The sequence below is a fragment of the Numenius arquata genome, chromosome 2 (assembly GCF_964106895.1).
Source record: "Numenius arquata chromosome 2, bNumArq3.hap1.1, whole genome shotgun sequence".
NCBI lineage: Eukaryota > Metazoa > Chordata > Aves > Charadriiformes > Scolopacidae > Numenius > Numenius arquata.
The window spans coordinates 10,769,027-10,820,980 of NC_133577.1; the positions used below are offsets into that span (position 1 = coordinate 10,769,027).

General features: G+C 40.7%; 1 protein-coding gene across 1 annotated transcript; it reads left to right on the forward strand.

Annotated features, from left to right (window-relative positions):
* The first annotated feature begins 5,572 nt into the window (after positions 1-5,572).
* IPCEF1 (interaction protein for cytohesin exchange factors 1) lies at positions 5,573-47,367 on the forward strand. Its single transcript, XM_074144636.1, has 11 exons — positions 5,573-5,639; positions 9,876-10,076; positions 10,747-10,916; positions 19,634-19,707; positions 21,335-21,406; positions 24,974-25,035; positions 28,629-28,714; positions 30,468-30,516; positions 34,354-34,650; positions 43,465-43,655; positions 47,167-47,367. Exons 1-11 carry the CDS (start codon positions 5,573-5,575, stop codon positions 47,365-47,367), a joined length of 1,470 nt encoding a protein of 489 aa, XP_074000737.1.
* The last annotated feature ends 4,587 nt before the right edge of the window (positions 47,368-51,954 follow it).

The window sequence follows — 51,954 nt, forward strand, 5'->3', positions numbered from 1 at the left end:
ATCTCTAGGAACCCAAAGGACAATTATGAGCTCACAATCACTGTGATTATTTTTTCCCCTGCATTGTTGCAAGAACCCCAGTTAGAGGTAATGTGATAATTTAGGACTGTTATGTAAGGCTGTCTCCATGCCACGGGACAGTTGCCTCAAGCGCTGCTACAATTTGGGGCAATGCTATTCCTAATGCCGGGTAAGTGAGATATGTGATTAGAGTAATCATTGATTTTTTCTTTTTTTTTTTTTTCTAGGGAAATTTTTGTAGCGCTATCAGTAGTTTCGTATCGCCTATCAATTCATTGCTCATTGAAGTGCAGATTGTTGCAGGCAGACAAATAAACAGAAAGCAAGCAGAGAGGTTAAAGCTGGTGACCAGTGTTAGAAATGTAAATGGAAGGAAGGCAAAAAACTTATTTTCCAGGTTGTCTTACAGCCCTGACTTGGTGCTTGGGAAAGCAGAATTTTTGAGTAGTCTGTGTCAATGCCATCTGAACAGGAACTGAGCTACGCACATTTTGGGTGTTTCTGCAACACAAATAGTTTGAGTCATATTACATATCTCAAATATTTTGCTCAGAAGCAGAAAGGCATATGCCCACTCTGGATGTCATCTGAGGGATGCCTGGAAGGCATGTCTGGCAGGCTTATACCAATATCACTGCAGATCGACATACTCACTGTAGCTTGTAACTGGTAAGACACAGTGTCAGACTTTGTGGATTTTGACTTCCCCAAGAGGAATATTACTAATGAATTAAGATTGCTTTTTTTTTTTTATGCAGTTAGAATCATTGGAACCTCAGTGATTTTTTCACTTTTTTTCTGCCCTTAACATTGCCTTTGATCTTTAGCAGAGATATTTCTATTTATTTCAGAAGAGATGATGTAGTCAAATGGAAATGATTGCAAAATATTTCTGATAAGTCACTTGCTGTGTTTCCACATTTGTTGCATCAGCTATTACTCATGTACCTCTTTGTTTATTACTCTTCTTGAAAGAGCAGGAGTAGTGAAGTGGGACTAATAAAGCTATGCAAACTGATACTTATATTTCAGTTGTTGAATCAAAATAAAAAAAAAACCACTCAAAAACTTGAAATAGAAATCTTTTCGCTGAAAACACTTTGGACATATTATATTCAATTCAGACTGAAATTAAATGAGTTGTTTCAGGCACCTCTAAACAAAGCCAAAGAATTGTAGGTATGGTTTACAAACTGATAGTGTAAATCCACCCCCTTTGCTTTTATCCAGTAGATCCATTACATTTTCTTCTCCAGGAAGTGAGACATTCAGGTTTGTTTTCTCCTTTATAAAGCCACTTGAAGTGAGAGAGGTTTCACTGTGCCTTGTTTTATCTTCTCTCTTTGGTTTGTTCCACTTTACAATTTTAGTGAATTGAATACCCATCACAGCAGACTGCTATCCTGGTGCACCTTTTTCGTGTGGGTGCCTTAACCTGTAGGCTGGGGGGTTTCCCTCTCCTTATATTCCTAGATCTTATCTCCTTGCAAATGGAGAGGCTTATGAAGAGGGCTGGATGAATTCCACATCCTCACCTTGATGTTTAGGGTACACCTTTGGGGGTGAGACCCCACTTCAAATTCAATGTCCACTTAAGTCAGGACAAGGATACATGCCTGGGTGTCTCCAGCCTGTAATATAGCACCGGGAGTGCTATGAAATGGGGTGGTCTGAGCCAAGTCTTCTGTTGCAGCTGTTCCAGTTAGGAATTGGGACACCCTCCTGCTGGTATGAACCCGAGTGTTGCCTCCTACTAACCTCTTGCTGGCTCGCCAAACTCCTGAGCTCAGCTGTAGCTTTCCTGGGCTGGGAAGCTCTTCTGCCAGCAAAACCTCCAGCCCTGGGCATGCTCCTGGGCTGCCATGGTGTGACCACCTACCATTGCACAGAAGGCACGTGAGTGGCACAGCTCAGCCAGGGACGCCAACTGCAGTGGCTGGGATGGGAATACTGGGGAGTGGGGGGGCTATAGTTCCCAGAGACAGCCCCTGCAGATTCATGCTGAACCATCCAGTAAGGTGTGTATAGACCAGCTCTAGTTGAATGACCACATTTATCCAGCTCCTTTTCCTAATTCACCTGTCTGTTTAGAGAGGATAGATGATTTCCCCACAATGCACCTGCAGAAAATTGAAAAGAAACACTAATTTTACTGAAGTGCAGAGATAAACAGTTATGCCCTTCTGAAATGTTGGTTTTGCAACAGTTGAGTACACTTGAGCAGACATAATGCTATTTCACAGTGTAACTAAGTAACTAGTCTCACTCAGGTTTGGTTTACTTAAGAGAAATAAACTCAGGTTATGTGTGTGGGAGTTATTTCTGCAGTGATTTTTTTTTTTTTTATACCTTTCTTTGCATGGGGAATAATAAATTATACTCAACTAGAATGCGACAGAAGTCAGTCCCGCTTTTGAAAATTGGAAATTGGCTCAAAGATTGCTTATCCAGTGTCTGGAAACTAAACAAAAGTTTGAGTTCAAGTCACTGAGAAGGTTCTGCTGAAATCCAATTCAAGTCCTTTGGCACAAAGCATGCAGACGGAAGCGTTTCCTTGCCAGTTAACTAACGATTCTCCTCTTGCCCCTGGTACTGTGGCTGATTCAAATCTGTGCAGTTCCTATAATTACACTCCTCCCTCTCCAAACCCAAAGCACATACGAAATGAAGAAATGACAGGAAAAAGGCCACATGTCACAATAATTACTATAATTTGGTCTGTTATTCCCTTGTTTTCTGGCTCGGTATTCGAGGTTTGATGTTAATCTTCTTGTATAACTAAAGGTGTTTCCTCTGCTTGTTTATACCAGCTATGATTTCTAAACATCCTTGAAATTATTTGCCATAACATCTCTCCTCATCATGATATTACTTCAGTTTGAGCCACTTGTAGATAGTGCTTCTTTCTATTTTTGAACAGAAACAGTTGGGAGCCAGAAAAATATGTATTTGTTTGCCTTTCTATTTTTGGTTTGAAATTGCTGGAAGCCAGTAGGTGGGTTTTTATTTTCTGTTTTAAGATTTTATTTTCAAATTAAAACAAATGTTATATATGAGGATTGGCACATATCTTAAATTACTGGTTTTAGTAACAGGAAAAAGTTCTTGTCAGAAATTCTTCTGAAGTGTGGTTCTATTTCTGGAAATCCTTTCTTGCTCACTTCAACAGAGTCCTGTATCCTCTCCCATTTCACTGAATGATTCTTTCATACACAGAGGGGTGAGTTTTATAGAAACTGTGCTGGCAGTAAAAAGTTGGTATGTTTTCTTTCATCTTGTACGCTGCACTGATTCTTTCATCATCCAGCCAAAGGAAAATCATGTAAGGAGTTGACTATTTGTTGCGTATGCCAAATGAAGTCACCTGAACTCTCACCTAAATGGATAACTGCTAACTTTGTTTATCTTCGGAAAATAAACCCTGGCATCTGCTGTTGGGCCGCACGTATTTTGTTATCCGAAAGGAAAAACTGCAATTCATTATAGAATCTCCAGTATGAGATCCCAACCTGCTCAGGAGAGTAGGCATATTGGCTAATTAGAATTGTCAGAAAACATTGGGAATAGCTCAGACAAATTTTAATCAAAACCTTATAGCTTGCTTTCAAAGTAAAACCCAAAACAAACAAAAAGGCCCACCCCTAGTTTTACTTATTTATTCATTTCCTAACTCACATTCCCCACCCCCTGGCATCCCCCCACCCCCACCTCCCAAACTCCAAACCACATCCATGAGTTTTATTCTGTTTATTTCTTACAAAAGCTTGGATAACTTTGAATTAGTGTTCCTGGTTGACTTCTAAATCGGTAAAATCAGGTCACATAACATAGCATTATATCTATCTCTTTTGAGATATATATAAATATATATCTTTTGAGAGGGTGGGTAGAGTAGGAGGTGTAAAGCTGGGTCAAAAGGGTAAAGGTCAAAAGAATATTAACACATTTTTTTACTGTCAAGACTTACATTATATGAAAATACAATACAGAACTTAAGTAAACAAAACTTTCTCTTTTTACAGCTTTCCCACTAAACTTTGAAACCATTCATGGAAGCTGATGGCAACACTCTTGTAAGTATAATTGCAGTTATGCCAGAGTTATTGATCAGCTGAAGAGGTATGTTGAGGTTGTGTCCTTGTAATCATAGAAGACTCTGCACAACATCAATATCTAAACAAGATGTTGCCTATCGGCTTGGCCAAGGCTGCCCCAGTTCTGTTGTAAGGGTGAAATGAAATCTATTGTATGGTCTTGATGCCACTTCCAAGTTCTGCCCCTCAACAGATGAGAAAACAGTAATTTAGGACTCATGAGCTTAGCAAAGGCTTTTCCCAGCCACTCACCTGTCTAACCTTTGAGAAGTTTAAGGAAAATAAGTCTCTTTAGAGGATGAACTATTGATTGCAGGTGCCTTTGGTGCCTTCTTAGACTCATGCAATGTGACATGATACATGAAGTCTGGTCTTCAGTATTAGCCCAATGCCACTGGTTTTGCTTATAGAACAATTTTTTCTTTCCCCCTAACAGACTCATAACTCGTTTTGCCCCATTTTTTTCTCCTGGGGAGTCTGCAGGACTGAGTCTCTAGGCAGAAGTATCCCCTGGGGTGATCCTCAACTGCTCCTGGCATCCCCAAGGGGATGCTGCCCACCCTAGTTTTGTTCCCAGTGGTGATTGCTCAAGGCCACACATTTGGAAGAGAGGCTGGAAAGATGTAGCCACCGTGATATATATATTTGCAAATCCTTGCTGTCAGGCAAGGACAAGGTAAGGGGAGCCACAAGAGTGTGGGTGTGAGGAAACCCTAGCAGCTGCTAATGAGTGTGATTAGCTGCCCTTGACCCAGGGTGCCTGGAGCCTTTGACACAGCTCCCTCTGATTAAGGAGGGTCAAGCACCTTTTAACTGTAATCAGGAGGGACCTATCTAAGATCTACGCCCAGAGCGTGGACAGCAGACCCAGCAGTTTGTGCAGCAGAATGTGAAGGAGTGAAGTAAAGGGGTCTCGGCTGATATTGTGCTTCTGTCTTAGGTGTGGTGGAAACAGGGCAGTTTCCCCAACAGATGTGGGAGCAGCTGTCCCTGCTTGGGCAGAGGCTTCCACACAGACTGAGCTTCAGATGGCGGATGCAGCCCTCCAAGTCCTAGGCTGCAGGAAATGCCTGAGACTTCTCTTTGAGGCCAGGAGAGGTGGCCCTCTGCCCTGCAGGTGGTGTGCCATCTTGGAGGAGCTGTGCTGCCTAGTGGAGGAGATACAGGAGAAAGTGAGCAAGCTGTGTAGCATCATGAAAGGGGGATAAATAGGGTCTTCTCTGACCCTATCAGCTGACCCTATCTCTGACAACAGCTTGAAGAGCCTCAGTCCTCACCTGCAATGGAGAAGTAGGCTAGTGTGTGTGTCTAGCCCCGCTATCAAAGTAAGCTAAACCTCCGGAGAAGGGAAGGATGGAAGTTGATGAATCCTAGTACCAAGAGGAAGGCTCCTGCCCTAAGAACTTGCAGCGGCAAACTAGATTGACTGCCCTCAAAATTGCCACTAGAAGAGCCGGATGTGCCTACTAGCAAAGGACCTGGTTCACCTAACTGTAAACAATGTAAGGGTACCGGGAAGAAAAGGTGAGTCATCGCAGTGAGAAATTCCCTGCTGCTGGGGACAGAGGCACCCATCTGTAGGCCCTACCAACCATCTAGAGCAGTTTGCTGCTTGACAGGGGCTAGGATCCAGGATATTGTGGAGGCACTGCCAAAGCTTGTCCAACCCTCTGACTTCCAGCCCCTGCTGTTATTCCATGTGAGCACAAATGATACTGCTGAGGTCGCCCAGCTGGAAAGCGGCTTTGCAGAAAAGGACTTGGGAGTACTGGTGGACATCAAGTTGAACATGAGCCAGAAACGTGTCCTTGCTGCAAGGAAGGCAAATGGTATCCTTGGCTGCATTACACAAAATATTGCCAGCAGGTCAAGGGAGGTGATCTTTCCCCTTTATTCAGTGCTGGTGAGGCTACACCTGGACCACTGTGTCCAGTTCTGTGTTCCCCAGGGCAAGAGAGACATAGACATACTTGAGAGAGTCTAATGAAGAGCCACAAGGATGATTAAGGGACTGGAGCATCTGATATATGACAAAAGGCTGCATGAGCTGGGACTGTTTAGCTTGGAGAACAGGCTCAGGGGGATCTTATTAATGCATGTAAATACCTGAAGGGAGGGTGCAAAAAAGACAGAAAAGAAGGCTCTTATCAGCGGTGCCCAGTGACAGGACCAGAGGCAATGGGCACAAACTGAAACACAGGAGGTTCCCTTTGAACATGAGGAAACACTTCTTTATTGTGAGGGTGACCAAGCACTGGCACTGGCAGAGGCTGTGGAGTCTCCATCCTTGGAGATATTAAAAAGCTGTCTGGAAATTGTCCTGGACATCTGGCTGTAGGTGTCCTTGTTTGAGTGGGGAGGTTGGACTAGATGACCTCCAGAAGTCCCTTCTAAGCTCAACCATACTGTGATTCTGTGGAAAAATAGGATCTCTAAACTGAGAGAAGTCTCTCACTGAACTTCTCACTTCTCTCATATGTTTTTGCTCATCGATGGAGGCTGCCGGGCACAGGAGTGGCTGTGAACAACGCTGAGTTGTACAGCTCCCTTTGCAACTGGCTCATGGGTGTATTTGCCAAGTGGAGCAGTAATGGATAGCAAGCTTGAAGTCTGTGATGCCCCGCAGGATCACTATCCTGTGTTCAGCCCTCAGGTCTCAGTAAACTGATGAGCAAACCAAACCCTGCCAAAAAAGATTAAAATTTACCCTGTATTGTCAGCCTTGCACAAAAATGACGACCCTCCTAAAGTTGCAAGTAACTGTAACGTTTAGCATTTATTTCAGAGCTTTCTGAGGATTGTTGCTCGTGGATTTTCCCTGGTAACAACAAGAGCTAGAAATAGATGATTTTTTTTGGTTAGTTTTTCAGTTGAACCTGTGATAATGAAATAAATCATTTGTCATCGGGAAATCGAGCTTTGTAGAGAAACATCCACCATGTCAGCACAGTAAAGTCATGACATTTGGTTTAGTTTCAGACTGTTCCAGTGACTATGTGTGGTAGTTACAGTACATTCACGTCTGAAACTGCTGTTATGCCCCTGGTCAGTACCATTGGTTTTACTGGTAATAAGTCTCCTGTTCACAGTTTTCTCTTTGTTCTGCGCTGGTGTTAATGTGTCTTATTAGGAGTGAAACTTAAAAGCATCTTAATCCATGTTCACCCAGGGTCACTGAAATGAAAGATTGTTGACTCTCATAAGGTATTTTTCAGAGGAGGAAATTTTAATTTACTTCTTGAGGAAAGGTTTTCCACTGGAAACTTGCTAATGTGCTGTATTCTTGTGGAAAATTGAATCCAAATCCTGCTGGTGATGTATCTTATGAATTTTTAGATTCATTTAAATATATATTTTCTATTGGTTTAAGATGAAAAAAGTTTCCCTGAAAACTGTTTGTTTATTTCATAGAATATCTGACACCAAAAACTGGTGCTTTGGAGAAAGAGGTTGCTTTTGTTTATTTATTCATAAATCAACAAAATTTGGAAAGGCAATTTTGTGAATAACACCAGATTTCATTGCTGCAGCCTAGGATTAGAATTTTCTCTTGTGCAGAGCAAAATAGATATTTTTTTATAAGATTATACTGGGCTTCTGAACAGCATTAAAATCCTTCAAATTGCTGAATTCAAGATTTAGGATTAATTTGTTGAAAATTGACTTCAGCTTTCATATTGGGGAAAAAAAAAAACAGAAATGTATCTTATTTAATGAAATCTCACTCAGCAATGATTTTATTACAGATTTATCACTGATTTTATCCAGGCAAACTAAACACAGTGGTGGCTGGGGAAATGCCTTTCTTTCCCCCATTAATTTCACAACTCCTCCTACAAAATATGAAGAGATGGGGATTCATCACCCGCATCAACTTGCAGCAGGATACCGTCATGCTGCTGAATAATAATAAACGCACATTTGTAAATTCTTTTTGCTGCCCCAAGCTCTTACTAGGTTATCAGTTTTTTTTCTCAGTCTGTATATAAAGTGGGCCCTAACAGATGATTTACATAATATGGATATTAACCCTTTCTCAACAGATGAGCCATAGACCATGTTATTTTGTTTTAGATCATCAGTAAGGTTGGTGGAAAGATCTACTTCTTTCTCGGTTGTTTACAGAGGGCCACATCCTGTCTCAGCACTGCCATTCTTGTACAGCTTTGTTAGTTAAAGATGAAATGACCTCACTGTAGTGTCACGGCAAAGATGCGATGTTGCCCCACTACATAGTTTTTGAACAAGGAAAGCGGGTACATATTTGTTTTTCTTAATACCGCTTTGGGTGGCTCTGAAGGAAAGTAATTAGTGTGACTGTGTGACCCATTGATTCACTGGGGCTGTATGTTATTTCCATGTGTCCTAAATAGGGCATTACTTTCTTTGGAACGAAGACACGAAGGGCGGCCCATGTAGGATGGGGAAACTGCAGAGCCTCTGATAGAGCTGATGTGTTTTCTCATTGCTTTTCTTTGTCTGTTGTCATGGAGAATAGTCTGAGAGAGAGAGAGGCAGTGGTAGAATTAAAAAAAAAAAAAAAAAAAAAGGGGGAAAAGAAAAAGGAAAAAAGAATACATGATGATTAAGCAGGAGCCTGGGATTATTCATTCCTGGCAAAGCCTCCCACAAGTGTGTTGTTCAGGTCATCTCAAATAGGCATCAGATAAGCACACAACTGCGATACGCGGTTCTGCACTCTGATACATGCTGCAAAGATCACCGGTTAGGGAAAGTTCTAGCTCTTGTAAATACTGGTGGCAGTGGTCTCTTCTATTACTGTTTCCAGATGGTGTAGCTTTACTCGTCTTTAATTCACCCATGAGAAGAGCCATCAAATCCTTCAAGAATAATATGAAATGGGGTTTTGTTTTCCTGAAAAGCCGGCTGGCTAGGCAGAGGGGCTGCATTAGGGATGTTCATAGCGTAGCTCTGCAGCAGATCAGGTAGCTACTGGCTTTGCATAGCAACGTTATGGCCCAGCATATTAAATCATACATCACCTTACCCAGCATTTGTCATCCAGAGGCTTCAAAACCTTCCTAAAAATAGAGAAAGGTGAATGCTTTTGTTCCCATGCTAGAGATGGAAAGGTTGAGGCAAAGAGAAGTCAAGTGCTTTGTCCGCAATTGCACGACCAACCAGCTTGTCTGGAGAGAATTTACTCCAAAAGCCAGACCTTACATTTCTAGTGACCTCTTTTTTGTTTGTGGTCTTCTGTTTTAGTTTCATTTTCTATGCGTTTATGTAGGATGAAAGATATAGACTGCAAGTCATATATGGCATGGCAAACTTCTGGCATATTTATGTTTTACGGTTTGGATAATCTGTCAGGTTTGTGTGATTTCTTTTTTTTTCTTTTTTTTTTTTTTTAAGAACTATTGTGAAACACATCGGGGGAAATACATTCTCTGCACTAAGTAAAAAAAAGAGTAGGGGAAAATCCAATTTTTTTCTCTTTCAGGATTTCTTAGAATGAGCTAAATGACAACCAGGACTCTGGCATGTATTTTTAATCTTCCCATGTTTGCAAATCCCCCTCGTGGAGTGTAACGAAGCATTAAAATGTTGGAGTCCTAACTTCTATTTTTTAAGTTCTGAAACACAGAATACAATTCAGACAAACACGTAGCAAAGTAGAAGCTGCCTGTGGGTGTGAAACAGGAAGCACTAGTAGATAGACACATGTATAATAGAGTTACGTTTGCTCCTGCTTAACTAGATAGACATCAATTTTAATTAACGCGTTTTATGCTTCAGCTACTAACGTCCCTTCAGCAGTGAGTGGGTTATGCGTTTCCATCCTGCATATACCACCAGCATCACCACCACGTCCTTCTCTAGCTTCCCCCTCCCCTTTCTACACAAATGTTGCAACACAATCTGAAATTTCCTCTTTTCTTTCCTTCCTGCATTTCTTACAGGTTCCCTTGCGTCAGAAGACAAAAAAGAAAAGTCAAGGTAATGAGAGATTGTTTTTTCTTTTCTCTTCTGTGCTCCTCTCTTGTTATTTTCTTAGTATGTCTTATTCTTGGGAGGGTGAGGGTTTTGTACTGCTACTCAGCTGGTGGAAGGCTGCTTTTTAACTCCTCTGATTCTTGCACCGATTCTGAGAAAAAATGACAACGGGCTGTTCCTTTGGACTAAATCCTTGTGGTATGTTAATTGAATCAAAGCTGGAAATCAGTGAGGTAGAATCAGCTGCCTGCACATACACACAGACACTAGCGGTTTTCATGTACTTGGCATAATAGTTTTCTCTAGCTGACTTAAATAGATGTATTCTTTTCAGTGCAGCTGTGGGAAGGGAAATATATGCAGGCTTCTCTTAAAAGGATCAAAGGATATATTTTTAATTTACAAAAACTTGTATATGGTTACCTTAGCATTAATTAGTGTCTGCATTATCTATAGCTTACTATTTTGTTTCTGCACATCAGAATGCTTTTCAAATGAACCTGTGTTACTATCACAGCCATTATAAAACTGAATGACTTCTAAGTGTATTTTAAGATATGCTTGGATGATTTGCTGAGATTGCTAAGTAAGGTTGAAATATGTAATTGGCAGCAGCATCTTTCCTGCTAATGCACTTTTAAACAAGCAGAACACTGTATTTTTAATGGCACAGGGTTCTTTATAATGAGCCGACGGAGGATATCATGTAAAGAGCTGGGGCAAGCCGACTGCCAAGGATGGCTCTACAAAAAGAAAGAAAAAGGAGCTTTCATTGGCAACAAATGGAAAAAGTTCTGGTGTGTGCTGAAGGAGTCATCGCTGTATTGGTACAGCAGTCAGCTGGTGAGTACAGCGTCCATCTAGTTCTGGGTGCCGGACAAACAGCATCTGCTGGGACCGAGAGAAGGGGAGCTGGGGGTAACAATTTAGATGCCCCCTGGAGATATACAAATGACCGGGTTTGTTTCTCAGCCCTGACATTTCTTGTAATCTAGGAAGTGTCTATGTGAATGTGAAACATGCCGAAAACTATGTGTTTTCTAGTTCAGAAAGTACTTGTGAAATGTTAACTTGCTGTCTGTTCTGCCCTTTAAAGAGCTGCTCTTTGCAGGCGCTGGTGGCATTTGAGTTTCGGAAAGGTTTTCCAGGGTTGGGCAATTTGCAGACACTTAAGACTCAAAACAGGAACGCTTCTTCACTTCTAATTAGTTTAATTTTCAGAGGTCTCTCTCCTGCCCCTCTCTCCATCCCCTTTCACACCAAGATTAATCTGGTTATTTGTTGGCTTTTTTTTAAATTTATTCTCTTTTTTTCTTTATCTCCCTCCCCCCCTGCCCCCCCTTCAGTTTGCACTGGTAGTGTTGCAGATATGAACACTGTCAGTTGGTGATATTTTTCACTCCTGGTCTTGCTGATATCTCATCCAGAGCATTGTAGTTAAAGGTTCTCACATTCTGCTGATTTTTAAATTCCTGCTCTGATGAGTCGATCCTAAAAGTCAAATCTGCACGAGGACACAGTGTTTCAAATTCAAGGTCCAGAGTCAAGGTTCAGAGGACGAGCGTTCTTTAGGACAGCGGGTATAGATAGCACTTCTCTTCCGGCCGATCCAGCCCAAGTAGCCTACTACACTTACAGCGCAAGGGGGAAATAGTCTGAGACAAAGAACAGCAGGCCCTGAATTCCTGTGATCGATTGAAGAAACTAGGAATTAAAAGCTGAAAAAGGTAGGCTGGGGAAGATGTAATGAGAAATCCAGAGTAACCCTTTTAATGAAAGGTTATGGCTGAGTGCACAGAAGCAGTGAGTCTTAGGGAACAGCTGGTTTTATTCCTGGCTGTTTGTTACAGCCTGGCAGAGAGGGCATCTTGTCTGTCCTAGGAAGATTCAGACATAATTATTCTCTTCACTTTGTTCTCTTGCACTGTTACCTCTAAAAAAAACCTCAGATCGTCTTCAAATGATGGATTGACAGAGCCCAGAACTGGGATGTGCAGAGGATTAGGGGATGCAAGCAACGATATAGATCGAAAAATCAGATACTCCATGTGGAATTGTGGATGGGCATCAGGTTTCCTAAATGCATATGGGCTGCTCTGGAAATCAGCATGTCACGGGCCCAGCAAAGGATGAAAGATTACAGAAACCTTTAATAATTCTTAGGGCATTTTAAGGAATTTAGTGTAATCTGGATTGTTTCCACTTTTTTATTTCTATTGCAGTAATGCCCATTTAATATCTTGCAGACTGTTTCAGAGAACAAATGAAATAGTTTAAACCATTAAAAAAACCCCAAACCCTAAAAAACTTTACTTAATTAAAGAGTATTTCACATTCTCCCTTCAGTTGTGGGTACAGTGTTGGGTTTTTTTTTAACAGAGTAAAAACTTTGACTGACATTTAAAGGTGGTATTAGGTATTCTTTTTTTGGGGAAAAGTGAAAACAACTCTGCTGATCTTGGTCTTCTGTTTTTTGTGGTGTTGTGGTAGTCTGACTTGGCTTCTTTTCAAGACCAAGTCAAATACCTGCGTGAGAGAAAGAGAAAAGAGAAAGAAAAGAAATCAGAAAAGTAGAAAAAAGAAAAGAAAGAAAATAAAAGGCTTTGTTTTCCCAATGCTTACAATACCTCTGCTTGAAAGACAAGGCCTAGCAGATGTACTCATCATCAGCATTAATACCCTGGAAACCCTTATTAACATTGGCTGTTCTAAATCACTGCCTGCAGTTGTACTTCTGGTCAAACAGTATTAAGAAAGGTGAGCTGGCTGGCTGATGTGCTTTTTAGACTTGGGAATTGTCAGAAAGGAATTATTCTGAGGAGTAATAAAGATGGGAGGAAATAAAACAAGGCAAGATTAGGTAAAGTTTGCCTTCCAAGAAGACAAGGGTGGTGGTGGGGAGGTGCAAAGTCCTCCACTTCCTTTAGTTGTTGTAGCCTGGCTAAATTCTGCTCTCAGGAGCCAGAGAAGCCATGGTCATGCTGATCCCAGTGCTCCTGGACAGCATTAGTCATTTGGGTGATACCTGCTTTCCAGCTGTCACTGACTGCCCCAAAAATGAACAAGTCTGAAGAATGGGTGGTATCCTCATTCTGATTTATTTCATATGCTCTGAAGAGCTTATACAGCTTCAAAATACTGTTGGCTTATGTCAGCCCTGACTTCTCACCTATCACAGTCTATCATGTAAACAGCCTAGCTAGTAGCACCTCTTTGCTTTCAACTTCTGCTGACTCTCAAACACTATTTTACATTAAAACCCCGAGGTTTCTTTGGACAACTTAAAGTGCAGCCTCTGCACAACTGTATATTCAGGCAATGTTTGCAGACTGGCAGTAACTACAGGGTGTGGAAAAAGTGTCTTTTGCTAAGATCTGTTTACTTAAATTGATGAGACGGGAGCCATGCTCAGAGTCATATCTGAGGTGAACTAGACCCGTTGTATATTCACAGATATTTTCTCCCCTAGATTGATGAAGCAGAAATAGTGGTGACATATTCACTGGCTTGCTTGATACTTCTTTTACTTCTGTATCTGACCTGTCTTTAATACTGCCTGCACTTCCACTGCTTTCAGTGGAGTTAATCCTTGGTCCCAACAGGGCATCCAAGAGGACAATCTTAAGTTCATAGTTGTGTTGAAAGAGGAGGAGCCCTGCTTCTCTTGTGCCCCAAGCTTCCCATGATAGGCCTTCTTTGAAGCTGAAGTGAAAGGTCATGGTGGAGGAGCAGGGCTGAGGTCAAAGGAACTGGGGCACGCTGGTTGCCTGTAGGTCTGCCTGACCAGTTTCGTTCTAGTGAGAAACGAGTGTGTTTTGTTCGAGGCTGTGTGGAAACTGCAGTCAACCAGACACTGGTAGCTGTAGCATAGCAACGGGGTGCTGGACCTAACCTTTTTTTCTAATGGAGATGGAGAAAATAGGGAGTGGGTGGGATTTGAACAGGAACGTGCTTTGTCCTGGATTTGGGTAGGTAACCTCAGCTGACATCGTGTTCTCAATGAAGTCTGTCTTCAGGCACCTCTGAAGCTCTGGATGTTTCTGTCCCCCTGATCTAATTTGCTAAGCTACTCTGGTTCTGGGTCTTTCACATGAGGCAGATTAGGGGAGGTGACACAGGACATTTGTGGTGACATTTACAGATGGTATTTCCTTCAATTTAACATAAAATATGTTGTGAAAGCCACAGCTCAAAAGAGGAAAAAAATAATAAAATACCGAAAAGGCCAGCAACAGCAGATCGGACACCATGGGAGTCAAGCTTCTCCTTTACTGAAAGCAAACCAGAGCACATGGCAAATCCAAATTAGCTTTTGACCTGCTAGCTGAGGTACTGAGACTGGTGAAGTTAGAGTCCTGGTGGTCTCAGTGGACTTGGGTAGATTCCCCTGAAAACTCTTCCCATGTATGCTTGTTCTTTCTATAAAACATGGATACCACATGAGGCAGGCAAACTTTTTTTGTAGGGGAGAGGAAGCTGTTTTGACTAGGAAGAAACACAGAAGGTTTGTTTTTGCAATGGAAACACAGAAAATGTCAGAAAATGGATCTAAGCAGTCAGACTTTCTGGGTACATTCAGGAACACCAGACTCCTTGGACAACTGCTCTTCGTTAGCGTTTGGTTTCCTCTTTTGAGTACCACTCTCTGCAGGCACCTGCCTTGAAGGCAAGTGTTTAAAGAGGACAGTGTGTGATCCTGCCTGCCCCTTTAGCAGTTTTAGTTCTCCTACTGAAACCCCGGAGGGAACCAGTACTCCTGCATAGGCAGAGGGATGGGGTGGGGAAGATTGTCACGGGTAATCCCAGGCTCCTGGCTCCTAGCGCTTGTTGTGCCTGTTGGATATTGTTGGTTGGAAGGGACAGAGGACTAAATGGTCTAAAGGTCTTGTGGGCCTTTAGGATAGCTTGGCTGGTTTTTCAAGTAGAGCTGAAATACAGTTTTGCAGGATGTGTTAACAACGGTTGTCATGGGGATTCAGCTGAAAAGAAATATAAATATAAAATGAAAGAGTTGCAGGCTGTGATCTACTGTCACTATTTATCTTTGATTTTTTTTTTTTTCCCCATTCACTGCATTTAAATTGGTCCTCACTCCAAACAGCTTTGCCAGGAGCTGTATAATTGCAGTCTTTTAAAACGGAAACCTTTCACCTCTGAGTTATAGTAGCTGCTTACAAGAACGATAAAAAGTCATTGATGTCGGCTGATGGCGCTGAGGGCTTTGGGGACCTCTGGTCCAATATCTTACACAAATTATTCACAGTTCTATAGTTTGCCTCACTGGTGTACTTGGCAGAGAGGAAAAAAAAGACTAAAAAGTCTTGAGGACTCAACTGCTCCTCCAACATCCACAGGGTCTTCTGCGGCAGCGCTGAAACCCTGTGATGAAGCCATGAGGGGTACCCTGAATTGCAGACTGGAGCTGTTCCACAATAACTAGATACTTTCGCTTTACAGCACTACTTTTAAAAACCTTTCTGCACCATTACATTCACTTTAAATATTGAAAAACGTCTATTAAATCATTTACTAAATCTCTTAAAGGCACAAAATCTAGACAACGTATTGAGGCAAGCTAAAAAGGACATTAACCTCTTTCAGTGGATTCATGCATTATGTTTCACAAATATGCTTGAATTTTTTTTGAGTGAAAAGCTTTTTCTGTGAAAAAGTGGTTACTTTCTTTTTTTGCCCCAAGCATTTGCAGAGACTGATATTATTATTGAAATTATTTTCCTACAATTGGGCATAGCAAAAAGTGCAGATTTATATATTAGGCTAACCTGCATAAAAGCTGGAAGAGATAACAGCTTACTCTTTTAAAAATCCTGATTAAATAGGAAACACATCAAGGTTGTTTTAATCTGAATTTTTTAGCAATATTTTACAGCTTTTCAATAAAATCTGAAGGAAGTTTGAGTGAAATGTGTGAGTTAAATAATATCATGCTAAAAGTCATATTAAAGATAACATTTCAGAGAAAAGAAAACATTTAGAACTTCTATACACTTTTAGTGTTTAAAATGTCATTTTTATTCCAAGATTGACCAAAAAGACGACTTCCACATGTTCTGTTCTTGGTGCTTATTTGGAATTCTGTTTGCTGACTGTAATAACACTCATAAGGTTTTACTGTTATGATTTGTTTTCCTTTTTTCCTTTCCCTTTTTCTAGTTACGGAGGTACATACCCATCAACCCCCTGTTTTCTGTTATATAGATGGCACATCTGAGATGTGTACCAATAGTGCATTAGAACAAAAAATTGACACCATTATCCTCCTTTCTTTCACTCATACATAAAACAAAACTTTAAACTTTTCATATAAATGAACAAATGTGAAATCACTGACATAATTAATATAAAACCTGAATGCATTAAACATAATCCTTTACCAACTGGGACATATCGAATACTGCATAAGAAGTCTGGAGATTTCTTTGTTGTAAAACTGGCAAATGTAAATTACTGAAATCAAAGCCTACAGACCTATTTTTATGAGCAATTTATAGAGTACTCCTCTAATTTAGATACTTGTTCGGTATGTCCATCTCCGCATGGGTGGGAGCACGCCAGGTGAGTGTCCCCACACTGGCTTACGGGGTCCCTGATAATTCACTAGTCCAATAAAAAATCTGAATGCACTAATATTTGTATACATTGACAGTAGAGACAGTGACTTATCTAATGGCATTGCATGGACCTAATCTCCTCATCAGTGCTTGTGCAATGCCCTAAGCAATTTGTAGGATGCAACCTAGACGAATGGCTACTGTGCCAATAGATAAAAGTGGCTGAGCTGTGATTGCATTCATAACATGTAAAGCCAACCCATTCCAGACCGTAGTCACCCGCTCACCCACCTGATGGCTTACCTAGCTCAGGCCATGGGTTTATTGGTGTGAGGGTGAGAAGGTACCTGGGTATATTCCTTCACATGGGGTCTTCTGGATCTCTTTTTTGTTTTTTTAAATTGGGTTTATTGATTCATACTGCAGAGAAACTAGCATTGTATACATTTCTCATCCAGAAATGTGCATAATAATGGCTTTGATACCTCATGAGCTGCTTTTTTGAGGTTGGTCTCTGGTGTTCTTAGACTGGTCTTGGGAACCAAACAGGAATTTCAGTGTTTTCACTGCACCTGGTCTAGTAAGTGCCCACTCTTTTTGGACAGAAACGCAGGTACATTTTCTATCTTTAGTACAATGCAGGCCATGAATAGAGGTCCTCCTTTACTCAGCCCTACTCATTCACTTATCTCTGTATACTTGGTGTACTATGAATCTGGGATGGAAATACTAGATTAAGGTCTAATTGATCAAAATATACATATTTTCTTTTTTTTTTAAAAAAAAAGGATTTAAAAAAAACCTTGTAACTTTTTTTCTTTAGTTAACTGTTATTTTGTTTCAATAAGTTTAGTCTCACTAAATTCCAACCTGTGGAATGGTTGGAAAAGATGGGCGAAAAGATCTCCAAGCCAGGCTCTAAACAAGTTTGACAGATACAAATATAATCAGAGAAAGTTAAAACCCCACAATAGCAAATAAGAGTGTTTTGGTACAAATGAAGTCATGTTACAAAATCAACGTTTTTGATATACTGAGATACTGATAAACATAATTGTGTCTTCTGTACTGAAAGAAAATAACAAAAAGAAAAAAAAACCAAACCTCTTCCACTGTTTTTTCTTTTTTCTTTTTTTTTTTGGGCATTGAGCAGGCAGAGTTATTTACTGGTGAAGATGCAAAATATGAACAACTCATATGAATATTTATTACATGTAAACCGCAGGAATGATGGTTATGCCATGATTTATTGTGTACCAATGAACAGACACACAGAGGTGCAGGGAAGACACCCACTGAAATATCAATTCTATATCCATATTTCAGTTCTCAGAGATTCATACTTCCAAGCATTAAAGCTCAAAGACTTGTCTCGATGAACATCTTTTTATAGTCTCTTCATATTCATGCATAATGTGACTTGAGATGTTGTCAGTCATCTTCATTTATCCTCTGTCTTTGTAATTGTTGTGTGTATTTTACCTGCTTTAAGTCAGTGTACGTTTTCAGAATTTTAATGTGCCCAGGGATAAGGGCTGGGAGCAGCAAAAAAGTGATTCAGGAATGAACACTTTCTGTATTTTGGAAAGTACAGTTTTTCCTGACATTATGTGCTACAGACTTTTGTCTACATTATTGCTCCTCTTAGCAGGAGCCCTTTTCTTACTGCGGCTGATCGGGTGAATGTAGATATAGTAAAGGAAGATGTTTCAGTGGCAGGCAGCAAGAACAGAGATTTGAGGCTATCTGGTCACTTCAGTTTTGGTGGAGCCACTGTCTGACACAGAGTCTAGCTGACCCGGAACAGAGATGCCAATGATCAGTAAACCCTCTCTCACCTAGAAAGGGGTGACTGCATCTACACGGCATACTGTAAAGGCCTGCCTGGCTCTTTATACCTCCTGTATTACGGCTGCAAATTTCTGGGAGGAGTGATAGCTGAGTGGCCAAAGCCATCTGAGGCTGGTTCACAGCATTTAACAACAGAGCTCAGCTGCACGGGAGCATCCCCTTGCACCTTTTCACCTCTTGGCGTGGGAGCAGCCCACATTGTACAGGACTATATAAGTGACCCTATGAAATGGTCCACATTACACTTACCCAGGGGAGACCCTCCTCCATCTCTACCTAGGATCATTTTGGGTCACTTTTGAATTCCTGTTGCTATAGACATGTATTTTTCAAATATACATAGATCACTGTATGTGGTGGTGTTATGCATCTGTGTAACACACATGCATGCTGTATCATGGAACAAACGCTCTTTTGAAATTGTATGTACAATCCAGACCTGAATGGATGATATAACCCTTATTTGTCCTCTCTTATGTCATCCATCTCTTTTGAGAGGCTTCTGTTGTTAAAACTGAGGTTCAGCAGGTCCGTTTTCTGTGATCTATGCAGAAAGTGCAGTTGGTCTCTTCATCAAAAGAAGTTATGTGATTGCTACAAAGGATGGCTGCAAAGGAATCAGGTTCCACCACCTTCATGCTGTTTTTAGACCTGGTTTGATCAAAACCTAAATTTTGCCCTTGAGAATTTCAGATTCTGCACTAGACTTAGGACTTAACCATGAGTCTTAGGTAAGGGTGCTCGGATACAGATGCTTCAAGGCAAGGAGGACGGGGAATCTACCTCAGCACTATTCTAGAAGTTGAGGAGCTGCCTTCCTTCAGACGTTTTGCTATTCGGAAGCATACAACAAATCCTGTGCTCACACACTGCTGCTTGAACAGACAGGAGTGGTGGCTTTCTAGCATCCAGGACTTGCACAAATAGTAGTTGGTATAGGAATATTTCTTGTTCACAAATACGAGCCAAAACATTGGTTGTTAATCTGTCCCCATGGTGATAAGCATATATTTTCAGGCTATAAAAAGCTGTCAAAAAACAAGCACTCGCATGTTAAATATTGTTGAGTATTGAAGTGTGGTAGTTTGCCATTTGGTCAATGTGGTGACTTTAAATTTTTTTTTTTTTTTATTGTAGGCTGAAAAAGCAGAAGGATTCATCAGACTTCCAGACTTCAGTGTGGACCGAGCAATTGAATGCAAAAAAAAGCAGTAAGTGTATCTCTTGCCCGCAGTTTTGCATGATTTTTACAACATTGCAAGGAATTGAATCTCAGTAGTGCCTGACAATGAAGCTGTGGGGAGCTCTTCTGTGTTGTATAAATAATGAGATGTTAATTGAGCTACTGAAAGAAAACCATATTGCAAAAATATTTTTGAAAATTCTCTGCCAGATGTGCTCTGTTAAAACTACAAATCCAAAAGTAGATCAGTATGTCAAGTTTTTTGTGTTTTTTTTTTTTTTTTTCTTCTCTTTGTTTACTGATTACAAGTAAGTTGTATTCTATCTTAAATACCTTCTCTTAGGTGGAGAGGTCAACAGTGGTGCAAGTAATGCTGCTTCCCTCCGACTCAGGACTATGCTTTAGGCTGCTGTGGTGCAACTTTGTTTAGCAGGGTACAGATTTTGAAATATTCCCTCCAAACTCCATATGCAGCACTGACTTCCAGCTGCTTCTGAGTATACCTCAAAGGTTTGGAGGGATGTTGCTCCTGTTCAGATTTATAAAGCTCAGCACGGTTTTTATTCTGTCCCTCAAGAGAAAGCCTTGGTTTCTCTGTCCTGGTCTCATGCAGACATTAGCTGTAGGTGTTCCTGAGACTGACTGTGGGCTTGACTCCTCCAAAGAAAGAGGACAGCTATTTTGAATATAGGGAGCTCCGTTTTGTTTTCTCAGAGGAAAGGTTGAGTCACATAGTACAGGACGACGAGAAAACGTTGCCCTTCACTTCTGCAGCTGTTGGCTCTCTATGACTGGGAGGAAAACACATGGTCATCACTTATTTAGGGTGGAGTAAGTTGGGAGAACTTTGAGGAGTGACCAGGGCTGCTGAAGCCCAGTCAAATAGCACGTGCTTCCACGGGACAGAGTCATTCACCTAACGAGGAACAAAAGAGGGAAGCCACACAGTCTCAGGATCGAAGATTATGTTTTAGCAAAATGAACACCTCTGACAAGTCTTACTGATGGCTATTCAACTAAAGCATAGTCTGAGGCTGAGATCAATAGGTTAACTATTTGTATGTCCATGGACTACCTCCATTTTGTTTGTTTCAAACCTGCCCCCTTGTTGCCTCCTTGATGCCTCCTAAAACTTGTCCTGGAAAACACAGTGAGAAATCAGTCCCTATTTACCTGCTGCATGCTGCTTGTGATTTTATTGTATTGTATCTCCCTTCTCTCAACCACCAGTTTTCCATGCTGTGGGGACTTAGCCTGATTAATCACTCTTGGAAGCTGTTCCATACCTTGGATCACCCCTGGTGTTCTCTCTGAACATTTTCCAGGTTATCTGAGCTGGGGGAAGCAAAGCTGCATGCAGTATTTGAGGTGTGGGCACACAACTGCATTATGTAATGGCATAACGAAGGTCTTTATTTTATTCTTCATTATTTCCTTCTTAGGTCCTGTAGTTTATACCCTCTGAATAATGTGTGGCCTAGGAAATGAGCTAAAAATCGCCTAGAGTTTTAAGGAAAGAGCTATGTGGATGGATAAGCTGATCTGGATTAATATAGTGGAGTGAATAAATATTTTAAATAATTCATTCAGCTATTTTTTCTTTTCTTATGTAAACTAGTTTTCTTCATATCTCTTCTATTTTTCTTTTCTTACAGTGCTATTAAGATCAGCCACCCACAGATCAAGACATTTTATTTTGCGGCAGAAAATGTTCTGGAAATGAACACGTAAGTAGGAGCGACTGGCCATGTTTCATCCTGTCTCACGCCTGAGAACACCCTTTGAAAGTTCATTCTCTCACTGTCAAGCGGTTGTTGACAATGTTATTCAGGGAATTACTGAGTCTATTTTGTTTTCTGGTCATTGTAGAGAAGGAAAATATTGTAGAGAAGAACAAATACAAATATTTGTTGACCAATGACAGTCGAAATCAGAATTGCATTATTAGCCTCATTTTGATACTAATCTTCCCAGTATATTCTGGTATAAATCTCTTTCCATTAGAGAGGTACAAAGATTTGATAGCAAGTTCATCACCTTAGGAGAAGTGAGGAAAGAAAGGAAAGAGAGAAAAACTTAACGTAGTTTTGTCCCAGAGCTGGTCTAGGACTGAGATATAATATTGTCTGCTTTCAGAGTAACATATCAGTTAACAAGGGGGGTTAAGGGGACAGAAAGGGCTGTTGCTTTAACGTAAGTAAGCATTTACTTCACTGCTAAACTATGATGCAGTTAAATGATCCTCATGACAGATCAGAAATTTTCTTTCCAAAATTGTCCATAAGAACAACAATTAATTTATGCTGTTTCCAAAGCAAGAAGTAAAAATGCATACGAAACTGCCATTTTAGAAACAACTGAGGTATCTGAAATAGATAATACTTGCTGTTGATCCAGTTTTGGCTCATTTAGATACATCTCATATCTTCTTTGGGTTTTTTTTTTTTGTTTTGTTTTGTTTTTTTTCTTCAGATTGCAGTCTGTTCACAGTGCTACTGCATTAAATGGCTAAATACCAGATACAAAGCAGTGCAATTTAAATGGGAAGAGAGTTCCTATGATAGGCAGGTCAGGATTTTAATGACAGTTCTGCTGGTGACCTTTGTGAGATTCTTCATAGGGCATTGACTGTTCTTTCCCTCTATAAACAGGAAATCTCATACATACTTACCACAACAGAAAAGGATAGGGGTTAAGAGAATGTGTGTGATATTCCAAAAGGGCAATAGACACAAAGTTGTATGATACTACAATAGTGTACAAAAATATATATTCATAAATCTGTAATCTATAGATGCAGGCAGGTAAATATAGATGGAAAGAGTGTGTTGCCTTTTGCAACTTGGAGCAACACAGAGCATACTGGTGGGGAGATGATAACCAGACATTTCTGTATCCCTGCGTTTCCTACTGGAGCTTGGGGTAGATGGGCTGAGGATGCCTGAGAATGAGGGACTGCTGGACAGGAATATTTCTGTAGACATTGTAACCCTGGCTGAGAGAGAAGAGAGGGAAGGATGTGGGGAGAAGGAAAAAGAAAATTAGAGCTAATGGAGGACATTAGTGAATGCTAACAGCCAGTTTGGAGCCCAGCTGGAAATTCTCAGTGTCTTAATGACACTTTTGAAATGTTTAGTCTCATGTGAGTGAGTGATTGAAATCTATGCAGGTGTCCTAACTCTTTTGCCCCCAGAATGATTTTCTTCAAACTCCACTTCTTGAGTAAATTTAATTTTGGCTTAAAGCTAGGTAGCTTAGTGTTAGAGCAGCTCGCGCTATACTACACTAATACTAATTCCTCACTGTTGTAACTGATGATGTTTCCCTTGGCAAAGTATAAAATACATGCATTTAATACATGAAGTACACGCATACTCACGCATATGTCAAAACAGACTAAAAGACATCTGTTCTCTTGGCTGCAGTCCCACAAATACATATGCATGTGAGTGGTTCCACTGAACTCACTGGGGCATTTGCGTGTGTCGAGTTACTGGTGTGCATAAATGCTTGACAGATCATGACCTTTCATAACTCTTCATGCGCATATATTTATTAAATCAACAGTGGATTTATTAACGCAGTCATTTGCTTCATGAATTTAGCATGTATTTGCCATTGTCACGCATACATGAAAAGTAAACACGTGCTGGGCTATCTGCGTGCATTTACCTGGCCTGTTGCACATGGTCACTGGTGATCTGTCTGAACCTGTGGTTAAAATGAAGTCTTGTATTTTTAGCAAGCCTTTACTTGTGTTTATATCTTTTTTTCATTTAAAAACCATTCTGTTACAAGTAGCTGTTAGAAGAAAATCAATAATTCACTCTTATAGAAATGACACTTTGTTTTCTTGAATTGTTATGTGGCTCTATTGCTCATACTGCAAGTCTAAAAATCCTGTTACTTTGACACTGATCTTACTAGCAAATTTCCCATTGCTTCAGTAGAATCAAGATCAGACACAATGTTCTTTCAGAGTTATGAATCATAATTCCTGCCCTTCATAGATTCCCTGTTTAGGCCTTGAGTTTTGATCTGAAAGGCTTGAGCTTTTTCAGTTGTTAATTTCTTAAATCCAAGGCCAGCAGGTCGAGAGAGGTGATTCTGCCCCTCTGCTCTGCTCTGGTGAGACCCCACCTGGAGTACTGTGTCCAGCTTTGGAGTCCTCAACACAGGAAGGACAAAGACCTGTTGGAATGGGTCCAGAGGAGGGCCATGAAAATGATCAGAGGGATGGAGCACCTCTCCTATGAGGACAGGTTGAGAGAGTTGGGGTTGTTCAGCCTGGAGAAGAGAAGGCTTCAGGGAGACCTTATAGAAGCCTTCCAGTACCTGAAGGGGCCTTCAGGAGCGATGGGGAGGGATTCTTTATCAGGGAGTGGAGCAATAGGATGAGGGGTTATGGTTTTAAACTGAAAGAGGGGAGATTTAGATCAGATACCAGAAAGAAATTCTTTACTGTGAGGGTGGTGAGGCACTGGAACAGGTTGCCCAGAGAAGCTGTGGATGCCTCATCCCTGGAGGTGTTCAAGGCCAGGCTGGATGGGGCTTTGAGCAACCTGCTCTAGTGGGAGGTGTCCCTGCCCATTGCAGGGGGGGTGGAACTCAATGATCTTTAAGATCCCTTCCAACCCAAAGCATTCTATGATTCTATGACCTACAGGCAAACACAATATACAGAAAGTATATCCAGGGATTGTTTCTAGTGCTAGAAAAATGCAACCACCTAGGAAGAGGAATGAAAAAGACCTGTCACTATCTTAAAGCAACACAGGAAGTGGGACTTAGTAAAAACAAAAGTACATTACATACTGCTTTCTTTAAGTCTCAATGGTCAGAAAGTCCAGTTTTAAGTGGCTTAGATTCTTAGACTGTGCTACAATAGCTTTACCCAGGGCAGCTGACATCATCTTCTCTGGCCCCTGTGCCTTTTGCCTCATTTCAGGTGAAAGATGACACCTCAACAGCAGGACTAAACCACTGACATTGTGTTATAGCACACAAACTTCTCCTTTAGCTTCCACAAATCAACTCCTTGGTCATCAGTAGTACTTTTTTACAGGATCAGGGAAAGATGTTCCAGGCAACTAGTCCTGCTCACCATGGGGAATATTCAGATAACTGGTGCATTTCTAGAGGATGCTCTAAGAAATAGAAGGAAACTTTGATATTTAGTCTTCAGGATAATGAAAATTAATGTAGTAATGTAGAACACATCTGAAAGGGACAAAACTCTGTTTGAACAGCATGCAAGTATCCCTAACTCTATATTCCCTCTGTTTCAAACACAGGTGGCTAAGTAAGCTGGGGATGGCTGTAGACCCTCAGGCACCCAATGGGAAAAATGAGGAAGGTATGCTCCTAACGGTGGTTTTAGTGTGTAACTACATCATGTTCTTCACAGTTTTTGCTTGGCCAAATTTTTGTTAGCATTTTCCTTCCTTTTAATTTGTCAACTTGGGTCCATCTACCAGCTGAGCTCAGAGAAACCATACTGACACAGCGCAGAGTAATCGTGGAAAAACAAATAATGGTGAGAAATGGTGTCACTGAGAGACACTCGGTGATCTTGTGAGAGGTGTGTAACTGCTTCAGTTTGCTGGCTTGCTAAGCCTATCAAGCGTGAAGAGAAACAACTGTGCTACTCTAGGTGTTGAGTCGGTAAGGTATATTACAGGAGTCATGATATGGCCCAGGAGTTTGCTAGCTTAGGAACACCTTGTGCAATGTAGACCTATCTCTACTGTCTCCTCCATTTCTGGGGGTTTCAACAACAGCAATGTCACGGGGTAGGGAGGTGGTAGTTGTGTACTGAAGCCTACGGTTTCCACCAGAGCCAAGTCCAAGAGTTCATTGGGGAATGAGTAATTTTAAAAGATCCTTAGCAAATTATTTATTGTTTTAATTTGCACACTGACCTCACAGAATGTTTTGAATTGCAAATCTGGGTACTTGAACACAAATCTGGGTAGAAGACAAAGGAAGTCACCTGTTGGAGCGCTTGGAAAAGCTGATGGTGAGGACATGTGTGATGGGAGCTGGTTTAGAACAATAAGCGCTGTGGATAGTGTTATGTTAGCAAACCAGAGAGGGGCTTGGACCTCAGGAATATGTATAATCTTCTGGATTTTGACCCTCTATTTTTAGAGTATTGGTACCCAGTGACTTTTTTAGAACTGCTCAGACTATGAAGGAGGTGGAGGTATGACGAAGAAACTGGTATTTGTAGTAGTATGAACACTTAGGTGATGCAACCTGTTTTGTCTGAGCACTGAAATGCTCCTTTCTGCATCCCTTCTGCTGTTTCCCAGGATAAGGTTGTGGTTTATGTCCAGGCTTTGGACATGTAACGCCATTACTGATTAGTGTGATCTGGCTGTGTTTGTACTCTGGCTCCATTTATACTCTGCTGTTAGAAGCAGCTTTGGAGCTGGTAAACATAGAGACCACTGATTTCTGGAGGTTCAGCAGGTGTCATCAATTTCTTTGTTTTCAGTTCATGGTTCCTCTTTATTTCTTGTCAGAAAACTTGTTAATTTTCATACCCCCAAATTCCTCCAAAATGCCTGTTAGTTTTGAACCCAATTTTGTATCAAAACAGTCTGAGATAATATGGATAAAGGGCTATACTGAATATTAGGCTGTGCAGCAAGTCTTGCACAGTAATTGTGTTTGGGGAGGAAGTGTCCAAACATGTTCTCCATGTTTTCACAAAGGAGGAGTTTGATAGAAGATGAGGATGGTCAAAATTCTATACATGAAAACAAATTATTTTTTTTTAAATCATCAAAATATGTTGTATTGATTGTGTTGTCTGAGTCAAGAATTATAAAACAATTCAAAATGAGTCAGCTCACTAACCTTAATTTAAAAAAATGACAGAAAGTTAAAAAATAATCCACTCAATAAACTCTACACCAGGTTATCTAGTTACCCTGCAACAAACATAACATAGCCAACCTTTCTTCAGTTTTTGAAGCTGGTGGCCCATTTCCCCTTCAGAAGAGGCAATCTGATTCTGGTGTCAAACACCTCCTTGTCCTTCTATGTGTGTTTTGCCACAGGTGCTCCACCAGCTCCCTTGAGCATGGGTTCAGCCCCCCACCGACGTGCCCTTGCAGAGAGGCATTGCTATGCTTCAGAAAAATGCTGTCATTGCCCACAGTCACTTCTGTTCCTGCTGACCTGGTTCTCCCCTCTGTGTCACACACCATAACTCTTCAGGAGGGTCTTGGCTCTTGTTATGGCAGTTCTTGTGTATTCGTGTACTTTCTATGCATTTTAACACCACCCACCCAGCCCCATTTGCCTATTTAGAGTATCAGAAACAGCTGTTGATTCTTTTTCAGTTCTGTGTGCCTAAAAGGGGAGCTGTAGAAACAGTAATTTCTTTACTAAGAGTTATTCAAGAAGGCATTAATAGAGCCTTACAATTTGCTATAGGCCTTTTTGCAGCCAGTCTCAGTCCTTTATGGTAAGATGTGCCAGCACATATTTCCAGTAAACAGAGTAGCAGCCATGCGGTTAGAAACCCCTATAGTTCTGCAAACAGTTCAAGGACAAAAAGTAATGAATCTTTTAAAGTTCCACTTTGTGGAACTTAGAAACTTCTCTCTCATGTATAAAATTCTCTCTTAAAACTTTGTTCCCCTCACACTGTGCTTATTAAAACCCCCCAACGACATACACAAAAGGAAAGAGTGTGGGGCTTAATTTAGTTAAAAGATGAGATAATCACAGGTGATTTCCCAGGGACTGTGCTAACACACTGCTGTCTGGTGGTGTGAACCCATGAAGTCCAGCTCTTACAAAGTGCTCCCAGAGCACAACAACCCTCACCCGCTTGGGGAGAGAGCCAGAGAGGCAGGACAGAGCCCTGGCTCCCTTGGAGACAGCACCAGTGGCCTCGGCTCTTATCACACTCAGCACTCGTTCACATTGTCCTCATTAAGCTCCGACTATGTCTTTGCAACCTTTCAGGTCCCCAGCTCAGTCGGGTGGGGTGAGGGCTGTCACCCTTCACTCGTGGTGCAGGGCAGGGTGTAAGCACTTGCCGCTATGGAGGTTGGATGTGAAAGGCTGGTAGATTTAGCTGAGGGAAGTGATCTTGCCCAGTGGTTACAGGCAGGCCCTGGGAATAGGAACCAGGAACTTACTGCCTCCCCTTTTCTGTGTCTCATTTTGTCAATGATTATCACTTCATTAAATCCACTTCTGAAAAGCACCTGAGAAAACGCTTTCACCTGCTACATCGGTAGTTGAAAGAAATAACTGCTGCTCTGCCACTTGTCAATAGATACTGAGCTTGCTTTTTATGAAAAAAAAAAAAAAAAAAAAAAGAAAAAGATGAGTGGGGTGTATAGTCCTAGAATACTGTGTTTACTTTTAGTACTAGCTCTGCACATGCACTGCATGGTGTGCCTGTGCGAGCCACCATGCGGTGACAGAAAGGTCTCATGAGGCTGCTCTATGGTTTCCAAAGCACCATGTGAGCAATCTGTTTCCTCCAAAATTCCAGCCAAAACACCAATGCTCCAGGAAAACTTACTGCTTACAGAGCTTAAGAGACAGCATCTGCTACTTGGGACAGGTCTCCCTAACGTACTACAAATGGTACAGCCTTTTCTTTAGAGGCTGCAAAAGGAGGAAAAAAAACCCACTCCAAATCTATTTGTGAAGCTATCTAGAGCAATGCCACCTAGTGTTTCCTGCCGTAGCAAGTTAGCAATTTTTTGGACTTCATAGCAACATGTTTTCTTTTTTTTTAAGTAGTGTAGCATCACCACAAGTGGGTTAATTTTTACTGTAGGAGACACTGACTTGTTACAGTGTGGTCCTCAGCCCAGAACATCCTACTTGGTGAACTTTGGCTACCACAATGCTTCAGGGAATAAATGAGTGTTGGTCTAACACTTTGATTTTGCTCATTTCCCATGTTTGCCTCAGAATGCTACAGCGAAAGCGAACATGATGATCCAGAAATAACCGACACACCACCGCCCCCCTACACAGTCCAGCCACCTCCGCTTTCGGTAAGTAATTAGCTTGTTTCTAGTTGCTAGCCAGTTGGCACAAAACTTTCTCGAGGTGGTGGACCTTTGAGGAATAACCTAAAAGAGCGGCTGGAAATGTTCACCCTGTGTGCCTGTGAAATGAGGATGTGCTGACAGCGCCTGCCCCGTGTTATTGCAGCCCGCACTGCTTGGAGCTTGCGCTGCAAAGAACAGATCCCTCCAATGGAGGTGTATTTATCGTGCTGGAGAAAGGGAAGTGTCACTCTACCTTGTAGACACACTGTAACACACTGCTATAACCCTGTTTTTCATACTATTCTTTTTTTAAAAATCTTTCTTTTTGTGACGCCGGTAGCATCATCCAACAGATTTGTATTTATTTATTTGAGTGAACTTTTCTTAGGACTGAATTTGAAGCTGCTTTTGGGGCAGTGAAGAAAAGCAGAGGGAAAGAGGCTAGGCGGCTTCTTACAGTGATAAAATCAGTTCTTTTCCTAGACTATTTTCCATAGACTATAAAAATTGAAAATAAGCATGCTCCCAAAAATCTATACTATTCTTCCCTCTTGCTGTAGAGTATTTGTCCAGAATAATCCTTCCTGCCTTGCTTCATTTCATAAATTAGAATAAGCACTGTGCACCCTTGTGTCTAATTAAATTGACTTGCTTAATTATTAGCCACTTATTGCACTATTAAATTTGTTTCTATATTGTTGCTTTTCCCAGTGATCTCATCTCCCTTTACATGTGCTTTAAGATATGAGGTTTACTTAATTCTGTGTTTAGAAATGAGTAATCTGGTTTGGGATGGTAATTCATCTGAAATAAGGAAGCCTGAGTTTAAGCTTTTCCCTTCCCCAGCTGAAAGTTAACATCCAGGGGTACGCAGTAACATACCCAGTACTGAATCATTTCATTGCATCTCATGGAAGAGAAGTGTCTGCTGCCTCGTTGGTGTGGTACAGGTTCCTGTATGGCACGTTGAAATGACAATCCGGTAGCTGGGGTGGGAACCAAGGTGGCAAAGCAGGAACAAATTTGAAATATACAGATGTGCTGGAGAAGCTTGCACACCCACAGGCAATAAGAAAAGGAGATGTCATGCCCAGGGTTGCCTGGCTGGCAATCTTTAATTAGCACACATAAAACTGGGGATGTATGTCACACTGTCACCCACTTGTCCCCTCTGTTTCAGTCAGATAAGTCAGCCTTTACTTCCGCTCCTGACACAGTTGTGTAATGTTAATCACTGCAAAACAATCCACCTGGCACTCGGGGATGCGTGCTGATCACTGCTGTGTAAAACTGATTCTTTATGGCCTGTATTAACTGGAAGTTAAATGTGGCTAAGTGGCTATAAATATCGGAGAAAATAGGAACCTTGGCAATACGTCTCCAAGAGTTATTCTGGGCCAAGGGCTGATAATGAAGCGTCTTGAATTTTATACCTCAGTGGCTTGCCTTTAAGAGGCTGTAGATGTCTTTTCCGTCTGCTCACCTCCGAGTGAATGCCTGCATTTTTCAAGATGATGAGTTTTAAACAGGTGCTGTTTTTAAGCTTTCTGTTTTTTTGGCTTCCGGCTGCTTCACAGTCTGTTACTGCAGAGGCCATCTCCGGTTGTATCTTTCCCATATGCTCTTCTTGAGTGCTGGCCTCCACGTTTTGGCAGGGGACATGTGGGAGGCAGGCAATGGTGCAGGTGCTGAGGGGTCCTGCTTCCTCAGCCTTTCTCTTTAGGTTTATCTTCTCTCCATCCTTTCCTTCTCTCAGCTGACTTCTCTTCATCCCCAGCTTAAAATCCCTTCCCCCATGGACAAAGGTGAGTGTCTCCTGAGCAAAGTTGTCATCTTTTCACCCCAGAAGTGGCCACTGGAATAAGTTTCAGCTGCCATGTGTGTGCCCTGCGCTCAGCTTGCTTATGTGGTGGGTAGGAACAGCTAGGTAGCAACACAGCTGAATTTGACTGCAAGTCAGAGTCTTCTTTTAAATATTCAATTTAGTGCCCCTTTCCCTCCTGGACAAGTAGTGGACCAAGAAAACCATTGGAAGGATTGAAAAAGCACAGATTCTGTTGGAAAGTCAATTCTAGGAGTGGAACTTTTAGTCGTTTCAGGGAAGACTGGTTAAACATTTCACTGAATTTCACTGAATTTTTTTAGAGTTGGAAGGGACCATAAAGATCATCTAGTCCAACTCCCCTGCCGAAGCAGGATTGCCCAGAGCATGTCAGAGCATGTTACTCAGGACTGCATCCAGGCAGGTCTTGAAAATCTCCAGAGAAGGGGACTCCACAACCTCCCTGGGCAGCCTTTGCTTGCTGCCTGTTTATTCATTGTGGAATTTTTGAAACAAGCTGTGAGATCCCAAACACATCATGGATTTGGGCTGATACTCTGTGGGTATGCCACTTTTGGAAGGCTTGCTTGAATCTTTTCAGATTGCTATTGGATGAGGTACTCATCCTGGAAACCCAGCCCAGCACCAAGAATTCCACAGGCATTGAGTGGGGTTTATTTCTTTTTGTTATTTTTGTCTTTTTTTAAAGTTGCACTTTTTCCTCCCAAGTGCCAAAGAGATTTTGCAAAATAGGAATTAGGAGCTATGAACATTTTGGAAAATCAAACTTGGAAAGGCTTCCAAACTTAAGATCAACTCCAGACTGAAAACTATTAGTCTGGAAACTAATAGCCACCCAGGTACAGCCTCTGTTATGTGTTAGAGCAGCAAACATTTTGCTGTACTTCTAGCACAAAGTTTTCATTTGTTGTTCTGTTCTCTGCTGACCCAAAACATTTTAAAACTTGAAAAAGAAAAAAAGTACTGATCATAAGTTTTCTATATTTATTCATGTTTTTGGGTATTGTGGAAGAAAAGAGCAAGTGAGGAACAAGTAAATTTTAACATCTGTAGAACAAAAGTTAAACTGACCATCTGCATTAATTTCTCCACACGTGAATGAATTTACAGTTCAAAAAGCAGCAGCTATGTTGAGACAATAGATTGCAGCAGTCCCAAAAGAGCAGTTGAGGTGTTTCATAGTGATAATTTTTCTCTAAAAAATGCCTAGAGACTAATTGATCTCCTGTGGAATCTTTATGATCTGCTGGCTCAAGCATCTGCTTTTTAAAATGTTCCCAAATGGAGATTTATTATTATATGGATGATTGCAAAACTTCCAAAGGAACCACTTGAGTAAGTTAGGTAAACGTTTGTCATGCCAAATAAAAAAAAAAACACCACACATATGTAGAGAAGGAGAAACACATTCTGGCAGTCATCTTTATTCTCACCCACATTTTTTTTTATTTAACACACAATGAAAATGAAAACAAAAATATATTCCACTCAGTGAGGCACGGTTTTCATTTCAGTGGTACTTTCTTTTGCATGGAAAAATGCCAGAAAAGTAGAAGTGAGATCTAACGTCTTCCTTTCCTGTCTTTGAACAATTGAAATTGAACCATGTGAGCAAGGGCTTTTACTGTTTGGTGGTTCTGCTTGGCTGTACAAATGCTTCAACAATTTGTCTTTGCCATAGGAGCTGCAAGATGAAATGCTTCAGGTCACCTGTGTTCCTAAGGGCGTTTTTATCACTCATACATGTAGTTTATGACAGCATCTCCTTGTCCTTTGCTTTAAGATGCATTTGTGAAGGTTTCCTTACTAAAAACAAAAATGCACCTGAAACACAATGTTGTAATTCTCATAATAGGAACATGAATTAAGTCTGGTGTCACAGTGTTTGGGACAGTCTTGGAGGAATAGCTTTAAAAATCTACAAAAGTGAAGAGAGTGCTACAAACAAACGGTGACCCAAAATCTGATAATGGTCCTCCTTATCTTCTGAATTGATTAGTAGCTACATGATATAGCTAGATTAGAAGGACAGGAAAGCAAATCAACTTTGCTTTTTTGAATGTAAAAAGGAAGTAGTATACACTACAGCAACACTGAATTACAAAAGCTTATATATCATGATCCAAAAAATTTTCACTCTTGGTTTCATTTATATTGAATACCTCTTATTTCTAGTTTACCAGGTTATGAATAAATGTTCTACGTTAGTCCCTTTATTGTGTTTGCAGCTTGTCCAGGTTTCCCTAGCAACACCTCAGTAATTTTCAGTACTTCCAGTTTAGTTATCATCTGTTTTAATCCTTACACAGATTTATTCTACATATGTTTTGAGAACATAAACTTGCCAGAATTGTGGTCCATCAAGTCTGGTATTCTGGTTCTGGCATTGGCCAGTAGGAAATGATTTGCAGAAGGAGTAAATTTCTGCCGTAGCAGATACAAGAAATCTGGCTTTCATATCATGACGGTCTCATCATGATTTCTGATAGTTTCTCCTAAAAGCTTCACATAAGGCTTTGTCTCCTGTTGTCTTCCATTATTTATTACTGTCAATTAATCCTCTCCTTGGTATTTTAATATATATTTGTGTGTTTGTGTATGTATTACTTGTGTATGTATTACTTGTGTATTTGACTCTCTTGGCTCATCTTTTCAGTGGTGTTTAATGGCTAAGAAGCGGAACTAGCGCTAGTTCTTCTTGTGTGAGTTGCTTTTGGTGATCGGATAATAGTACAACTCAAGCAAAGTAAATCCCTACAGCAGAGAAAAACCTGGACATCTATTTGCTTGTCTGGGAAGATAAATACTTTTCAAAACTTTGTTCTTCCTCTCAACCTTTTTTTACATGGAATTGTGCATCTATCATACCCTCTCTCATTCAACTCCCAGCTCCTAATGATTACTGTTAGGTGTCTCTGAGACCTCTCTGGTTTTATGTGCTCTTGTTAAGGTAGGGTAACAAGTGCAGTATGGAGGGCCTTACGATGTCTTACTGATTTCTGGTGTGTTTCTAGTGAAGTTTGGGTCTCTTTCGAGATTCATGTGCTGAAGGATGAATCTTAGCAGGTGAATGAGCAGCACAAATCTTGTAGCACTCCCTTTTTCCTGCCCTCTGCCCCGTACTGTCTGTTTTTTCTTTCCATCATTAACTTGCCATCATATTACTTGTCAGTCTTCTTACCTTGGTGAATGATTAGTCCCTTGAATGGACCAGGTAAAATAGCTTTTTGTGCTGAGAAGGTCAAGGTACTTCAGTGCTTGGGCCCATTTCTGTCTATCCGTGGTTATGCCATTGGTGGATTTATGGAGTGCTTCAAGACAGCTTCATGTTCAATGGATAATTCAGAGTTTCTCTGCTGCACTCTTGATTAGACCAATAAAGTGTAGACAAATTAAAGAGGGAACATTAGTGTGAGACCTAGCATGGAAGCTTACATTCAACGCAATATTTTTCCTTGATCTTTTGTTTTCAGGCATTGTCAGATTTTTATCTGTTTTACTTCTGGTTTCCTTGTGGCTTAATTTCTGAAGTTCTGCTCTGTAGGAGATTGGCTGCCATACCTCATACTTGTTTACATGGGTAATTAATCAGATTACATAAGTTTTTTTGTCAATTAGCAGTTCAGCTGCATATCCATAACATGTAGAACCTAGGAACTGGAATAACTTGGAAATAATTTTTCTTTTTTTCTCCCCTCTCCTGCCCCCCACCCTGTTTCTGGAAAGCAGGATCAGCAGAAGTCTTCTTTCACCTCGACTCTGTCAAGTGAAGCATCCTGTTCGCTCTCCTCTCCTGAAGGCACTTTCAACTCCCAAGAGTCGTCTTCTTCCTTGACATCCAAAGTGGTTTATTCAGAGAGGCAGTCCTGGCTTGATCTGGTTAACAGCTCTGCCACAGAAGAGGGTGATCAGCCTTTAACTTTCTGCGTACAGATTCATTCTGATGAGCTGCCAGAAGCAGACTGTGGAGAAGCAGCAGAAAGCCAGGAGGTCCACCTTTCCAAACCCAATGGTGGATCCCAAAACTCTTTTTTAGGTCTGGATACACATTGTCTATCAGTGCCAGATGCAACGGGACAGAGATTACTAGCCAAAGGTGAGCTAATGAGAGAGGAGATTTTTGTGTGCAGAGTCATACAATGTGGGAGTTCAGGGGTTTTCCTCAACTTCCTTTCCCCTTCCTTCCTTTATGTTCTTCACTGAAGAGTTTTTCCAGTGGCTCATCATTTATAACAAACATTTCATTTATTGCACATTAAATATATAACCTAGTATCTAATTGGTAAGTAGCTTTACAGCTTTCCTCAAATTTTACCTATTTGTTAAGATCATAGCCTCATTATAAAATCCTAACACAGGCATATTTTTATAGCTTTCTTTATTTAAATACAGCTGTCTTTCATTAGGTAGGACTGAATCAAAATTTTAAGAAAGTGTGTTACAGAACTGACCCCTTAAGCAAACTAGTTTATGTAAGAAGCGGTGAACGTGGGGTTAGGTCAATCCAACTTTAAAAATAAAAGCAATTGCATCTACTTCAAGTACATATTCCATGTTTGTTTAATGAGCTTTGTTGTAATCAAGGGGAAACAACTACAATCTTGAATCAGCATGTCCATTAGGACTGGATTTTGTTTAAGCAAGCGGGTATCTGCATAGCTATTCTCCTACCAAAATGTACTGCTAAATTAAAAAGGTGGCTCAGTTCCAGAATTTGGTCATTGTTACTGTTAATAGCTCTCCTGCCATAGTGAGGTGATGTGTCTTGCCTTTTGAGCAAAGCTGCTTCTTCCTGCATTAAAAGCAGCTGAAGCATAAGAGGCATTTCTGGCATTGGATACACTGAAATGAGAAGACGCTGCCTAGAGGCTTAATACATACGGAAGCAATGATGTTCTTGTGCATCAGCTCTACCCATGATTCCGAATCCTTGTAAAGATTTGAAGCCAGTACTTTGCTGCTGAAAGAGCAGTGTTGTCTCAGTACAATGCAAAACAAGGGTGCAGCCAAAAGCTTAGGCCGAAGGTCACGCAAAGGTGGAAAGAAACAGCACTGGACTCATTGGGAAAGTAGGGTATTTCTCTGTAGGTGAGCTTGGCACTGATTGAAAAATCATAGTATAAGGCACTTCAGTTACGTTGTCAGTCTCCTGATTGTTTTACAAATATCAACAGTTAGCACCCCTTTGGTTTTTCATATGTTTTCCTGATTTTACAAAACAAACAAACAAGAAAAAAAGCTCTGGTTTTGCAAGTAGTGAAAAGGCTGGGGCTGGCAGAAATGGGGTCCCTAATGAAAATGTCACAAAGACATAGTAAATGCATTGTCGTCTGTAATTTCACTTTCTGGGTTAAGTTTGGCTAAGCAATGCCTTTGGGAAAAATTATTAGGTATATTCAGGTGGATTGTTGGAGTGTAGGTGACGTATGGCATGGTGGCTTACAGATCCTCTTAGGCAAGATTCACTGGTTGCTCTTCAGTAATCTAAACTTTTGCTTAGAATGTGTTACTCTGGTATTGTCAGCAGTCCTGCAATAATGCACGGGTTAATGCTTTCCGTTATAACTGTAAGGGTGATGAGTACTTTTGTGGATGGTCATAGAATTAACATGACACATAATCATTTAAGGCATAGTTTAATAGGCTTCATTATCCTAACCAATAAAAATTGAATTAAAACATAAATCAAGGCACATTTTGGGTATATTCCTGCAGTTTGCAAGGTGGTTTAATTTTCCCAAAAATATTCCTGGGGAAACGGGTCTAGTGGAGGTGTACCTGCCCATGGCAGGGGGGTTGGAACTCGATGATCTTTAAGGTCCCTTCCAACCCAAACCATTCTATGATTCTATGAAATGGATTCTTCCATTGCTCACTGCTTAGCTGATGGCCAACCCTGATCTCAGAACACTTCCATCCTAACCACACCAGTGATCTCTGACGGAATTCCAGAAAAAGATCATTTCAATGAGGCAGTAACTATGGAAACTGTATAACCTCACTAGTTACTGTCTGCATCATAACCCATTGTTGAGCAAGTAAGATGTACACCATACACGCGTTTTTCTTTCCTATATCAGACTGCATAGTATGGGGATGTGATGGAGAGTGTTGGCATGTGTGGCCATCCCCTGCAATGGCCAGTGAAAAAAGAAATGAAATAATTTGAAAGGGGATTAGTTAAGCTATTTCAGTTTGAGCATGGGGTAGGGAAAAAAAAAAAAAGGATTAATGTAAAATAACAATTCAGTTCCAAATGAAAATTATCAAAAAGGATGCAATTCTGTTTCTATGGCTTATACCCCAAGAACTTCCCCCTCCAGCTAGTTGATGAGGATGTGCACAAATACTGTGAGATGAATTCAAACTGTGGGCTAAAAGCTAGCTGCAAAACCTCATCATTTACAATAACTAGTAAGAAAACCCTTGTTATCTGATGTGAAACAAGAATGCATGCCTCAGTGCAGGCTGTATTATTTGCTTTACAATGCATCTGAATAGTGCATTTCTGACAGCTCGTCATGTTTCAGATTAATCCGGGAGGCGACAGGTCTGTCTTGCATTGGCATCTGTCCTGAAAGCACATGTCCCATGGGCTTAAAGCCGGCCCTGCTGTTATCAGAACAGCTACGTAGTCTTTGAACCCACTCCCCACAGAGCCTTCCTGTGTGTCCATGCTCTCTCCTTCTCCTTGTGAGGATAGAAAAAACCAGTCACACATTCTGTTGTGTGGCCGCATTCTGCTTACTAAAACCCCATGAGGAATTTTTAGTTGTAGCTGATAGCAGCCTAGAGCTGAGGGGAAAGTTTTCAAGGAACTACAAATTCAACTAAATGAGCAGGGATTATTTATTTATTTAGTATTTTATGAAATCTGCTAAGCAACTGTAAGTGTCTGGTGCAAGGGCCTGAGCTGTACCATACGATGTATTTAACAACCTTTCCAGCCACTCTTTGTGATGTTATGACCATTCTCAGCCTTAATTCTCAGCACCAATTACTGGGAAGAAGTTACATACGAGAGGGCAATGCAAAGGTACAAAAACTGAGAGTTTAACAGTTTTCTCTTCTGAAAGGAGGTCAGCATTAGTTTTCCATTTATTTTGCGGGAATATTTAATACTTCCGTCTTGCAGCTTTGCCACTTGCACAGTGACAAAGGATTCAAAGCTGCCTGTGACACAAAGAAACTGAAAGGTAAACAAGAAACAGTTGAAAATACAAACAACTATCTGACTACGTGCTCTGTCTCCAGGAGCTGGCCTTGCCCTGTCTGGGGTGGCCAGACACGCTCTGCAGCCAAATTCCATCCTTTGTGTTTCTTCTGGCAACTGCTGGAACAAAAAGTATCTGAATATGACCCACTACTGCCATCATCAAAAACTATGATAACAAAAGGAAGCCACAGAAACCGAGAGGTTGCTATAAGAATGCAGGAATGAGTGCTTGCATTTATTTAGGGATCTTCTACTACAGAAATAACATTCCTTGCATTTTCTGAGGGTTTTATGATCACGTGAAGTTAATGAGTCTTGGCAAGGAATTCTTGTGGTACCACTCCTGGTTTATTTATTTTACCTTAGCTCACAGAAGCTGGTAAAAGATCTGATGTGTGCTGATATTGTGAAAAACCTGGAAAGCTTTTCACACACCACTTGAATTTTATCTGGGTTGGTTTTGTGGGAAGGAGTTGGTTCAATGGGAGCTGGATGCAGTCAATTCCTTCTTTTCTCAGAACTGATATCCTCTTCCCTCTGGAGTCTGCCTGTGCCAGTAATAGCCAGGACAGATCCTCTGGTGGCTCTGACCCCTTTGTTCCTTCTGCAAAAGTTACAGAAAATGTCTAGATTGTGACTGAGACTAGCCAAGAAATATGTCTTTGGTGAGAACAACTGTGTAGAGAAACAACTGTGATGCTACTCATCAAAAAGGCTTTAGAAATCACTGTGAAAGCTATGGTGTTATGGTTTTCTGAGCTCTCTGAAAAAGATACTTACTTGTGTTTTTTCCAGTTCTATTGTTAAAATGGCATCCCTCACTGCTGAGTCCACTATACTGTTATAGTCAAGAGCATCTTACTGTTGGTGGTAACCTACTTTTCCTATTATTTTCTCCCACTGTCTCGTACCTTTAGTTCTGCATTTGCCAATAAAGAGTTTGCCTAAGCTATGCCCCCCTAATTCAAATATTTCCTGTCTTCTGTTCTGGAGTTTTGTGGAAAATGTGATTTCCTTGAGGTGTTATATTCCCATTGAAAAGTCTACTACTGTTATGGAGAGTGGATGGGTGTGGGTGGTGTGTGTAGGCAGGTAAGTAAGGGCAAAAGCGGTTTATGATTTTTTTCTTGTCTCTCCAGCCTGGGTCTATATGTTGTCCCATTGGCATCAAAGGTTTTAGCAGAAACAGAAATAAGGGTGTTGGCATAGCCGCAAGAAGTTCTTAAGAGCAGCGAAGACAGGAGGAAGCAGCAGGTTTTGTTTTTCTCCTGGGATTAATACACAGTTGGAGAGCTGTGAGATCTCAGTTAGAGAACGGGAGAACAAGTATTTACATTTCAGCTTAGAGTTTGTAAGATCTGTTCTGTTGGAGGCGGTTTTCAATGCAAAATGCTCTTTCTGCCAAACATTGCCAGTTTCTATATCTTTATTGCTGGGAAACAATTAGCTTGATTTTTCACAGCTGCTTTTTTGTAAAGTTCTGGAAAATGTCACTTTTGTAGGCTTAAAGAGCATTAAAGTTGAGATTTCAGGCAGGCTCCTGTATTGCTTTTGCAAGGTGGGGAGTCTCAATGCCTTAATGTCTCCCACCTGTGGCAAGTTGGCTGACAGGACGGTGGAAGATGAAAACTGAGGAGGTGAAGAGCTGGCGTGTTGAACCTCTGGCAGCTCCCTCTTGTCTGTGATATCTCCTATTAGTTAGATGGAAAATCCAGTGAAGTGGCATCAAGCCACAAAATTGTGTTTTACTTCTCCTGAAAGATTTTGTCAGAAGTTCTTATTTGCCTGAAATATTACTTTAGTTTCCTCACCCCAACCCAAGGTCTCTTTCTCTTGAATGTTAAGATAGCTCAGGTCATGACTTCCCTTTTCCTCGGGTTAGCACTGGTTCTTTTCCACTGTCCCCACTGTGGAGTCTGACAAAGTTAAGAGCTATACAATACTATATAATTTTTCCAGAAGTGCTATGAAGCTTTTAGCAGACTGCAAGGCTTGTGAGTGAAGTACATTATGCAAGAGCCCAGGAAGACTGATCCTTCCAGCGGCATCACTCAACAGAATTGCTTATAGTTAATACTGCCAAGGGAAGGGAAAAGTGCACAATGCATGTACACGCTCATAAATGCACACAGTATGTAATATCCTTCCACTGTTGCTGTTTGTTTCTTACCACTAATCCTTCAGTAGCTCCTGGGAGAAAAATGAATGCATTTTATTTTTAAAATAGGATGAGATAAAGAAGTGCTGCAGTAGAATTTCAGTTTCCTAACTTGCATGCCTGAGACAGAAAGTGCTTAGCTTGACGAGTACTGGTGGAGAGATAACTTGCATTATTATATTTTGAATGTGCCTGATGTTAGCTGTGTGACCTGGCTGGAAAAACTCACTTCAGAGCAGTGTTAGTGGGGCCCAACCTATCCATGTTATTAAGAATTTTTATCAATGGGATATATCCATCATTATAAACCTTCTGAGGTTAACAAAGCTCAGAGAAGGGGTGGTACATTTATCTTTGAGAAGCCGACCCAGACAATCAGTTCATTTTTACACCAGTGTTTGAGTACTTTGTGCTTTTTGCATAAATTTTTACTTTGTGATGCAAAGCAAATATTTTGTAACAATTCAGTGGTATGGTCTAGATAGCCCAGGTTTCATAGGATGCATCCAAGTCTGAAGCCTAAAAATATAGAACTGGCAAATGACTGTGCTTCTATTAAAGACTTTGTCATCTGCAGGTCAGTGTTCTGACTCCAGGTGCAAGGGAATTTAGCAATACGAAGTTCTGGGAAAGTGTGCTGTGAATGTTTGAATCCGGAGGAAAAAGTCCAGTCTGTGCTTAAGCCTTGAGTCATGTTGCTTCATATCATTTATCCAACCTTATTTGGATATTTTGTGGGGAAAACAAGTATGGAAACTACAGGTAGTTCTTCCTTCATTTACTTCCGTGGCATCAAGAGGCTTATGAAATACCAGAATGTATCATGCTCTGAGTGAGGAGAAATATATTTTCTTATCACAGATCATTGTCTTGTTAATTAATTGCTAGAAATAATACCTCTCCCCTTCCCGCATGACCTCTCCCCCTCTCAGATTTATAGCATCAATCTGGTGTGTTCAGTGGCAGCTTCAGGCCTGTGACAGATGGGCTTTTCCTTTCTGAGGTTGGCTCAGGGGAACTCAGGATGTTGAAGGTAAAAGTCCAGATAGATACCACACAGTCTGACCTCAATTCATAGACATACTCTTCGTCAATAGCAACAGTATCTGTTTCTATAGAAGAGCACGATATTAAGATAATATTAACCGTTTTGTTATTTTTTAACTGTTATAGGAGTTCACTGCTCATCAGTGTAAAGAAAGATGGAGACAAAATTACTATATGACTCACGCCTGGCTCTACACAGACTGTAGTTTCCATTCACCCTTGTTTTCCAACTGTTTCCTGAAATCCCATTTAGCTGCTTCACTGTCACTCCCTTGATCCACCCGATCTGAAAAATCTAGTACATTCCCTTCCCTCTGAAATTACCTGACCCTGATCAGTCCTTTGTGGGTGGGAGCGGTGGAAGAATAAGCAATAGGAGAGGAGTTTGAGGTTGCAATCTTGAAAGAATGCAAGAGCTGAGTGCACAGTGCTGGTCAAGTGCATTGTTTGGGAGCCCTTTGCTGGGCTTTTATGACCTCAGCTCCCTCTTTTTTTAATGTGCTGGGTACTTCTGTCCTCCTTACCTTCATCAACAAATGCACAGAAGATAACAGAGTACTAAGCATGAGAGAAGAGTGTTCAGTCAGGGTGTTTTCTCATGCTTGCTGTTTTCTAAACCATTTAGGACACTGAGGATCTTCATGAGTTAGCCTCAAAAAATATCTGGAGCAGGAATCTTCTGTCCTCCATGGCTTGACTATTTTTTAAAGTTTCTGGACAGGATCAATGCAATTTTTTTTTTTTTTTCTTTTTATATACTCTTTCTTGGATATCTGATAAAGGTCAATTTATCTGTCAATACTGTGTACAGTCCTGATGGGTGATGTCTACAATAGAGCTGAGCCAGTCCTGTGCAGGAGCTGGCTAATGAAACAAACAGCTGCTTCATCCCAAGAAAGTAGGCAGGAAGCTAGTTATAATTACGAGCCTCATGGCATGAGCCAACAGTTTTCAGGAAATACTACTGCCGCATATTATGCCTTACACTTGCATTTTTTTCTGTTTCCTGCAGCTTGTTAAATATACAACAGTTCTCCTTTTCCTCCCGCAGCACTGTACCAATGTTGGAAGCTATATTTAGTTCTTGTCAAGTTACAGCAGGCTTTTTATAATCGCAAAGTAGTGAAAAAAAGGCCAGCAACACAGTGAAGGCAAATATTTGTAGCATATCATAAACCTTTCTTGTAACCTAAATATGTAACCTAAGAACAGGGGTGTAGGAGGATCCTGTACTTTTTAAAATGTGGGAAAGATAAGGAGCAGCCTCCTAAGAGTGCTGACATGTTGGAGAAATCTTTTTGCTGTGGCATGAGTGAGCAAAAGGACTTCTTCCTTTTGTTCAGAACATGTTTGCTGACTGAAGATGGTTTAGAAAAGTCAATGTCTAACTTTTCGTTAAAAGAAAAAAGTGTCCAGCCAGTTCAACCGGCACATAGAGTGCTGCAGTGGACAAGAACGACCACTGCTATCCCCAGTGAAGTACAGAAAAATGTTATCCCAGTGGATCTTTAGGGACTCATTAGTACCGTGAAAACACCAATGACTTTTAGATTTTCCTTTAGTGAACACTCGAGTAGAAAAGCTTGCAGTATGGACTGAGGGACAAGAAGTGAGTTGTGCCGTCTGTTGCTGAAAATGGTCTACTGCCAAAATGCCCCTATATATGCCTGGTACATTCTTAGTTTCTGACTGCTCATTTTAAAATTGTTTTATTCTGAAAAATGTCTTTACTTCAATTTTTATCTTATTTTATGCTATTTCATTTTCTGCTGTTTGCTAGTTTTTCCTTTCATGTCCTCTTTGTCATGGAAGATGGTGCTGCAGCTTGGGAGCCTTCAGAATAATTCAGGTGGAGATAATCAAGGCTTTGTTTGTAAGGCACCACAAGAAAATTCTGTGCTGTAATCTGTGAAACTCATAAGTTAAATGTGAGGTGCCCCAAGGATTTCTGCTTTAATCTGTTTTCTAGGCACCTTCTTTTGGGGCCCCTGAAATGTTCCTATGTTTCATTTCATTGGTCATTTTTTTTTCAACTGTAGTTTCAGTAATTACTGACCCGAATTGGTACACCAAAGAGAATTTGACCTGTGAGTTGCCAGCTAGAAATGTAATTCACTGTGTGCATCATGTAGGGAAAGGTGAATGGGTGTAGATGCTATCAAAGTTGTTTTCATTCAAATGTAGCATTATTGACAGTTGTTCTAAGTCTGTGATATATTTGGAGCATTAAAGCAGTGCTCTATCAGTGGAAATACGTGCTCGTATCTGTTTCGATCATGACCTGCTTCTTAAAAAAACTGTAGTTTGGTACTATGTCTTTTTCATATGCATTATTACCTATAAATTACCCTAAAAATCGCCCTTACTTTTAACTCCCATACCATTACTTTTTGACTTGGCTAAGAGTCTTTCTGACGGCTGAACTTAACAATTCTGCTGTCTGCTGCCATATTCATGTTCTCATACCCAATTTATTCTTTTCCTTGCAGATCAGGAAAAATGTGATGATGATGAGATGGAGCGACTTTACAAGTCATTAGAACAAGCAAGCCTGTCTCCCATTGGTGATCGTCGGCTGTCAACGAAGAAGGAGCTTAGGAAGTCATTTATCAAACGCAGCAAAAACCCTTCCATTAATGAGAAACTCCACAAAATCCGAATGCTCAACAGCACATTAAAGGTGAGGTTGCAGAGTGAGCCAAAAAAAAGCCTGAGAGAAAGAAACAGTTTGGCTGAAAAAAGAAGCAAGCCTAGGCTTCAGCCAAACTATAATTACATATTTACTTAAATCCCCAGAGAATTTGGTTAAGGTTTTGAAATTGTTTTCTACTTCATTCTGAATACTGGTCTATGTTTTGTTGTTAAATCTGAACTGGAAGCAGAGGCTCAGAAGGGACTCTTCTTGCAGAAGTTCCAGCCCATTTGGAAAATTTAATAAAGAAAGCTTCTCCTAGTTAGCTGGAAAACGTGCAAGCTCAGCTGAATGCACTAAACAGGGGAGCCTTAAAAAAGGAAGAGCAGACAAAGTACGTTGATGATAAAGGACATGAAAATGACCCTGAGCCAAAAAAAGTTTTCCTTATGTGATTATTGGAGAATGTACAGGATGTGCCAAAGCTATTGTAAAGACCTCCTGTAACTAAAATATTTTTAATAACGCAAGCATCCTGCTTTTATGTTGGAAGCATGTAATGGACTGGAGGGGTGGAGGACTTCAGGGGATGTTCCATGAAAGGGCCAGTAAATCTGTCTGGAGTATGGGGATTTATGAGGCTGTTCACTCAACAGCATCATTTCAAGTGTCACGGGATTTCAAAGCCTGCTTCTGAATGGTACTGAGGGAAACAGAAAGCTTAACCATAATAGTTAAATTGTAAGGAGAAGAAAGAATAAATGCAAACCTGGAGTTTCACTTGTTTCTTTTTATATGCATTAGAAGCAGGAATTGAATATCTTGTTTCAAGTGTGTGTGTTTGGCTTCAGGCGTTGTACGCTGGAGAAATGCATGAAAAACTTCTGCTATTAGCTCAATCATTGATTTGGTTATTAGCGGCAACAGAAGACTTAGCTTTGGCACCCCAAACTGCGTTAAAATTCCTGAAGATACAGTTGAAAAGACAAGGGGGAATACGGGCATTCTCCCTGTTTTTGGGCTTCCAGGCTTTATACGAGACCTGGTAAAGTCTCTCTTCAGTATCAAAGAGTCTTCAGTGACATGGTACTGGCTATAGCATTATTCATCTGCTTCAGCAATGAAGTGAGTCCACCACATACAAGAAAGTTAGTTTAAAAAGTATGCCTATTTTATGGGACAGGAAGCTAAATATAGAAACATACTGCAAAGTTTCCCTGATAGGAGCCTTATAAATCTAAGAAACCTAATAAATCTAAGAACCAATTAGTACAAAATAGAGTTGTATCTTGTGGGACAATCAATTTCTGTAGTATAGACCTGAATGGAAGCTTGTAAGCCTTACTGCCAGACATGAGCAAGGACAGCTCTGCATTGATTCAGCACAGGAGTATTGTATAATTTGTGATTAGCAGTGTTTACAGCCTTAGACTTGTCTGACAATTTTATTTAATATGGAAAAATCTTTTTTAGAGTGTTCATAATATATAAAATGTGTTGATCTTTTTTGCTTTCTTCAAACTAAGAAATTGGAGTATTGACAAGACAAATATAGCACAGACATTTGCTCACAGACACAAACAGAGTTCTATACGCAGTAGTGTTTAAGTTAGTCTATCTGAAAGGCAAATGCTTGCAGTGGGAAAGTGCTATATTCTTTGTATCAGTGGGATTATGTGCTTTTAAAGTCAATTTTCTTAACATATAACATGAGACATTAGATAATTGGAAATGATCTATTGGAAATTAGAAAATCAGGAAAGTTTTTGCATCTGATCCGTGTTTACTCTGCTTAAATTAAAACCCTACCAGTTTGAGACAAGTGATTTATGCAAGATTCGGTGTAATTTTCATTTTGGACTTTTGACTCTACATCTTTAACAACAGATTAATGTTGCTGTCACAATATATCATTAACAAAACATGCTTTGGATAGTTTGGAAGAGATGGAAGCTGTGTGCAAATGCATTACAGGCTTAATGAATGTGGGAAATAGATTTAGTGCTGCAGAAAAATTCCACAGCATGGCTTTTTGACACCAAGTTGGTCCACTGCGAATATTCTGCTCTCCCTTCTGCCTCCTCATCTCCTCCTCTCTCAAGCTAACTGCACATATCTCTGCATCGATGCCAGAAGCCCTCTTAGAAGGGCTAACACTAGGTCTGGAGGGTCGGACCTGTGTAAACCAACAGTTGAACAATCTTCTGTTTCAAAAGCGGCTCAGGCATCACAGGGATTAGAGTAGTTGATAGTTCATTAGAGCAGTGGGATATGGATGTGTGAGCAGCTGATTGCTACTATTAGGAAGCATCACAAATGTGTGGGAGTATTTTCAAGGCAGCCACTAATACAGAGTACTTGTGGCAGCAGGAGAAGATGGTGAGAACTATTCCATTGCTTTCACACACAGACTGGAGGGAATGAAATCAGGCAAAAGCAGTAAAAGTTTGTTAGTGCAGCATGGAGTCTCTATTAAGAAATTGTAGCTTCTTTCCATTAAGAAATGTGGGACTTCTTTGTCCTGTGATCCACTGCATGGATAGGCAATGAGGGCTGGAAAAACAAAGTGGTTTGTTGTGTCAGAAAATGTGAGGACATCAATGTGTATAAATACCTGAATGGAGGGTGCAAAGGAGACAGAGCTAGGCTCTTTCCAGTGGCACCCAGTGACAGGACCAGAGGCAATGGACACAAGCTGAAACACAGGAGGTTCCCTCTGAACATCAGGAAACACTTTTTTACTGTGTGGGTGACTGAGCACTGGCACAGGTCGCCCAGAGAGGCTGTGGAGTCTGCAGACTTGGAGATACTAAAAACCCATCTGGACGTGGTCCTAGGCAGCCTGCTGTAGGTGTCCCTGATTGATCCGGGGGGGTTGGACCAGATAGCCTCCAGAAGTCCCTTCCAACCTCAACCATACTGTGATTCTGTGTCATAAAGTATCTCAGTCTCCCTATATCAGTGACTGCTCATGTCTCATGATTGAACCAGGGCGCCTGCAATATATGGTCTGAGCTGCTCTTGTCTAAAAGCAGAGACCAGATTTGTTAGTAGTAGCTGGTAGCAGATGCATTAGCAGCCACATGTGCTCTAGCCACCCAGAAACTCCACTGGCAATGCACAGATTTTATCCAAAATTATTTTCTGTCTAGCTTGCAGGGAAGAGGTATTTAAAATATGGTCAGGGAATAAGTGCTTTTTAAGAAAGCTGGAATTGGTGTGAATTACAGAAATAAATGTTGTTGTGTCTCGTTTCATGCAAGAATTAACTTGTGAGACAGCGTAACTGTCTAATTTTCACGTGAATTCTCTCTTTTGAGAAGAATCCTATAAAATAAAAAATCTACATGGATTCATAATCTTGCCTTCAACCGGGATGAATTTCTGCTATGGACTTAACTTTAATGATCTACATTCTAAAAATGAGAACAAGTTGCCAGGAGGGTGGGTAATTAGCCATCTCCGTGTGACATGGTTCTCTAATGTTCCCAGAGTGTTTTTGTTACGAACAATGAACTTGACAATTTCTGTGGGAAATAACCTCTTGTTCTCTTCCTAGTGTAAGGAACATGACCTGGCCACAATTAACCAGTTGCTAGAGGACCCAAAGTTGACAGCAATGAAGTACAGAGAGTGGAGGAGCACAAACATCATGCTGGTCCAAGATATCTATCAGCAGCAGGAGGTCCAGGACGCGTCCACAGAGAATAGTGAGGAACAAGAGATGACTCCACAGCCTATTGCTGAAAGTGCTATCTGAGGTCATGGTTCAGTGGTTCATGTCAAGATTTTTTCCCTACGGGACTCGACGTACAGGCACTTTAAACTGCTGCATTTTGACGTTTGTTTTTTCCAAGTGTTCTTTGAAAGGAAAACAACCCCTTCTCAAAAGCTTTAATTCCTTTTGCAAAACTTATTATATGTCAAAAAGGCAAATCCCCCAAATTATAAAAGCATTCCTGAACCCCGGCTGCATACCTAAGAAGGCTATTCTTGAAGCAGTGGAGAAATGTTTTTCCATCTTTGGAGAAGCAAATGAAGTATGTCCAACTCCTGGAAGTCACAGAACTGTATAATATGAACTGTATAAATGTGAGATCCTTGGGGTTGTTTTTACCATGTAACTTACTGTTAAAGGAAGCTACAACAATGCCAACAGGATGTCGTCTACTCTATACCTTTTTACCCTGTAAGGTAACCTGATGTATGCATTTTCATCCCTACATTCACTCACTTTCACCACTCTACCAGTATAAACTGAGAGAAATAGAGTAATTACGCATGAGTTTATACTACAGGCAGCTGCCAGGCACACAGTTTGTGTTCTGCCTGTTGTTTTATGAGTTTCAAATTTATTTATGGACTAGACCAAGGTACTGTCTTTCTACATGAAGAAGAGAAGGTCTCCCAGTGTTTGCTAACATGGAATTTACTCTTCAGTGAGGCAGCTCATGCTTCATCAAGTTTCAAATTTTCTTATGGACTTGGCAGAATTCCTTGGAAGATTATTTTCTTTTTCTTATTTTCTGACAATTGTGAATATATTAGGTACAAGTTCATCTCAGATTCCTACTTGGGAAGGTGATCGAGTTCACAAGGCAGAAGCTAAAAAGTAATTAAATTCCTGATGTGGACCTGAAAGTGTTAAACATAGCTGCAAATATTTTTGTAAATATGTCATTTTATGGCTTATATTGAATGTGACTATGTACTGTATATATGTTTTATTTATATATTTATATATGCTGAATTTTCCTAATGTAGACAGGCACACGTGGACCAGACCCACCCAGATGAGAGTGCTTACAGGTTGACTTGAAATGCCTCTTTGGCTTTTTTGTTCCATTATGAATCACCGTAATAGCTCTACAACCAAGACTACCCTGGGGCATCTGCTGCAACTTTTTTTTCTGTCTTTCTAGCTTTGAGTTTTAGATGAAGAAAATCTGTACAACTTTGGGCAGGAAAATAAATTTTCTATAAAATGTCAGGATTTCCCGTTGGGCAAACAAAAATAAGTATGTTAAGAGGTTTTGCTGCAGGATTATAACTTTTTGGCTTCATTGTCTTCAGTACAGTTTGGTTTTTTTGCCTTTGCATCTTCTGCATGTGTACAAGTATGAGGGACTTTTGCTGAATTTTGAAAAACAAGAAATAGGCCACCATTTTCAAATTAATGCCACTACAGGAACTGTGGCAGTCTTCACTTCTGCTGGCTATTTCATAAAGATACTCTTTGTCATTAGTTTTCAAAACAGTTTCTCTTCTAAAGTAAAATACATTATACCGATGCAGCCATATTCACCTGCCTTTATACGTTGTGTTTTTTATCATAGCTTGATTGAGAAAACAAAAATTTAATAGTGTTAGTGGGAACATGTGAAGTCTTTTCCACCGGTGTAGTGATATCTGATTGTTGTTATTGTATTTTTAACACTCAGCAGCTTTCCTTTTGGAATAGAGACATGGAATTATGTCCCAATGCATCCAAAAATGGCAGCTAAGGCTGTGCTGAGTATGAGAACTGAGGACCAGAGAGTAAGCTATAAAAAAGGGGAAACAGAAGGAAGAATGTAAGCTCCTTTGATACTGGATTTAATGGGAGAGGGCCAGGCAAAACGGGGGCTGGTTGAATGCAGAAGTAGGGCTGAGCTTGGGGAATTGCCACAGGTACGAAGGTTTTAGGAGTGTGGACTGATATTGGATCAGGACTTAATAACTGAGGCTAGTCTTCTGGTGGGGAATGGATGTTAGCTGCAACCTGGAAGTCGGTGACAACAACTAAATGGGGAAGCAGACATAAACCCCAGGTTGGTTTTCAGGAAATTGTCATCCAAGTGGTGATTTCATCACTTCAGTAATTCTAACCAGAAGTTGATAGAAATTAAGCAAACTCAATACCTGTTGCAATTTGGTTTAGAGTAATGGCTTCCTAAAAATTGAGCCCATTCTAAGGCTTTTTATCTTTCACCATTCCCAGAAGACCCTCTGGACTGTGGACATTCGTGAGTGTCCTGCTCCTGAATGAAATTCTTCAAAGCAGATGCGTAGGTGGGAGCAGGATAACCCCTGAAGTTGACGTGCTGTCAATTAACCGCCAAGCACACACTGCTTGATCCATCTCAATTTTAACTACTTGGTGCTAAATAATTGATAAATAACGGAGGTCAAATGGAACATACACTTCAGGTTTTCTCTTGCAGGTACAGACCATTCAGTTTCTCCTGCAACAAAGCATGTAAACACCATTTTTCTTCAAAAGTGTCTTCACTTAGATCTTATAAAAAAGTGTGTGCATAAGTGGCATGTTGAACTGAGCCAGACTATTCAGTGCCTTGCAGTTCTGAGCAAAGTCCTAATCAATGCCGTTTGCTGAAGTAGATTTGCACTATAGAAAGGAAAGCACTGTGTGGCTTGCACACGCTGTGTTGGCTCTTTTCACACTGTGCTTGTGTAAGCACATACAAAACAGGTTTCCCAAATACAGACAAATGTCCTCCAACTGCCCAAACTCTACTATTGGTTTTGATAAGATTACAGTATCCTAAATGGGCTTTTAAATGATTCTCACATGGTGAGTAGATACTTATTGTTGAACTATTGAGTTTTGGAAAACCTGCTGAGTATGGGCTGTATCACCCTCTTTGAAAATAGCAGAAAACTCTAGAACTTTAGCACAGTTTTCATTTTGACAAATTTCTGTGTCTTCAAGAAAACAAATGGATGAGTTTTATGCATTTGCAGTGCTGGGAGTCTGTCTCCATTTGCTTCGGCTACCGTTTAGACCCAAAACAAATAGAAAGTTTGGGAAACGTGAAGTAAAAATTGTAATAAACCAGGACTGATTTTCCAGCACTGCTAATTAATGTGACAGTTTTGATCTGGTGCTGGATTCCACACGAGGGGCTGTGCAGCAGCATGAAAGCCACAGCTGGGGAAAGAAGCGTGCACAAGCTGACAACCACAACTAGTGGATGCAGCAGGGATCCACCTCGCAGGAAGAACTTGGACAAGTCTGTGCTCAGTGATACTTAGGGTAAATGGTGTCTGTTGGTCTGAATATGGAAGGCCTGCCCTAGTGAATGTCTAAAAGTCTTCAACTGTCTGCCTCATGGGACTTGTTTTATGTACTTTTTCAGGAGAAAATGTGTGTGCGTGGATGTGCACACACGCACACTTACTCCTTTGTCAGTATAGCCTTTCGGTATTGGTGCAACTATTGGTCCAGCTATGCAGATTTTGGAATAACTAATGACAATATCTAATTCAGCTGTTTCTGCAGCCTGTCTGTTGTGGTTTTTCTGGAAATTGAATCTCTGTTTGGGTGGCGTAAATCTCACAAGCTACAAGAATGAGCTGGGATCACATTTCCTTTCCTAAGAAGGGAAAGGTTTCATGTGGGGACAGTGAATCATTTCTGCATCTAGTCCTGATGATTTACTCAATACTAGATTTCACCTAAAGCAGGAATAAATGTTGTGCTACAACCTTTTTTTTTTTTTCCCCCAGAAAATTTTCTTTCTGGAGAAAACCTTCATATTGAGAGAAAAGGCTGTTTTGGGACAGCCAGGGAGGGAGGGGAAGAAAAGAGGTGGCATTTGATTTAAAACTATGTAGAATTTCAGAACTTAAAATTATTTCTAACTAGGAAAAATTATGGGCATGCTGCATCTATTGTGTGAGCCTGTAAGCTTAAATGTCTATTACAGATATAAAAACTTTCTAACTTTTAAAGTAGCAAGAGAGTCCATATAAGCACACTGCTATGCGAGGAGCTCCGTGTGCTGTGGTTGAAGTTTGGGGTTTGGCCTTTCATTTTTTTTGTTTTGCTTTTTTGGTGGTACAGAAGTGACCAACTGCAATGAGAGCCTGGGCTTACTTCATTTATGATGGACATGTCTTTCTGTTTACAGGAAGCCAAAGTTGTTTTCTTGTAGGACTAGAGCCAAAGTGGTATTTCCTGTTTTGTGTGGGGCATTTCGAAGCAGCAGACATTTTAAGATGTCAGTCAACATTTCCTTGACATCCTGAAGATTTATCCCATTTCAGCCTGCTCCAAGCTGCCACATTCTTGCATTTTTAAAAACCAGCTTCATATTAACTAAAACAAAATTTGAGGTGAAAAAAGTAACGGAAAAACAGAACAGAAAAGCTCTGAGCTAAGATCAGGCTGAAAGTCTTTTCTCCGTGCAAAGGGTAGTGGGAGATAAGCTTGCCAAAAACTAGGCATTTCAACACTGAAAAAAGATTGTCAGGTGTTGAGGAGAGCACTACATTCCTCGAATTTGCTGTGGGAGAAGTTCCAAGACCTGATTGCTCTGGAAAAAGGAATATTTTTCTAATTTAT

Bases quoted from the DNA above. Each gene is read 5' to 3' on its own strand.
- IPCEF1 (XM_074144636.1), top strand. From the start codon at position 5,573: ATGTGCCTACTAGCAAAGGACCTGGTTCACCTAACTGTAAACAATGTA. The intron at 10,917-19,633 runs GTGAGTACAGCG...TTTTTATTGTAG, and splicing joins ATTGGTACAGCAGTCAGCTG to GCTGAAAAAGCAGAAGGATT. The intron at 21,407-24,973 runs GTAAGTAGGAGC...TTTCAAACACAG, and splicing joins AATGTTCTGGAAATGAACAC to GTGGCTAAGTAAGCTGGGGA.